The following is a 72,089-nucleotide window of genomic DNA, read 5'->3' as shown; positions in this document are numbered from 1 at the left end:
AAAATGCTTCTAAAGTGGTGGAATCCATCTTCATGGCCTCACTAATGCGACTGGATGTGACCTACTGCTATCCAATCAGTCATGCCAGTAGAAGCAGAAAATGTGAATGCATATTTCATTTTTAAAATGATTTCCCAGGATATGAGACTTTAAGTGATAAAACACGGGCGGAAATCTTTTCTGTGCTGTACTTTGAAGGCAATATCAGTCCCTAGAGTAGAGGTGCACACAGAGTGCAGAAATACAACAGGTTCCATAAAATATTCTCAAAGATTTCAATGAAATATATGGATTATTTTTTTTTTTAATTAAAGGTGTCATAACAGGTTCCACCGTTTGACATGTGTGATCTTACAATTTCATCAACATCTTCATTGATGCGAAGTTTTGAAGTTGCTCTCATCACCCTTGTTTAGCAGCCCTTGATGTCACACAAGCTCAGCATTCTTTTTTTTTTCATTTTGCTAGAAATAATGGTAATAATGGTTAGAAATAATGTTTGAAGCTAGAAATAATATCACCTAAGTTTTCCACCTTTGTTAAGGATGTCTGTGCATCATTCTGGATCTGCAATGTTTTTTTTATTTCATTTGCTAATTATTCTTTCATTGATTTTCCATTATTTTGTTAATTTTATCCAACTATCCAACTATCTATCTATCTATCTATCTATCTATCTATCTATCTATCTATCTATCTATCTATCTATCTATCTATCTATCTATCTATCTATCTACCTATCTATCTATTTTTACTTATACACTTATTGCACCTGTATGTGCGGTCTGTAAACACGCTCATTGCTATTAGTATTATTATTATTATTGCTATTATTATCATTACTATTATAATAGTTGTTAAAATCAATATCATTTAAGAAATAAAATAAAAGAAGTACCAACAAATTAATTCAAAGAATGTATAAAAATGCGAAAAAAAAATGTCAAAAAATACCATTAACCTTCTATTCACAGATAATCTAATAATCTAAAAATGCCATCTGCTACCACAGAACTTGCTTTGCCAGTTAAATGGAAAGAGAATCTTCTTCTTCTCCTTTTGGCCTTTTCCTTCAGGGGTCGCCTCAGCGAATCAACCTTCTCCATCTAACCCTACTCTCTGTATAAATGGAAAGGGAATATAGAGTAGAAATTAAACAAGCAGTTTAACTTTCTGAGAACTGGAATGTCTTTCCTCTGCAGTATCAGGAAGCACATAAAAAAAGAAAAAAGAAAACAAAAAAAAAAAACAGCCCAAACCTTGCAGAACATCGTTTGTCCTCTCGATAGTCTTAGCATAATGTTGACTCAGCACCTCCCCCGTTCTTCACGCCCCGTGAGCATTTGAATAAGTATAATTTTATCCTCCTCGCCCTTCCACAAGCCGACCCCTGGTAACTCTATACATGTATCCCAAACAGCCACTCTCCCATGGCAGGACAGGAGCAAAATAAAGTTAAAACCCAGCTGTCAGTGGAGTTTTTAGGGGAATTATAATGTGAATATAAGGCTGCATGTGGAGCAGACCAATATCTGCCTTGATACTGTGTTCTGCAATCTATGAGTGAGTTCAACATAATTGACATGAGGATTTTTGAGCATTCATTTATTTATTTTCCTCCATTAAAGGAACATGCACAGACATCAAGCCAACAGCAGTCACTGTCTGCATTTCCAGCCTAAATGATAAATGCATGTGAAATATATAAGGAACTTAAAAGAACGGTTATGAACATGAAAGTCATGAGAAATAATGTTGTTCATGTTGTTATTCAGTCAGTAAGAATAATCACATCAAAAGAAATTGTCAAAAATGAACTCAAATTGTGTAAGAATATATATCCTCAAAGAATATTCTTGAGCAGGAAAACTAACAAATGAAATAAATAACAGGGCATACCATCTTGAGGAACCATCTAACACGAGACATCCACTCCAACCATGTAAAATCCAAGATGATTAAACCTCATCGTTTCCAAAGTCCCAGTTAGAGCAAAACTGGTGAACGCTTTGCAGTGACGGGGAGTGAACTGGACAGTTGCCAGCTTTGATTGTGTGTATAAATTGAACACGTCTTCCCCTGCAGCTGCTCAAGCGGGCCTTGGGTGGAAATTAAATCTCTCCTTCAAATGGCTCATTTAAGATTCTCAGCCTCCTGATCCAGCTGCACCTGTGTTTTCTTGGATTTCACAACATAACTGGCTCTGGCTTTGCTCCGTCAGCTTTCATTCATTTATTGGGAGCCTGCTGTAATACACATTTTCCTCCAAGTTAATGATTAAGATACTCTATACTGACAGGTATTAAATTTAATAAAGCTGAACATGACAGGTGTGAATTACATTTGGTGATTTTTTTTTTAATTTATTTTTTTTATTTCTAATCATATTTGACCATATGAAGCAGGATTTTTCCAATGGCTCTTCTTATATGTCTTCTCTTAAACAAAAAAAGAAGATAAATCAGTTCATTAAATGCCATATGCATGCCATATTGGGAGGTCCATATGCAGGGGCTGTCTCCAGAAAGCATGCAAATATTAACCTAATAACCAACAGACCAACCAAGGTACCAGCCGATCAACCGACCCACCAAACAACCATCCAACTAACCAACCGACCAACCAGCCGCCCGACCAACGAATTGACCAAACGACCGACCAACCAACCAACTGACCAACAATCCATCCAAAATACCGTCCAACCAACTGACTGACTAACTTACAGCTAATCAACCGACAAACCAACAGACCAACCGACCAACTAGCCAACTACCTAACCGACCGACCAACAGACCTATCCACTAAACATTTGGCCAGCTTAACCAACTAAGAGCTCTACAGTATAAGAATTGCTGATTGATTCATTACTTGATTCATTGATGATTTTTGATAACCTACACAGCAGTTTCTATAGTATATAGCTTATCTTGTACTGATGGAGGAGTCTATGTATACGTGAATATACATATAAGTGGATGTGTGAATGTTTCTGTATATCTATGTTTACAAGATATACATTATATACTGAATGTACAGTAGTATCCAAAAATGTATAAACCGTCTCTTTTGTAGAAATTGTAGAGTAAAAAACAAAAAAGGAAGTATTTGAGGCAGGCATAGATGAAGGTACTGACATTACAATACACAGTGACCCAGTGGCACAGAGAGTACAATTCACAATACACAACAGGGCCGCCATATGACAAACAGCAGTGGGAATGCAACAAGGTCAAATGTCCAGCAGTTTGAGAGCATGTACCTGCCGCTGCAGTCTGTCCAACTATTAAGTTATGTAAACATACACAGCTGGTTAAAACTGACATGGCACAAAGTTCAGTACCTGGATTTAGATGTGGACATTGGAGATGAGTAAGTAAACACCAATCTTAATTATGAGCTATCTGTGGATGAATATGCTCTGATGCATGTTTATGGCAGGGTGGGGGGGCAAGAGATGTATCAACTTGGTCCCACTCAAGAAGGGGATGTTGACCTAAAAATATTTGAGTTTTATAGCATTGAAACTTTAAGTATTTACAGTTATACTGTAGTGTGGCTACGAAAATTTGTCAAGTTACACGTTCCTTAATACACCACAAAATGTATTAGTCCTCTGTTATCATTCACATATGTCAGTTCACACTACATCTGTTAGTCAACAAGCTGTAGGTCATCCAGGGAGGAATCTCCAGTTTGTTTTACATAAAATATAATAAAATATAATAAAATATAATATAATACAATACAATACAATACAATACAATACAATATAATATAATATAATATAATATAATATAATATAATATAATATAACATAATATAATTCAAAGTATGAAATATGAATAATGATAATAATAATAATAAAACATATAAAAATTACTGTATTTTAAAAGGTTTAATAGTTTTTTTTTTCGTTTTAGAGGTCCACTTTACAATTTGAAAGTCTGTAAAATTAAGCATTAAGATTTAAGATTAGATAAGATAAACTTTGTTGATCACCTTAGAGGAAATTCACACATCAGTGTAACAGATGTAATGCCAAAAAAAAAAAAAAAAAGATAAATAAATATGATTATAAATATAAATAGAGATACAGAAGACAGAAGAGAGCAAGACAAGATAGCAGCAACAATAGCGACAACATCAGGGATAGTAATAGACAACATAAAGGAGGAGTCAGGGTGAAAAATGCACGACTGGAACTAAACGACAACGTAAATAGAGTAATAATAGCAATAACAAGAATAAAATAAATAAAACAAAAATAGGGAGGATGTGTGCAGGCTGGGACCAACAGGATAGTCCAGATCGGGTCCCACCACCAAGCGGGCTTTTCTCACTATCTTGTTGAGCCTACTGACCTCAGCAGTCCCAGCACAATAGTACGAGGAAGAGCCCGCCGGCTACCATAGACTGGTAGAAGGTTTTGAGGAGCCCGCTAAAAGATTCATGTAAAAGAAATGATTTCAGGGGCTCGTAAAATAATTTGACTGTGTGTACTCTAAAAGAAAACACCCGCAGGTACACACATGCACAGTCAGCTTGTCAATGCACAAACCATTAACAAGCCCCCCCGTGGAGCTTTTAAGACACACGCTGCTTCTATCATTCCTTTGTCATCAACTTCCTCCAATTACAGCAATGAGCTGCCATCACTTCACCGCGAAGCCGAACTGCAAGCTCTCCAAAAGTTCAGATAAGCAGGACGCAACAGTTTCTCCGTATTTGTCTGACAAGTGCGTGTCTACACAAACAATCTTCATGATTAGATCATCTGAATCATGCGTGTTCAGTCAAAGCCCTGGAGGCTCTGCCGAACCCCTGAGCATCTCAGCTATTTATTGCCTATTTGTTGTGCGTGTGCATATTTTTTCATCCCTCACACACATATATATTGGGATTTGTGCTGCTATATCACATGAAGTGAATTAATTTCTATGCACTGTAATAAAGTGATGTAATACATTAGTTATTACAACCTATGTATATCACAGGTGTAAAAATTAACAAGCAACATTTTACTTTTTCAGTAATGACCGAAGCACTGATGCTATGCATACATTTGCACGTACAATGATATGAATCAGATACATTTTAGCCTTAGTTTCAGCCAAAGGCAGCACGCTTGGCCTGACACCATCCTTCAGCGAACCCACTCACTTACAAGGAAACAGATAATGTCACGGCACACAAAATCCATCGAGGCATTTAAGTGATCAAAACAACAGAACCGGCTTCGGCGTCATTTAAAAAAATAATCTTAAGATTTACAGGCTTCGGTGATTCACTTCTTCTGACAGTGCTGACACAGTTTTTACACCAAACTGGCATCCATGAAACCCATTATATCAGACTCTTTTGAGAAAAAAAAAACACATTGATGGGTATTTTAATAGTCTATGGAACATGATAAGGTATTAATTGGTATGAAATCTTCACTGGATACTGTTATTTAACAGCACTTTTCAAGAAAAGACAAATCAAACCTCTCTGGATTCTTTGCTGTGGGTCCCCATGATCTCAGAGGCAGCTCAGCTCTGCAGATTCATTTTCTGAATCTGTCAGGCGGGACTTAAATATTTCATGAGAATAATCTGATGAAATATGATTTGACTCTGATTCCCCGTGACAACCCTCCTGCGGAGAGAAAAATGTCATCTTGGAAACTAGAATATGATCTTGGCCATTTCGAGCAAACATCCTTTTTTTTTTTTTATGAGGACATATTCAAATTTAAAATAATATTTAACAAATTGTGGATTTGGAGGCCAAACCTATGCTAATGGCTTCAACCAGAAACCTGAAGCATCACAAGTGACTTTACGCACATTCGTGAACATGGAAGTTGACTAAAAAATAAATAAATGCCCTATTTGGTAAAAATATACAGTATCCTCCTAAGGCTTAGTGGACACATACGTGGACAGCACTTTCTAGCTCTTGTGTTCACAAGCGTGTGCACTGTGGATGTTTTGGACACATATGTGGGCACTTACATACAAAAGCAGTCAGAGAAAAAACTGTTCAAGTTGGAAATAAAGAGTTTTTCATTCTGTTACACAAAGGTGACTTAATTGTGTTTTATGGAAGTTCAGAACAAGAGTCCACATCATTTTTCTCTAAAAGTACATCATATCAAAAGATGATGCTTGGTTTTTCTTGTAATTAGGTTCCAATAAGCCCAAATAGCAAAAAGAAATAAAAAAAATTCATGTAAAAAAAACAGCTTGGGCCTTAGGAGGGTATATATTCTTTGAACACGCATAAGTTCAAGGACACCTTAAGGAGACAAGAGCAGGTCATAAATAGGTGTTTCTTAAATGCGCTGAAAACACTTATTGACAACAGGATGTAGGATTTAGAAAAAATATTTCCTACTCAATAGATATCTATCTAACAACAAGCCGTAGGAAAATCTTGAGAGGACATTGTAAAAACTCTTCAAAACATTAGTTTTGTTTTATTTTCAAAGGTATCAAGCTTAAATTTCAGTTGAGTCAGTAGTCGAGTTGTCAGTTGGCACGACAGCCAGCATTTCCATTGTCTATAAATGTGGCAAACCAGTTCAGTGTAACATTAATGAATATTATCAGTGAAAAGGATTAACCAACTGAAAATTATACTCCCGCATAACCTATAATCTGTAATAAAGTCAGAAAGCTCCAAGTGCATGCTGGGACATTCAGAAATTGCTTCGATTAAAAAACTAGATTTAAAAAAAAAACACTGTGCACAGAACATAGGTCCCTGTCCATGAGGATAAAAATCATATTCATTGATTTATTCATTTTTATATTGTTTTTTTTTTCTGTAATACATTATCTCTCCATAAGGTTTGTTATTTCACATATGTTACATTTAGGTAGATTGTTCCAAGTATGATTATTACAAATTTTGGCAGAAGTGAAGTAAATGCTTTGTCCACATTTTTACAGCAGCAACTCAGTTAGTGTATCTGGACACGTTGGAAACAGTAGTGCATTAGACAACGTTATCCAAGTACAAAAATAGTCCCGCTCCTATACATTTCAAAATCCAAGAAACGCTTTAGTCAAGCAGCTTTTTTGATATTCTATTTTCATCTTTTCGGTTTGCCACTGTCATCTATTTTTGGGGACGAAGTTGATTTTGTCTTTGTGCTCTCGTTCTAGTTTTTTGCCTCGCGTTGGTCTCATCTCTGTTGCTCTCCTTTTATGAGAACTTTCAAAGCACTCAGTGAGAACTAAAGTGGAAGACATCATTTGAATTTCAAAGACCTGACACATCGCGTTGCCTCTATCAGCAGAGTAAAGGTCTTCTTGACAAGAGATGCCTTCAGAATTAATCATCGGTGCCGGATGCCCTCCTGAACGTTCCTCTTCTCCCGGCAAAGGCAGATAGCCTCGAAGACGAACGGCGGGAGGGACGGACATTGTATCTAGACTCCATAAAAAAAGCCGATTCCCTCCCACTTTGAGAGCTGCCGTTCAAAAACATGAGAACACGTGTTTTTTGATGGGACCGGTGGTGTGAGGTCACGTTGTCTTCATTATGCATTTCACTCACCGCCGTATAATTCCTCTGTCTGTGGAAGCACAAATCTCAAACTGTGTCATTTCCAGCGAGCCCTCGGGAGATGTAAAATGACCCATGAAAACCGGATTTTTCTCTTGCTCAAGTGACATATGGCACCAGTGAGGAGCAGAAAGCTTCCAGTTGTCATTGCTTTGAGTTAATTAGCCATTACTAATGTGAATAAGCTTCCATTTTTACCCACTTTGATTTACAGGCCCCGTGTCCATTATTTCTCCACGGAGACAATGACGTCTTTATGAACTGTTGTCGGCCCCACACAAAATTGACCCATAAAATAGCATTTATGGCTGCTTAGAACTGCCGGCTCCCCTTAAGGGAGAGCTGGGTGTAAACTGCCCGGGAACATCATGAGTCAGATCTTCACCTACTCGTTTACACTTTGGTGTACGTATTATTTTATTTTATCTGGTTTTTTTTCAGCCTCACAAATATTGTGGTCTTGAAAAAAAAATAAAAAAATTAATAAAAATAATAAATAATAAAATAAAATAAATAAAAGATAAATAAAACCAGCATTAGATGTACATCACCGTTGCTTGTCTTGTTTCCTTTTAGCCCCGTATTGTGCTGAGCTCCAATTCAAATAGTATTTGAATCTTATCCACTACTTTTTTATACAGAGTTAAAGCAATGACTTTTTTTTTTATTTTAACTTGTTTTTTAACATATGAAACCGTAATGCTGTGTAGATTAATTGCATTCTGCTGCTGTCAGCTCTGCATGTTTCATTTTATGGAAGAAGAACAAAAAAAAAAGGCAGAAAAAGGCATGTTTAATGAAGGATACTGGAGAGATGCTGGGATAGTGGTTGCAGAACATGCAGCCGTCACTATTACAAAGTATTATTTCAATTGCGGTCAAATGATGCTGATCTACTGATCTCAGCATGCATGGAATGCATGGAATTAATCATATTCATAATCCACATCACCTCCCCTCCCTTCTCAACTCTTTTTTTTATTTTATTCTTTACAAAAAAACAAAAAAGAAGGTAAATTAAAACCTATTGCAACGGCCATAAATACACTGCTCAAAAAAATAAAGGGAACACTTAAAAAACACATCCAAGATCTAAATGAATGAAATATTCTTATGAAATACTTTGCTCTTTACACAGTTGAATGTGCTGACAACAAAATCACACAAAAATTATCAATGGAAATCAATTGTATCAACCATTGAGGTCTGGATTAGGAATCATACTCAAAATTAAAGTGTAAAAACAAACTCCAGGCTGATCCAACTTTGATGTAATGTCCTTAAAACAAGTCAAAATGAATCTGTGTTGCTTCCTGAGTGGACACTATGATTTCACAGAAGTGTGATTGACTTGGAGTTACATTGTGTTGTTCAAGTGTTCCCTTTATTTTTTTGAGCAGTATTTCTCCCGATGTTTCGGCAACTTCTCGGCTGGACGTTTGCGTCCGTTGAGAACTTTGAAATCCTAAAATAGCAAAACATCAAATGACGATAGCACACACTTTAAGTGATATATTTTTGCACCTTTTACTCATCAGGTCAGGACTTGGCAGTCCATACAGTTGTGAACGACAAGAGATATTTGGCAAGGAAATTCTAGTGGTGGTTTGGAGAGGGTGTGCTTTTGACCCTCGGTTATAAATTGATACGTTTTTATTTTCCGACAGATTTTCGAGTCTGGTGAGCGAGTATTTGGATTTGTGTGGGTGTCAAGGCCTTATTGGTGAATGCAGGAATGGAAATTACAGAGAGAACAACTCTAATAGCTTGCTGGTGCTTCCGCGTCCTGCTCTCCACGTCAATCCTACATCTAGAGTAACTCCTCGCCGGCGCCTCTTGCCGCGCATCATTTTGAATTGCTGAGAAGTAACAAAAGATTGTACCATTTTGGACCAAGTTAGTTTGTTCAGAACTTTTTCTCCTTGCTTTTGTTTCCCTAGGTTAGAAGTTGGTCTTTTGTTTGTGTTTTGATTTCATATTTACGGGGGAAAGTTTCAGGGCTATGTCGTACATTTTTGGTTGCTGCTCAGAAATGAGCAGCATAAAACTTTAACCGTCTGATGTGAAACTGTCTTTAGGCTGGGCTCTCCTGGGAGAATGAGTGTGGGGAAAAAAAAAAATCATGTGAAGGTTCTCCTAAAATGGAGGCATAACAAGTTTATAGGAATCCATCAACAGCAAAATAGAACAACCTGCTTGAAAGTGTGAAGGAAGTCTAAAACATCACACACAATGCACCGCTAGGCTCTTTCCCCACAAACACTGCCATTGCCCTGAGGCCTCTTATAGGCTGAGATTCCAGTAGACTTGAAAATTTATTGCAAAATCACACAGTTTGAAAGCGAATGTAGCCCGACCAATAGCGGTTTTTAGATGAACTCAGTCGTAAGAACTATCCGGTTCAAATTTCAGTTCCCGGATCTACCCCCCTCCGGGGGCAACCTTTTAGCCTTGCATGTACACAGACAGTAAGGGACCCAACTTGGATAGCGGGGACTCAAATTTCTGCAGTGTGTACACTATACTCATAAATAAATCTCTGGGAAGAAGAGGAAGACGACATGAAGAGTGTAGCTGCCGTAGTGTTCATGTTATGCATGTTGGGAGTAATGGCCATGGACTATTAAATGAGATAAAATGTTTACACTTTCTAGCCACTGTATCATGAGGTGAAAACCCGGCCATTAGCTACCCAGTTAAGAAAAATGTTTCTGTATGCTCTACAGGACTGTCTCAGAAAATTATAATATTGTGATAAAGTTCTTTATCTTCTGTAATGCAATTACAAAAACAAAAATGTCATACATTCTGGATTCATTACAAATCAACTGAAATATTGCAAGCCTTTTATTATTTTGATATTGCTGATTTTGGCTTACATCTTAAGAAAACTCAAAAATCCTATCTCAAAATATTAGAACATCATGAAAAAATAATTTTTGTTTTTGCATTACAGAAGATAAAGAACTTTATCACAATAATATAATTTTATGAGACAGTCCTGTATGTGTCAGCCATGACTACAGCAGCTTTTTTTTTTTTTAAATGCCAATCCGTCTGCAAAAGTTATCTGGTCATGGGTGGGTCTTATGAGTTCCAATGGAACCGTAAAAGGCCCTTCCTGAGTCTTCTTTACTTTTCGGCTTTTCCCTTCAGGAGGCACCACAGCAAATCAACCTCCTCCATCAAACCCAGTTCTCTGTATCCTCGTCTCTCACATCAGCTAACTTCATGTCCTATTTCACTACGTCAATAAATCTTCTCTTTGGTCGTCCTCTAGGCCTCGGGTCTGGCAGTTCCAATCCAAGCATCCTTTCTACCAATAAAAAAAGGGCCCGGCCTCAGAGTAGGAGCTAAAAAGACTTCTAGGAAATTACTTTCCATTTCCCAGTTCCTTTGCTGTCCAGATGCAAGAAAAAGCAGTCTATTACCCGAGAGTAATAGACAGTTCCTACATTACGAAAGCGGCTCATAACACTACACGAGATGCATGTCAATAAAAAAATCATCAGCTTAACTCAACTTTCTGCGCCATTGATAGTGCTAAATAACAAGGCTGCTAAAAAGGAATCAAGCGCTTTAAAACATCATCCTTGGAAAAATCATGAAGAAAGCGATGGAAAGAGATATTAGATCCAGAGTTCCCTTTATCAGTTTCATTTGACATTCCTCTTGGTCAGTTGGTAAAGATAGGTCACAGAGAGAAGCTACATCATGAGATGATCATTCTCAATTTACCTTTTTTTGAAACACACATCATGCAAAGTAGGACCACAACACCTGAGCTACAGAACTCCATGTTTCGCCTTCGCCAAAAACATGAGCTTATAAGGATTTGTCAGCAGCTCCTTGGTTCTTGATGACACCAAGACATTTATCAACCAATTGAGTCTCTTGCTGGAGTGTGAACAGTCCATGTTGAGAGTGGGCGTGGGCTTTGGTAAAATAAAATCATTGCAATAAAAGGTGAGACATCTCCGAGAACCTCAAGTTGGTCCGGTCTCTGAAGGACACTTGAATACTAGATGGTGACTGAGACTTTTTACTCCCCATGTCATTCACTCTTCCCATGCATTCGTCTTACATTATCTCATAAATATCAACAAGGTCAAGGGAAAGCCGGAATTAAATCGAGTCATGTGCATGCAGACAGACAGGAATACACACATACATACACACACACACACACACACACACACACACACACACACACACTACCCCTGCTAACAGAACGTGACAATGGGAGGATAGCACGACAAGATGGAAGACAAATGCCTGGGTCTCCCCTGTCAGCATGCCAAGGTCCTGTCAGTGTAGCTCAGAAACTAGCTTAAAATATATATTTTTAAACAATTGTTTTTGTAAAATCACCCACTTAAAGCGACAAATTGAACTCCCCTCTCTTTCTTTCTCCGTGTAGTAATCTATCCCTCACAGGTAACAGATTTATTGGGTAATCCTTCAGCACTTACCGACCCAGAGTGCCTGCGGTACTGTTGTGGCATACAGATAAATGTGCATTGGAATAATTCAGACTGGGCACCCCTATGCGTCCTCAAGTTAAATGAATGATTTTTAAATCCCCTTTTAACACCGCTTAGATGAGATTTAATTTAAACTTTACTGCTATTCAGGAAAAAAGCGTGGATATCAAGGTCTCAGAGCATGAGAAAATCTTTTTTTTTTCCATGCCTTCTTTGAAAGCCATGACCTACTGTGTATACTGTAAAATATTTGGAATATTAAAACAATTGGGGCAGCACGATGGGGCAGTGGTTCGTGCTCCCAGGTCCCCGACTCCAACGGGGGGTCTTTCTGTGTGTTTTTTGAATGTTTTCCCTGTGTCTGCGAGGATTTCCTCCGGGTTCTCCAGTTTCCTGCCATAGTCCAAAAAATGCAGGAGACTCAAAACTGTCCAGACGTGTGATTGAGCAAGTGAATGGTTGCATGACGTAAATGAAAGAGTTAACAATTTGTCTTTTTATTTGACCGTGAGATCAACTGGCGATTGAAATAAATCCCCATGACCCTAACTGCAGGATAACGAATGTTGTTCAATGAAAGAACGGAAAACATAAAGTGGCGCCTACTTATTGTGGTGTATCAAGTGATAAAGACGTCTTTCTGTAAGACCGAGTTGACACTGGAAAAAAAAAGTTACTCTAAAACTCAAGGGGCTATTTGTATTGTATTGTAGAGTGTATTCAAACTTTGAACATTCTGAAGATCTGATTTTTTAAAATGTCTGATGTCTCAATTCCCATGAAACATGAGCCAGATCATGTGTGATCCACTAAAAGCCGGACAAATCTAACACGTGAACATTCAAGCCCTACTTTATGGTTTAGTTTAGTTTCTTTTTAACTTATAGATAGAAAGTTATCCGAATGGGATCCCATTACTTTATTTCGCTTTTTTCATATCCTGCACTTTACAAAGATGATGTGCAGCCGTGTTGGTCAGTGACATCATCCAGAGGACAGCGGAGGCCCAAGCAAGGAAGAGGACCTTCACCAATGAATATTGCATTGATAGGGAATGTTTGCATTTTGCAAAAAAGCTGAGCGTTGCATCAAATAACTCGTGTATATTCTATTTAGCTGAATTTGCATTTAGACACGCTGCTCTCTGTCAGCTCATTATCAGCATAGTTCTCTGATTGAGTCCTGAGAGCAATGTTCACACCCAGAAGCTTCTGCGTTCTTAATTCTTCCATAAATATAACTGCTAGTTCTATTTTAAATTTACACTTTTCCATCTCATGAAAATTCTGCCTCAAAGAGCATGCATCACATTTAGAGCCTTAACCACACATGCTGCACGCAAATACATGTCTCAAAGCCAGGATTCTGTTGCCACTTGAGGATAAAACAGTGGTTCGGCAATAAGCTGACATTAAAATTGGTCATTGAGAGATGCAATACAGTTTATTTTAAAAAAAGACCAGATCTTACTCCCTGATCGAGAGTGCGAAACAGTCCCCTGATGTGAACAGAGCTGCTCTTGTTGTAAAATCCAAACCACCAAAGACGACTTCATTGTTAGTAAACAAAACAAAACGTTAAAAAAAAAGCAAACTATCATTATTATTCAATGCATTCTAGATACCATCTAGACTTCGTAGGTTGCCTGTGCGCAACCTGTTATTCCGCATCCTCCCGGCAGCAGCAGCTCTTATCATGTGATCCTAAATCTAATTGACTCTTTAATTTCAGCGAGCACTTAATTCTCTCAAGGCTGTAATTCATCTAATTCGCCCTCAGCAAGAAGAGACCAGATCTGCATTTCCAGCCTGGCGCTTCCAGGGTCGAAAGAGTGAAAATGAAGAGAAAAATTCAAGCGTTAGCCTTAGTCTTGTCATTTTTTCCCCTATAGGACATCCTGCAGTATTTGAATGTAGATGCCACCAATATGGATCCATCAATTTGGATTTTTAAAAAGTGAAGAATATTTAAGTGTGAAGTGAATAACTAGTCAGTAAACAAAGATGGTGGAAGTCCAGGAGTAACTCAGCTTTGCTGCTGTCAAATACTCTAAAACATTTACAGAAAAACAACAACTTTTCTCTCATTAATAAGCCAAAGCTGCATAGCATTGTATGTGTGTGTGTGTGTGTGTGTGTGTGTGTTGCACATTCTCCTCATCGCCACCACCTACAGACAAAGTACAGAAGAAATAATGAGACCCTGTCTGATGATATTCGGGCACCAAGGTTTGGCCCAAAGTAACAAGAATGAAAGTCCCATCAAAAATGCCTGGCAGAGCATCTCAAGTCAAAAAGTGAAAATGAAGCCTTAACTTATATGCATGAAAAATAGATTTGACATGAACAAAAAAATCAGCGCACATAACATTTAATCCCCCCTTCTGGAGAAAAAATCATCTTTCCTTTAAGAAAAATGACACTGGATTACTTGAAAATAACGTCCAAGACGAAGTAGAGGACAAGCCTGTGTTTTGTGGAGCTGAAGGAAAAGATGGTTGTATCTCACGGTGTGTGTTCTCTTGGGGGTGCTCAGAGATTATGGAGTACAAGGGACTCTGTTAAGTACCATCTGGTTTCCATACAACTGCTGAGAAATATGTATTTCTATCGTCAGTACAAACTCATAAACATATCAGGTGGTCGTTGGGCTCGACAGGGGCTGCCATTCGTCACAGATTTCGTTGGCGGTACCGATCGGCCTGGCGTAAAAGCTATGTAGTTCTCAAGGTAAAATTTTGACTTTATCTTGCTGTTTGGGCCTGAGTCTATAGGAGAGGCGAGAAAATAGCTGCATTTAGAGCTGCAGATATTGTTGGTCGACCACATACACAGTTGAGCCACGACGTCATATATCGGAGAGAGACAGTTTGGACATTTGAAAAGAGCACCGCTTGGATACCTTCCGTTCGACTTCCTCCGCTCACTTGTGAGCTGTCAGGAGACCCTGGGGTCAATTCAAAACATGAAGGATTTTATCTGTCAGGTCCTTTCGGGTCATTCAGGAAAATCTCAAGATAATTTCTGGGGACAGCACAAGGACAAATGTGATGCTGTATCATTTGCTCCCAGTTCGTCCGACAATCTCGAGCCCTACACAGCGACCACAGTCAAGGTTCTTGGGTTGAGCCCATCCATGCGAGTGCCTTGTGCCTGCCTTCCGAGCCGCCTCCACCCGGACGTTTTGGGGGCACCCTACATACCCTGAGGACCACTCTTGGGTGCGTTGCTCCTTCATCTTGGATCCATCCCTCAAATCTAATTACCGCTCTTCCATCTTGTTCCTCCAGACCACCAGATGGTGGTGGTGGGGTGATGCTGGGATCCGGGGCCAGGGCTCGGGTTGCAGCCCCTGTGAATGATCCAGCTGGATTGCTGGCACATCTGCAGCTGAACAGGCGTCGACAAGCAGAGGATAAGAGGAGCCACCGGCTCCGAGCTCCCGATGGTCGACGCTTCTCCGTGCCAGCTCCTGGTTCTTGTGACTCCTGACGCCTCTCCTTGCCGGCCCTGAATTCCCGTCATCCTGGCCGACTCCTAGTTCCTGAGACCCCTGTGGCATTCCCCAGGAGACGACCCTGCCCCAGCACAGCTCCTCATTCATCTTCCTTGTCAATAAACCCCACCTCCTGAGTGTCCTTGCATTTGGGTCAGGCACACCTCGCTTGAACATGACACCCATAGCAATAAAGCAGTATATTGTGAATCTGTCACAAAAGTACAACACATAAGTATCAGAATGTGAAATACAGGCCCTTAGAAAAACTCCAAGCGTCAGTTGATATCACACATATACAGGACTGTCTCAGAAAATTGAAATATTGTGATGAAGTTCTTTATCTTCTGTAATGCAATTACAAAAACAAAAATGTCATACATTCTGTATTCATTACAAATCAACTGAAATATTGCAATCCTTTGATTATTTTAACATGCTGATTATGGCTTACATCTTAAGAAAACTCAAAAATCCTATCTCAAAATATTAGAATATCATGAAAAATTAATTTTTGTTTTTTTTTAGTTGCATTACAGAAGATAAAGAACTTTATCACAATATTCTTATTTTCTGAGCGTCCTGTATGATAAGCATCTTAAATATGCTAATGGTATTCTTACCAGTATTTCATACATAGCAGCAATTTGATGGACAGTATATTTTGTCGACATGACCACTCTTTAAGCCTTGAATTGACATTTAAAATGGCAAGGAATCATGCTGGTCTGTTCCAACAGCTTATAATAAAATTGGGGAGGGATTTAGCTTTGATGGCAGTCAAACAGACGCACAAAATATGTTAATTCCTGTCTTTGATATAAAATTTCATTTGGCTGTTATCATTTTACATGCTCTATAGAGGTTGAATTATCTATGCGATTTGTCTTGTGAATACATACATGTTGGAGGAAAATAACACAATAGTAGTTCAGCAGTTACATGGGGGAAAATATACTGACTGTTGGAAGCAAACGGACAATTGATGGTTCTGGTTTACACCAGGGACATTTCCAGGGCTCCAGGTCCGTGGATGATGACACTATTAATGATAGATCCCAGAATTTTCTCTTTTCTTGAGTATCCAATTTATTAAAAAGGATAGGAAATCAGCAGACACTATTTCCAATTGTTGGATTGTCTAATATGTAGGTTTTGGTGTCATGTCTTGGTAAATTAGGGTTAAGTCAAAAAAGCAACCGGCTAAATACCATTGCATTTAAAAAAAAATAAAAATCAAACATGTCGAGAGAAGGATACCAACTGTGTGTGTCAAGGGAGAGGAGTATATTTGATGGTGTCATTCAGCCATAGTCAGGCGAAGTCATCCATGTCCAACTTCCTTTAAACACAGAATATAAAAGACATCGGCTGCCGGCTCATTACCAGTTACGAACGCTCATTTGTTTCCTTTGGATACGCTGTATCTCTCCAAAGCCACCTGTACTGACGGATGCTATTAGCATGCTGGCCAATTATTTTTCAGACCGAGGCTGCACCTTAGTCCAAGATATCCAGCATCCGTCAGTGTACAAATAGTCAGGTAGTAGGTGGGGGCGCTGATAAAAGCGTATTGTTTTGTGACTTGTTAGGCTGGGTTTTGTTCTTAAATCAAACAGATTCATAAAGAAATCACAGTGGGTTTATATTAACATGACACCTAATCCTCAATTACATTTACTGTTTATTCCCCATTTTAATAATCCAGTGTTTAAAAGGACATTCGGGGAAGTTTGTTTCAGTTCTCTTGTAGGAAAGGAATGAAGATATCCTTCTTTTGTCTTTGCAGCATTGAGCTAGAAATCGGCATCCTGCTCAATGACTCAATGGTATTTCTAACCTTCCACAAAAGGCAAGAAAAGCACTTGTAATGTAAATGCTGAGCATTCAACTTTGCACAAAGTTCAAATGTAAAGATTTCAAGAAATTGTGAATTGATCATGGCTTTGAACTAAATTAAAGAATACATAATTTCATCATGTAGTCATGTAGCTTGTGCATATTTTCCTCTAAACTGCCAGTGCCAGCAAAGAAGAGAGGCTTCTGAAATCACCTGACAGCTGTTCCTCTTATAGAGCAAACTGGTATTGTAGCAAGAAAGTAGGGCAGTAAACAGCAGGCAGGTGTGTCTTTACCCGCGGTGAGGAGGAGCTCCTGCTGATATTAATGATCATCATTGATATATTGACTGTGTTACTATATACAAATAAAGAGCTTCGGTATCTATAATGTCCTTGGATTATATTGTTAATACATTCTATACATGACATGTGTGTCACGATGATGTGACCCCCTGAAGAAAGGTCGCATACATGTAGATTGCACTTTTGGCTTTACTTATAGAAACAGCCTTGAATATCTAATATTTCATGGTTTTCAGAGAACTTTCTTAGAGGTCAGGATTTCTCCTTTCTACCAGCAATCGATAGGACTTAAACTATGCTTATACTTTTGGAAAACTATATAAAACAGCACATAATTAATCTCTTTGCAGAACATTGATCAACCGTGAAGCTTGTTGTTCTTCCATGGGGATAAACCGGCTCTTTCGTTTTCACTTTAAGGATTTCTCTTTGGCAAAGAAGGGGATGTCAAAACTGGTTTCCATCTGCTTTTCATTATTTTACTTTACCATCTGGCATCAGGGAGCTCACCGGCCAAGTTCTCTGATTTTTCGCTACAAACGGTTTCTCTTTTTTTTTTTTTTTTTTTGGATCGAGAGACTCCCACTGTGAAGAACGTGCTGTTTTAAAGTTTTAAATGTTATTAAGAAGAGATGGGACTTCTGCACGTAAGATGAGCATGGGAAAACTTACTTGACACAAATCTTTGTTTGGGCTCGGATTAAAAACCAAAGGAAAGGAAACTTCAGACAAGATGAAGGACGTGGTTCGGATCTTCATGACACTAATTTTTGTCATCTCTGATTTTTTTTTCCAGGTTAATCGTTTGAAATTTTCTTTGTTATCGAAAGATAGCTCATCTGCTGGAGTGGATGCTTGAATTTTGCTCCAGTCGCATAATAAAGAGGATCCATCGCTCCGTCTGGATTCGACCAGAGGGATAACTGCTGCGTCCACGCACAGGCTAAATAAGAGAGAACAGAGACTTGAAACAAGGGTGAAAATGCAACACCACTGGGTTACTGTTGGGATCATTTTAACACATATCGGGTTTGCAGTGCATTCTGATTGGGTTATCTATTACTACCATATTTTCACGATTATAAGGCGCACATAAAAGTCTTAGATTTTCTTCAAAATGTGCGGCGCGCCCTATAGTACAGTGCGCCCTGTGTGTGTTGTTGTAAGGCAGAGGACGTAGTAGAGAACACCAGGTGAAAAGTTAAAGGGGGAAGAGTGGGCGTTGATTGTATAAAATAAGAACACATATGTGCGTTATGCAGAACATCGTTGTTTTAACAACCCTGAAAACATTGCTGTCAAACAAACGGGGTACGAAAAGTCTTCTTGGAGACCACGGCTTCACTAAGAGTGGAAGGCAGAGCTGGCCGAGTTACGCCACAATTTGCGAATGGATTGTAGATGCTCGGGCTAACGTGTCTGTCGGCACTGTTGTTCGAGCTTTGGCAAAAGCCAGCATAATTTCCGAGGAAATGACGGAAAGCGAATGACAATGAAGTAAGTCAACCTGGCATGTTTGATGGAGATTTAGCGCAGAAACAGGGGATGAGGACTTTGATGGGTTCGATTGATGACAATTGCCGGTAAAAAGATGTGAATACCAAACTCGGTTTTTCTCCCGCTCTATTTTTAAATACACAAACTTGTATGCTTGTGTGCGTGTTGTTGTTGTAAGGCGGACGTAGTAGAGGACACCATGAGAATGTTAAAGGGGGAAGTGTGGGCGTGGATTGTATATAAAACCTGCACCCTATTATCAGGTGCGCCTTATGTGTGTGTTAAATACAGTAATGGCACAAATAACTGAGACTGCGCCTTTTAGTACAGTGCGCCTTATAGTCGTGAAAATACGGCATCTGGTATTCCAATGCCAACAGCGTTGTTTGGTGGGGAAAAAAGTACCTGAAGTATCTTATCAGTTCATGTATGTTCCCCTCAGGTCATTTCAGTCTTTTCTTTTCTCTGCTTTTTGAAAACACAACTCCCAGTAAATTGATGTTTGTATCAGGAACAAGCAGGGTAAGTTGTGCTTGTCTCAGCAACACTTTTTTTTTTTCCAAGGTGACACATTCTCTCTTTCTCCCTCTACACACAATTTGTCCTGCACACTTGTTTTGATCTACATCGCAATGGCACCATGCCACCCCCATCCCCACCCCCTTCAGGACAATATATGCACACATACAGTCTTTCCTGAAATACTTTCTCCTTCAATGCGGAAATAATTTGGTTACAATGACTAATGTGTCCTCCTGTTAGTTTGCAAGAAGAATAAATACAAATATAGTGCAGTCAAGAAAAATGATGCCTTATATGAATAAAAGTGTGTTTACGGTACAGCTTGCACGATCTGAAGAGGCTATTAGGTCTATGTTTCTGTTTCTTAATCCTTATCTCCGATCGCTAATTTTCTCACCGAATAGGGTTTGTGGAAGGCATTCGGTTTAATTCAATTGCAGTTTCACCTTAAGTTAGAGCTACTTTTCAGCTCGAAGGTTTTCAACCAGCGTTCTAAATGTAACATCCGCTCTATGTAAATACCAGCGAAACTTGAAATATGTGATTCCGTTTCAGCCAATATGTGCCGTTGCATGGCAACTAGGCTGGCGGGAGAAGAATCTTTACCTTGCTAATGCACAATGACTTCAAGTGAAATAAAAAAAGAATATTAGTGATAAGATCCCTTCTGTGAAATCTGAAAAATTTGAATGATTTATTTAATTGAAATGTACACATTCAATTATACATTGCTATGTATGCAGGAGCTTTACAATCTGAAATAAATCGTAAACACTGAAGAATTATTTACATAATTCAAATGTCATGCAAGAATAATACATAAATGAGGCCATCGCGAAAAAAAATTAATGGGGCAACCCACTGAGTCATCTTTTACATGATATTGACCAACTTTGCTTTTTTGATATTGAAACATAAGCTTATTATTAGCTTGTTTTACTATCTACATTTAAGAATTCATAAGGAAGAAGGTACTGAAGTGTAACTCCTTCCTCTGTCTGGCAATCACTGTATGCTAACTTTTTTGGACTACTTACTACTGTGCAGTTTGATAAAGTTACAAAAGTTTCCCAGCCACCTCAAAGTGACCTAATTTCTGATTGATTGTTCTTTTTGCAAAGGGAAGCAAAGGGAAGTGTTTCCATTTTCATTATATTTGGCTTCAAACTCACCGGTTCCTTTCCCTCCTCTGTCAAATTGCAGAGGAGGTTGCCTATTTTGAGAAATAATTTTACTCTCAGGTTTTTTTACTGCCAAAACCTGATATTGCGACTGAAACATTGCATCTTACCCTAGATGAGGTTTTCCTTGATACTCAAGTGTGTCTCTCCTCTTATGGACTGGATTAATGTCACCAACACGTTAAATGAAGATATACTGACTTGTTCCATTAAGTGTCATTTATTTTTCCGCTGTGTCTTTACCCAATGGCACGGAAATATGCCTCTATCTTTTGTACGGAAAAGTCACCTCAATTTGATATTCTGAGACAGGAGGTGCGTTTAAAGATTGGAAAAGAAATCTCCATCATTGTAAAAGAAATTTGTCACCTCAGATGAAAAACAGGGTAAGGATAGCGCTGTGAAAAGTTCATCTGAAATAACGGATCGGAGTCATTTTCCGCAGGAAAGGTTAACTGTAGCTTTAATTGTGTTCCGGTGTCTGCATTTCACGAGCAAAATCAAGATAACCCAAATACGATGCTTATTTCTCTGCATCTATCGAACATGTCATAATCAGATACAAATGTCAAACATTTTTTTTAAATCTCCAAAAGCAGTCGCTGGGATAAAGTCAAACACTTGTCATGTCTGTCATGACATCTCTTTAAGAACAGCCTTGGTCATTTTAGATTTTTTTTTCTCATCCCTGTCCCTCCCTGAAAGCCTTTCCAAGGCATCTGCTGCAGATATAGAGGAGTCTTTGTGACATTTTCTCATGTCTCCTCCCCCTCTATCCATCATTTACTAACATGAATTGTGTGTGACCAGGCAGGTGTTGGAGAGAAGCCGTGCATTCCTCCATAGTCTCTCAATCACATTTTGGAAAAACCGGAATCATAGGGCACAGACACTTTTCCAGGCCATGGGATAAAGCCTTAACACCATTGCTCAGACTGGTCCCAGTCTCTCCCATTGAGTCCAAGGTCACCATTCCATAGCAAGTGTCAGAGTGATAGGCTGGCACCCTCCTGCCTCATACATATGGATGACAGACGCTCCATCTGCTCTGCTGCAGAATGCAAATACACAAGCCTCTTTTTCTGCTCTCTGTCTGCCTCAAAGGGCAACCATGCCAGACCTTACATGGCATCAGTTCCACTTGTTGGTCACAGAGTCGCGATTTATGCAAAACCCATCATATAATCACAAGTCATCGCTGCGTAAAGTCACCAACCCAACCCCCCGCCCCACGCTTTACTTTTAAAGTTTCAAGATTATATTCGTAGTTAAAGAATTTTAGAACCAGTATCAAGGATTTGTCACAAGAAATGGATTATATCAGTCAAGAGAGACTAGTTGGGATTGTGTTCTAACATTAATAGCAGTTTAAAATGTTTCAATATGATGCCATGTGAAACTGGTCAAACTAGCAAGTTGCTTTGTTATATGAGATATATTAAGTATAACATGTATTCATTTGCCAATCATTTTTCCCAGCAAAATCGCAAGACTTTTTACAGGTGTGGATTAAAAGTAATTAAAATTGACCCTTACCAGATACTGCTTGAAATAGAGCGGGGATTGTGAATGAATAAGGATTACATGAGAATTTGTAATAAATGTTCACAGAATTAGCCATTGTAAGTTCCATGTCATATATGATAAACCAGACCATTGTGGAAAATGAAGTGATGTGACAGAGGGCATCTCACATAATCGGATCATTTGTGCTTCTCACTTAAGTGATTGCTCGCGCTCCTCTGGCAGCACTAGCGTCTGATTGAGATAATTTACGAGGTGCGTCAATTGCCTCCCATCTGGAAAGGCCTTAATTTTGTGTTTAACATTTTGACCTGAATGTAAGGGTAAGAGGTGGAATGAGTTCTTAAATGAAGGAGTCAGCAGCAGGAGGGAACTTGAAGAAGGTCAGTTGATTAAAAAAATGCAACTGTAAGCATCTTTTTTTTTTTTAATTGTGAGTGTTATTATTCTATTTTTATTTTGACGGAAACACAAGGCACCACAATATGTAAACCTACAGAAACACCAGAGAAATAGGTCAGAGAACCTGAAAGAGCTGGAACTGATGATTCAGTTAGAAGCAGGTGAGCAACAAAAGAGTGGGGGAGGGAGCTGACAAAAATGGACAGGTGAAGGTGATTGCCACACAGGAAACCAAACCAGGGTGCAAAAGTAACTTAATTACAACATTGAAACTGCAATTAAAAAAAAAAAGATAAAAGAAACATACAGAAATGATGCATCAATCAGAATAGAATTGAAGTAGAAGTGCATTTATTCAAATGTGTGACTGTCAGCACAGGACTGTGAGCCCAACCTTTATTGTGACTTTGCACTGACTCCGCAAAGCCTGCCTTATCTCCGGCTCCTTAGCTTAGCATTTTCAGCAGAATGATGTCTGCGTTTTTTATTTGTGCAGACATCAGTGAGCGTGTTCGAAAAACAAAACAAAAAAAAAAAACAACTTACAAATGTTAAAGAACACAATACACTAACCTCTTTTGTATTTTCATTTCAGAAAAGGTGCCAGGGATTTATTATTATTGTTCAGTTTATTCTATAGCCTTATGTGTGCAGGGGCCAATAGCTGCAACATGCTGACAGCCGGACTGCGATGTGGAGGAGCATTTTTGATCCCCATGAGATCAGCCAGCCCTTAAGCTCCTTCAGTCTCAAGCGCCATGGGAGGGATCTGAATATATACTCATTCCTCTTTTGCAAATGTGACCCTGATGTGTTTTAAAAGAGCTCCATTATGCTTTTTCTACTAGGACCAGCAGGTGCAATTATCTATACTTTTGCTTTAGCGTTTAAGACACGTTTAGTCGTTCGGCTTGATAATATGATATGCCATTATGGATCCGACAGATAAATTGTACAGTTTGGGGAGTAGTTTGAGTACCCTGTTTTGTTGTGGTTGATGATGAAAAGATTATCAAAATTCTTGATAAAAATATTGATAATTATGGGCGGTATAAGATTGTTTTCTTCTTTTTTTGTACAGTAGTATTGAGGATGTTTTGAAAGATAATTCCAGCCTGTGTGGTCCGTTTATGTTACATCGAAGTGTTTGACAGGGTTGTGTATTGTCTGGAATGCTCTATCGGGAACCCAACCTTCAGAAAATATGCTCTTGCATCCATGGCTTGCTTTTATCAGGCTTTAATACCAATATAATTATATCTGCCAAAGCTGTTGTTTTTTTAATCAGTGGTCAGGAGGATGTCGAGTCATTAGTAAAAACTGACAGCAAAGTTTACTGTGGTATCTAAAAGTCAGCTGGGTTAGAGGTGACGCCCTCGCTATCGGGAAGGGGCATTGAGGCCTCCTCGTTCTCCTCCAGAACCTACCTTGGAAGCGAGATGGTTTGAAGTATCTTGGTCTGTTTCGGGGGCACGATAAAGCTTGTGGAAAATTGGGAAGAATTGGGACGGCCTCACACAGACGATAGCTAAAAATTGGCACGGTGGAGATGGTTACACTACCAAATGTCACATACAGGCAGTGTTGGTTTTAAATAACCTGGCAGCTTCTTTAATGCGGCATCGGCTAGCCAATTTTTATTAGTCCAAATATTGAGCACAATGGTTAACTTCACTTGGAATGGCTTGCATTGGGTACCAAAGTCAGATGGGGGTGTCTGGACTTTGTCCTCCTGGCCAGCAGAACAGCCACATTTACAGTTTGTTCAGATGAACCTTGCAGGACCTTCCACTTTAGTTTGGAGTTTATTATTGCATTTTCACGGTGGATAGGTCTGTTTGAATGGCACAGGCCCTAAAAGAATTGTCTCTCTGCACCGGCTACTAATGCAGCCATTAGTTTGCATTGCCAGGCTGGATGTGAGCTGCAACTCCACACTGGGATTGATGGGAGTGCTATGCAGCAAAAAGCAGTTATAGTGGATGCAGCAGATTCCAGCACTCACTCACACAGAGACGTTAGACTCTCTGTTAGGTGTTCGATCTACCCCACCCGTACAAAGAGAACAAAATACTATATACCGAGAGAGGGCTTGGCCCGACCCTTTGGATGCTTTCACCTGATTCCAGGATTTAAAGAATCCAGTGAACCTCTCCTGAACTACGACAACCAAGTCAACTTCACTTCAGAACATGGAAAATAAGACTCTCTATGTAAACGGCATAAACAAGCGAAACCTGTGTGACATAGCTGGCATACAAATCACCTCTAAAGAAGCAGACCTGCAGTGGGTGATTTTACATGGTGCCTTTGCAACAAATGTACATTTATCTCTTTTAAAAAAAAAAAAGTATCCTCTCTGCAATCTGTCCAAAAGTGCACTTCATGTTTTCACTGAGTATAGGAGACTCACTGCCCTTTTATCCTTTTAGCCCTCTAAAAGAAGCTTTTAACATTTCTGGCGTTGTTTTCTCCTAATGATTTTATCATATTAAAGTGTTGTACTGAAAAATGGAAAAGAGCAAATCTTCTTCTTCTATTAATAAGCATAACTATAAGTATTATTATTATTGGGTGGCAAGGTTCTCCAGTTTCCTCCCACATTCCAAAAACATGCAGCAGGTTAATCGGAAATAGTAAGTTGGCACTTCTAACAATTCAACTGGTTAAGTTATATTTTTTGTTTTATATGTAAATGGGTAAAATTGGGATTGACTGGTGACCCGTCCAGGGTGTACCCCACCTCTGGCCTCTGGCAGGTAGGATAGGCTCCAGCATCCCCTGCAACCCTGAGTAGGATAAGCGGTAGACAATGAATGGATGGATAGATGGATATTATTATTACTAATATTGATAATAATACTAATAATATTCATTCACTCGTTATCTTTATCAGTCAGGTTTGCGAGGGGACTGGAGTCTACTCCAGCTTTCATTGGGCAAGAGATGATGCTTATCCTGGACTTACATGCCAGTCAATCACAGGGATTCAGATATATACAAACATTCTCTCGGTTATTGGCCTGTCTGGGCTATAATAATAATTATAATAATAATTATTATTATTATTACATGTATTTTTTATTATGCGCATCATTATTAGAATGAATATTATGAGAATGCACACAATATTCAAATGTTGACCTACCTTATCTATAAAGTAACAGCATCAGTTGTTGAAAACACACATATCTGGTGGCTCCGTATTAGAGCAGGATTTAAAGTAGACGCAGAGTCAGCACAGCACACAGAATAATGATCTAAAGACTGTTCCAAAGCGCCATCACTGCAAATTCATTGTCACCTTTTCACCTTAACTCTGGATGAGCTAAATGCTCATTTGACAGATCTGGGGTGCCTTTTTTTGGGGGGGGGCATTAGGTGGTAAATGCATATGCATAACTTTGTTGCCATGTAAGGTCTTGTGTGTAAAAATCAGTTCCAAAGGAAGGGAGGACACAGCTTTGGTCGAGCAACTTGAGCAACCTGATAATGGAGAGCTACACAGTCTGAAAACAGAGTTGGTGGACACTGAGGTAGATAAGCAATATGCAGGTATAGTCTGGGTGAAAGGAAATGAAAGGATGAATAATTTTCTCTGTATTATTGAGATAACCTTGCCTGATTCAAAAAAAAGTTCTTGAGTTTATTAAAAATCTGATGTTATCATGATTTTTTTTCAACTGTTGGACCACACCTCAAGATAACTCCCCAAAATCTATGTAATCAATGCAACACATCTCTCTCTCTACACACACGCACACGCACACACACACACATACATATCTATATATACTGTATGACCAAAGGTATTTGCTCACCCATCCAAATAATCGGAATCAGGTGTTCCAATCACTTCCATGGTCACAGCCGTATAAAATCAAGCACCTGGGCATGCAGACTGTTCATATCAACATTTGTGAAAGAATAGGTCGTTCTAAGGAGTTCGGTGAATTCCAGCGTGGAACTGTGATATGATGCCACCTGTGCAACAAATCCAGTCATGAAATTTCCTCGCACCTAAATATTCCACGGTCAACTGTCAGCTGTATTAGAAGAACACAGAAGTGTTTGGGAACGACAGCAACTCAGCCACAAAGTGGTAGGCCACGTAAACTGACGTGCGAAGAGGTCGCCAACTTTCTGTAGTCAATCGCTACAGACCTCCAAACTTCATATGGCCTTCAGATTAGCTGAGGAACAGTTTGCAGAGCGCTATATGGGTTTCCATGGGTGAGAAGCTGCATCCAAGCCACATATCACCAAGTGCATTGCAAAGCGTCAGATGCAGGGGTGTAAAGTGCACTGCCACTGGACTCTAGAGCTGGGCTTGGACCCTTAGTTTCAGTGAAAGGAACTCTGAAATCTTCCGCATACTTAGATATTTTGGACAATTCCATGCTCCCAACTTTGTGGGAACAGTTTGGAGCTTCCTTTTCCAATATGACTGTGCACCAGTGCACAAAGCAAGGTCCAGAAAGACATGGATGACAGAGTCTGTTGTGGATGAACTCGACTGGCCTGCACAGAGCCTCAGCCCGACCCGACAGAACACCTTTGGGATGAATTAAAGTGGCGACAGAGAGACAGCCCTTCTTGTCCAACATCAGTGTGTGAACTCACAAATGCAGTTCTGGAAGAATGGTCAAAAATTCCCGAAAACACACTCCTAAACCTTGTGGAGAGCCTTCCCAGAAGAGTTGAAGCTGTTATAGCTGCAAAGGGTGGACCAACGTCATGGATTGGGAGGGGTATGTCACTTAAGTTCCTATGCAAGACAAGGCAAGTGAGCGGATACTTTTGGCCATATAGTGTATGTGTCTCCCAAAGTCCTCCCAGAAGCAATCTAGGGAAACATAAAAGTAGTATCAAATCTAAAGATTATAATCTTTCCAAATTAGTTTAAAGCTGGTATAAAGATTAAATCTGAAAACCTGAACATTCCTGTCTGATTAGTCAGACACAGGGTTGTTTTTTATATATAAAGCACTAAAATTCAAATTTGACATTTTTTTTATCTGAAATTTATATAGTTCTAGTTCAATCAAAGTGAATGTGAGGGATTTTCTTTTCAAAAAAATTGGAATGATGAAGAGAAAGTGATTCTATTTAATCATGAAAATATCTGATGGTTATTTAATATAATCTTTTTAAAGTTGGAAAAAGTACTTTTTTACACAAATAAAACCTCAACTATCTTGTGTATTTTACAAAAAACATATATAATCAACAACACCACACGCAAATTTGAGAATTGATCAATAACAGCAAAAGGTTTTCATATTATTGCAAACAAATAAACTCACTTCGGCCTTTGATAAGCGGAATATCATTCACACCTTGAAATAAAAATACTAGATGTACGGAAATCCTTAATGTGAATTTTAGATTTTCTTTCATATTTTATATTCTTCTCAATACCCCCTTATAGCTGAAATACAGCAGAGGCAGAGTCCCACCATTAGGAGTAACTGCTTGACTAATAGTGGATCAAAACGGAGAGAAGAGAGGTGATAGTTGGTGCGTGAAATTTGATCTCCTAACTTGAAAAAAAAATATTTTCAAGCCACTGTTAAGTCGGTCGTTTACCCTTATCTATATATTTGGTAAATATACAGATCAGTATTCATCGTGATCACCTGATCTCATGAACTCCTGCCAAGTTGCTCATTTTATCAATAATGTGTATAATCTCCATTTCACCACAGGGGTCAGACATAATGTCATATTACCAGAAGGGAAAATGCAGTTATCTTATTGTTTTGGCCAGATTGAAGCTCTTTTAATGTGACATCACACAAAATTTCAGCTCAATAAAATGTAACATTGTTCACGCCTCCATAGTTTATCAATCTTTCTGGAAGCTGTCCAGCTATCCAAAGACAGAGGGTAATGCATAAATAGATCGAGGGACACTAATAACGATAACAATAATAGGACAAGATATTCAGGTGGCAAGAATCCAGGTGAATTAATGAAACTGCAGAGAGACGGGGACCCATCGAAATTAAGTTGCTTTTGAGCAGTGAAAATAATCATGCGAGAAATGAGCAATTTTAACCAGCATCTCTGTCCAAGGTGCTGAAATCTGAGCTCCTCCGACTGAAATATGATTATACTTCTCAGGAGAGATTCCTAACCAGGGTGTCCTGGTTTTTGGATCATCCATTTCCACATCACTTTCACTCCAGTTGTTTCACACTGCAGGTGCAGAGATCACACCAGGATACCCACTATTGTACAGTTAAGGAGATAAGAAGCTGAAGGTGAGAAGGCAAGATCAGTATATCAGTTATCTTATATCTGTCTTTTCGGCTACATGGAGATTGAGGGGAAATCATTTGAGGTAATCAATAATTCTTTTTTTCAATCTTTCCCCCATAAATCTATCTATTTGAATGAACAGTTGACCACGTGTGGCATAGAGTGGCAGCATCCCACAGAGAGCTTGTGTTTGTTACCAGGCAGATGCTATAAATATTTAATAACAAAAGTGTTTTTATGCATTTTCTGGTGTAAATTCACTTCTCCAGTGGTGCATATCCTGTCCAGTCTCCTGGGATGAGTGGGAGACTCTTCCAACTGTGGATGGCTCCACTGTCGTCTTGCACAGTTGGCAGAGTACAGAGAAAACCTCTTACTATGTGTTTTCTTATTCATATCCCAAAGCCAACAACACTCATTCAGGCACAAAAATGTACTTCTCAGCTTTCAGGAGTGTTTTTCATCCTGGATTGTCCAGGAGTGTGATTTAAAGGCAGGTGTGGATAGGTGAATATTCAGTATCATTATAGGTCATTGTAGGAATGCATGAGTGGAGATGGTTAAGAAAGTGATGGAGTAATGAAACACCTCTAAAATCCGTTACATAGGGAAAGGCACCTGCCCGGGGAGGAAAGGTTGTGAAGTGAGAAAGTAACCCGACTGTTTTGGTGATACAAACGTGTAAAATCTGCCCGGCAACAGAAGTGAATTAAGGAACCGCTTGGTGCCTGACTGCGAGCTTGAACACCTCTGAATGTCTCTCACACTTTAACCTTCTCACCCTGCGCCTGGCGTGTTACCAGCTGTCTGGAGCAAAGGCGGAGTTTCTGCATCAGGCAGATGAAACAGGCCAACTGTATCATATATCATACAGTAAGTCAAATCGTGTATGTATGCAAGGTTGCAAGAAGGGTATATTACAAACTCAAGTCATGGGATTTTATATTACTAAAAAAGCGTTTTTTGACCAATGTGAAAGATCATGTTAGTCATAATTTGATCCCATTCTTTGTAGAAAGGCATACATTAGGGCTGGTGAACAATAGTTTGATTAAAATTACAGTTTCAGTGGGTTTCATCATCATCATTCACCACTCCTTAACAAGCAGGATCAGATGGGGTAATCTAACTTGCAGTTTTTACGGTAATTGTGTTTCTATATTAAGTGTTCACTTTTTTTAATTATCATTATTATTATCATATTATTGTTATTATTATTATCAAAATTAAAGTTGAAAGTTGTTTTACAGACTGCAGGGAAAGCAATGGGAAAAGAAAAAAATAACATGGACACCAACAACAACCCACCACAGGAACACACATGGAACACATATTACTATTTTATTTTATTTTATTTTATTTTGTTTTTGTTAAACTATTGAAATAAATTCAAATTAAAAATGATCACCAAAATAAAAAGTCATTTGTAATCTTTCTGTCTTGATATCTTTTAGTAAAGCTGCCTGTTTGGTTACAAGCTTAGAAGCTTCATTATGCAGCCTTATTTTTAGCACCGAAAGTATCTGGGAAACTCACCTCATCACAGCCTGAGATGGATTATTAACAGAAGATGAAAGTGAAATGTAAGAGCAGCCTGTCTATGCTTTGCTCAAGCAGAGATTCGGGAAAAATATTCATCAAGGACAAATTGGTCAGTGCATCTTTTACCTTCTCTCCTTTAGGTTTCCTCATTTTTGTTTCCATCTTCTGAAACTTAATTAGAATTAGCAAATGCAACCTTAGAACTATCGTGTTGGTTCATGTTATCCCTGTCGGTGCATGATGAAAAAGAAATGCACGCTGAGATGAAGAGCAAACATTTGAATAATCCCTGAGAGGATAGATTTACCGTACTGCAGAACAAAAAAGTAACATGAGCTCTGAGACCAAGTGAAGCTAAAGAGTAGAGCAGGAGTGGAAACTGTGCTGGGCAGAAGAGCAAACCCTGGTTGTATTGTGAAGCAGATATTAATAAAAGATGTTAAAACTGTGAAACTGAAAATAGTTAGCACTTACACCTACAGGTAAATGTCAGAGCACTAAGCTTTGGGTTAAAAAGTATACAACCGGGAAGTATTATAACTTGAATTTTATTATCATCATCATTATCATCATTCAATATCCTCCACTGAAATGGAAGTCACAAACTAATTTAATCATTGCAATTTCCGCATCTTTTATTTTTAGGTGGATCTACAATGAGTCGGAATATGGAGTCTTCTCAGTGTATATCCATCTCGCCAATGAGCGAGCAGGTCCATCTGCTCCTGCCTCTTCTGTAACTTCACTTGGCGCATCCTTAGCTGACTGTCAGCTGCCCTGACAGCCTGACCTCCTGGAGGCACCTGTGCCAAATGCCACGTCGGGTCTGGCACTCAATCTTTTTTACTTGCACCTCTACCTCAAACACCGCCCTATACCTTGGTCTTGACACCACCTGAAAATGAGAACTATTTGTTTGTTTCTTGCTATTTATAGCCCGCTCTGCTTCTGCAGTGTTGGCAGGGGTGACTTGCCTGTGTCTGTTGCAGAGGGTAAATTGGAGCGCTAATATTACAACGCAATATTGTGCCATTACTACACAAACTGCCTCCTCTTGAAGATGGTACACATTTGTTGTCGGTCACGCGCCAAGAACTTGCACAAGCTCATTTTAGTGATATTTCAGCTTCGGTTGCCATAAAACAAAGCAATCATATGATTGCAACTGGCACGCCATGAGAGCAATATTTTGTCCATTCCAAGCTTGTTCCTCTTGAGAGATTACGATCTGTTGGAAAGTTCCGCATGCAGAGAACAAAATGGGGTCTGTTGCTGGCAGTGGAGATCTCTTTTGAAGCTGGGTAAATTATCGCAATGAAGCCGTGCACAGCGTCTCATACAAAGAGATGACCAGGCCTGAAAAAGCATCACACAAGTCAATAGGAACCATCGCTAACAGCACATACTTGTTTGGGTGTCGCTTTGAATTGAAGCTCAGATATGAGGTTCTTAGGAGAGGCGAAAAGACGCTTTGTCACAAAGAAGTTAAGAAAAGTTTTAAGATACCGTTTTGATTGTGGACAATGTTGGAATGAAATATTCCTTAGAGATGAATGGAAATATCTGAAGAGTCACCACGTGGTTGATAATTCATGAAAACAATCCCCCGATAATGACTCGGGATTTAATTGAGATATGTTTGTAAATGGAGTTCGGCAGCGTCTCCATCACGCTGATGAACTTGATTGCTTAAAGTGACAGATAATGAAGGCATTTTTTTACAACGAGTTAAAGTAGAAGTTAAATGATCGGAAAAGTAATTTGTGTGTTCCACCAACAGCACAAATTCTAGAGAAGCAACTAATCAACTGATATGCATCAGTTGTAAAGCTTCAATCAAAATCCGTCTCTCCGGGTCTCGCCATGCCACAGCTATGGTAACACTTCAAGGCAGTTTTCTGGGCTAACAAGAGCAGAGCCATATTCACAAAGAAGCTTCTTGAGATAAAATCCTTAGAAAGACCTCAATGTACCCCCAGAGTAAAAACCACATAAGGGGAGAAAAAAAAAAAAGTTAACACCATCTGAAGAGTTACTGAGGTGAACCGTTGGCTGTGGAGATACAAAATTTTGACAGACTTTTGTCATGATTTTCGTAGGGCATGCCTGACCCAAATGCAAGGACACTCCTGAAGGTCTCTCAAGGGTAAACCCCTTAAATAAGCCCCCTCTTAAGGGGTTTATTTGACAAGGGAGATGAATGGAGAGCTGTGCTGGGTCCAGGTTGTTTCTGGGGTCATGTCACGGGAGTCTCAGGACCTGGCGAGGAGAGGCAAGATGTAGAATACAGGGACAAGGAACTACCGACAATCTGGCACCGAAAGGCTGGCAGCAGGCTCCTCTGAGCCTCAGTCAGACGAGCCGCAGGTGTGCACTGCCCCCAGCTGACATCCAAAACAGGTTCTATGGTGAAGAACAGAGGTGAAGGGAAATGTACGTCACCTCCCCCCAACGACCCGGACAAACAAGACGGAAGCGAAAAGCGGTATTCAGATATCCAAGATGGATCCAAGATGAAAGAACAAGGCACCCAAGAGTGGTCTTCAGGTCCATAACCCTCCCAATCCACAAGATATTAGCACTCCCAATTGGAATATACAAGCCGTTGGACAGTGTACACTGCCACCCCCAGGAGTGCCAGGTTGATGGCATCTTCAGTGCCCAAGGAAAGAGCCCCAATGGTGCAGCTAGGAGGCAGTATAGGCACCAGGGTCTTGTCATTGTTGTCTGCAGGGAACTGGCAGGAAAGAGAGTCTGGCTTGAAGTTTTGGGTACCTGGGCAGTACGAGATGGTTGAATTGGGAAAAGATACCAATGGGACTGACGTGAGTTGGGATGTTTAGCTGACTGTAGGTACGATAGGTTCTTATGATCTTTCCAGACTAGCACCAGACTAGCGCCCTCCAACCAATGCCGCCACTCCTCCAAAGCAAGTTTGATGGCTAGGAGTTTCCAATTCCCTGCATTGCAATTTCTTTCAGCAGGCGACAAACTGCAGGCTTTCCATCAGTCAGCATTGTGATAGGACCGCACCGGCCCCTGTTTCAGAGGAGTCAACCTCAAGAACAAATTGTTTGTAGGGGTCGGGCTGGACGAGGACAGAACCTCTTCTTCAGGTCCAGGAAGGCTGAGTTTGCTTCAGAGCAAAGCAAGATGACCATGAGAAGGTGATCTTGTTGGAGGTGAGAGCGGTCAGTGGGGAAGCAGTTTAACTTAGTTCGTATGAATCAGCAGTAGAAGTTGGCAAAACCAATGAACCTCTGGAACGGTTTGCTTGTTTGTGGTACCGGACAATCCCGGACCGCTTTCATTTTCTCAGGATCCGCGTGAAGCTGTCCACCCTCTAGGATGTGACCGAGAAAGGAGACAGATAGCTTGTAGAATTCACATTTTTCAGCCTTGGCGTAGAGACGATTCTCTGAGAGTAACTGGAGGACCAGGCGGACATGTTTCTGGTGGCCAGCTAGGGTTTTGGAGTATGTCATCCAGGTTAACATATAGGAAAATGTTTAGAAAATCACAAAATACATCATTTATCAGGGCTTTAAATACAGCTGGAGCATTGCAAAGTCCAAAGGGCATGACTAGGTACTCAAAGTGTCCAATGGGAGTCTTGAAGGCTGTCTTCCATTCATCATGTAATGACCAGAGGAACCAAAGTAGAGGCACTGTTTGATAGTTTTCACAACTGACGTTCCTCTGGAGACTGGCGGGTCCAACAGACCTGTGTGGTGGTCTATAGTTGGCTTCTCTCCTTGTTTCTCTCGATTGTCAAAGCGGGTAGCCAAATATATCAGCACCTCCAGGTTTTCAGGCTCATCCAAGGAATCCTTCAAGGAATCATTGAGGGCGTGAAAGAAGGTACTCTTAACTGCGAGTGGAGTTCCAGCCAGACACAGCAGCAAATGTTCTAAATTCAATGGTAAAATCAAAAACAGTTTCCTGACCGTGTTTAAGCATCCCAAAATTTCTGGATTGGAAGGTTTGGTCAAATCCTGGCCAATGGTTTGCTTGTATTCCTGAGAGAACTCCTTGTAAGTACAACCAAAGCTGGGTCCTGGAACCAGGCCTCAGCTCATCTTAGGGCTTTGCCAGAAAGGAGTCCCAGGACGAAGAACAAAATCTGGTAGTAATTGTGGGGGGCAGCAATGTGGTGAAGAATTGAAGGCCAGGGTGCACTGTAAAAAAAAAAAAACAATGGCCTACCTGAGAATTTCTCTGGAATGGGGAGCTAACATCTCAGAGGTGGCAAAGGCCTGGGAGACTGGCAGAGCAGTGGGGACCTCTTTAGGAGGAGGAGATGGATTAGACTGAAGACGCAGAAGCAGCAGCGCCAGCTGATCCAAGCACTGGTTAGTGCTATCTTATTGTAGACTAAGACCTATGAACAGTGTCATGAGTGGACAAGAGAACTCTGTTCAGATGGGGCTCTCCCGAGAGCCTCCGCTGGGTCAGAATGGCCAGATTGTTCCGCCATGATTTTCGTAGGTTGTGCCTGACACAAACGCAAGGACACTCAGGAGGTTAGACATCTTAAGGGGTTTATTCGATAAGGGAGATGAATGGAGAGCTCTGCTGCTGGGTCATAGGAGTCTCAGGAACTGGTGAGGAGAGGCATCGACCCGCTGGAACTAGGAACTGGCGAGGTGTAGCATACAGGGACAAGGAACTAGCAAGGAACAACCAACAATCTGGCACCAAAGGGTTGGCAGCAGGCTCCTCTTATCTTCCTGCAGGTGTGCACTGCCCCCGGCTGACATCCAAATCATGCTCTCTGGTGCAGGACAGTGGGGAGGTGAGGGGAAATGCACATAGACCCCTATGCCTGGATCCCAACAACTTCTGCAGGAAAGAAAAACATCCAAGACCAAAAGAGGTTTGATGGGCGGTGACGGTGGATTATAAAAAGCTATAGATTAGATCATGTAAGGACCATGTCTGGAGTAAAAAAAAATAAATAAATGAATGAATTCACAAAATACATATTTGGGATATATATATGTTATTAATTTACTTACTTTATCTTTTTTTCCTTTTTTTGCCACTACCCTGAAAAGTATGATCTGATTTAACATTGTCCTTCCAGGTGAAGGGTAACAGAGCAAAATGTTGCAATATTTAAGTTTAAATTGTTAAACTGCTTGACAAAATGAAACTAGTTTCTCTTGACATATATCTCAAATAAAGATTGAAATTTTATAGTCTGATCTTTGAGCAAACTCAACAAAACACCACTAAAATAATACAGAATCTTCCCATTAAATTCTTTGAACTACTAAATCTTTCCGACATGTTCACGGGAATAGGGAGACTATTTTTTTTTTTCCGAGACATTAATGATCAAACCCTCACCTTAATAAAAAGTTCAGACCAAAAATACACTAAAAAGTAAGGTGCTACTGCTGCAGCATCATCTGGTACACACGCTGTCAGTCTGGCTACGCAGCTCACAACAGCTGGTTGCATAATTACGATTTCACATTTTCCAGCTCGGCAACAGATACCTTATGTCTAATGGGTGGCTCTGTCTAAAAAACCATATCAAAGAATTTTTGATTTATAGTCACCCGTCAATACCATGAAAATGCCACGACCCAACAAAGCAACGTATTTTAGTATCCACATTTGCAATGTCCTGATAATTGCAATAGAGCAATTCTTTAATTTGTGTTTTTTTTTAAAAAGCAGAAAAACAAAACAAAACAAAACTCTGCATCAGTCTATCTATCTATCTATCTATCTATCTATCTATCTATTGCACTGGAGAAATTTCAATTTACACAGAAGAAAGTGGACAGTGCTGTAGTTGTAGTTAAGATAAATATAAGTAGCATCAACAATATCAGAAAATATAATAAATACAAACTATCTCACTCTCTCTCAGTATATTTATATATGCTCAATAGTCATTATTTCATCTTGAATCATTCATGATATTCATATTACCCCATTGTGAGCCTAGAGGCCCCATTTGCCAAACGAAAGGGTTAATGAAATAAAAGCAAACAAAAAAAAAAAGAATTTTTTATCACTAGATACTTAGGCTACTTATGAGAAACGAAGCCGTATATAAGGTTGGATTTGTTTCCTCTCGCTGCCCTGAAGGGGGCCGGAACAGGAAATGCATCCTCACGTCTCTTTGGATGAAGCAGGAAAAGTGAAGTACAGATAAGAGTTTTCCTCCCAGCTTGCCACCTGACCACCCACTAGCCTCCTCACGGAGCCAGGGCTAGCTTTGAAGTTACATCCTGCCGCTCAACCTTCAATATATTCCTCTTGGTGTAGAGCTGTGACCATTTAACTTTGAAAAATCCACCGCAAAAGCACTTTTGTATCTCCTCGGCGTTCTTGCCTTGGCAGCACTGCATCAGAGATGCTCCTCTCCGCTCTGCTCTACAAGCACTAAAAGCTACATCCGTTTGTGGAGAGCAGACTGAAGGAAACCGGAATTAAGATGCACAAAATGCCGTACTTTATTATTGAAACAATGTTGGGGGGTCAAAAAGTAATGAGAACGGAATTACATTGATACCCATGATTGAAAGTGATCACTGATCTTTCTCCTCTTTAGTGCAACCAGACCTCTGACAAACCCACAAAGCCAGTTCTTCTTGTGCTGAATTTTGCAAAGCATCCAACTTTCCAAGTCCAGTCAGCTCTTCTTGGCAGTTTACGTTACCGACTTTTCATGCAGAATCAGAACAGAGGTGGCCTGCAAGAGGAAAAGGTGACAGATCTCAGTGAATCGGTGCTCGAGAGGAGAAACAAAAGGCGAACGGGGAGGGTAGCAAACATGTTTCACACAAGCAGAAACTCTAATGGATTCAGTTTGTAGTTTTTGTGCAATCTTTCATTTGCGAGATAGTTTACATAACATCTGCCAACATCAGAGATTACTCCTCACTCAGGGCAACACATCTGCTTTCAGCTCCTTTATAGAGGCTTATAACTCGAGGCAACTGCTTTTGACGTTGTAGCTTTTTCATGGGTCATCTGCATCTTGAGACGTGCAGAAAATGTGGATATCCTTCAATTTCATTTGAAGACTTACTGAGCTACGCTTTTGTTTTTATTTGTTTGAGTTTAAATTAAATTGATGTGTTATTGATGATTTAGATGCTGGGTAAAAACAACCCCCCCTCCCCTCCCACACACACATACACTGAATAAACATTAACAATGGTGCTAAAGATTTCCTGCAAGGACTCATTAACATTAAGATAAAGGGGACAGTTTAGGAAAAAAAAAAAACTTTTGCCACGGCTGAGATGGCACTGACGCTAAATGCTTCGTAATATCGATATCCATTCAGAGATTAATATGACAGCTGAGTTGAAGGGGGGGGGGGGATTAGATTATGAAAACTGGAGAGCAATTATTCATTCAAGACCTCTACTTCAACTGCTTTACATCTGATTTTGTTCAGCCGCTGCTGCCGTGCACTCTGGGATGCATCAAAACAAACCTGAGCACCAGCAGCTGCCGCATCACATTCAGCTGACAGCCGACAGAGTTCATAATCTCTTTGTCTCACCGCATCCCTGTGCAAATGGATTCTTCAAGATGCGCTAACGCTCCGGTGATGTTCCCTTACATGCTCGTACAAAATGCTCGTGGAGCCAGGATTGCTTTTCAGTCTCACTTCTGATTTGATGTTATCCAGTAAGGTCACAGCACGATGCTGAACGCATGGACATGTTCCTGGACATGCTGCGATCATCAGTCATGTTTCTGTGTTGTTTTCACAAGATTTTGACAGTATTTTATTTAACCGAAATGCTACCACTTTGAATAGACATAGCTGAGGGATCCGGAGGGACAGTCAGTGTGAGAGCAGAGCCATGAAATGGATAATTTACATTAATGCTTTTATGAGTTTTTATAAATGAATGCAATGATCTGGGAGCAGAAAAGTATTTTTAGGGATGAGAGGGAGATGGTTGATGCTGTCGCTAACTTGTTCAACTTGAATTTAAAAACAACATAATGATGTGGGATTACCATTGATGTTTTTTTTTTCAGTAACATAGGATAACTAACCTCATACTCTTCCTTATCCGCCTCTGATTTTGCTGAGATTCCTTCGTAATTAATAAGTCCAAATACCCTTGCAATAATGTGACAAAGCAGACTTTTGCAAACCATGAAATTGCGTGTTTTTGCCGAATTCCATCCAAAAGAAGATGAGAAACCTTTTTTTATACCTGTTTAATGCGGAAGTGAGGTTAGGAGAAGAAGATGATGATGACGAAAGAATAAATGCATTTATTTTCACATACAGTTTTACATCGAGCACAACGTTTGACCACTGCGTTAAATCAGTGTCTTGCATCTGAAAGTTTTTGTCATTTGTATGTTTTTTTTTTTGTGCTTGGAGCTGCATCATTTGCCATCCTTAATTCAAAAACTTTAAGAAAGTTTTCATAAATTTAACGCCTTAACAGAACTTATTTTAATTTGTGAAAACAAACAATTTACACTTTCTTTGTGAGCAGGATTACAAATAAAATAGGGTTGTCAGCTAGCATTTTCATGTTTATCTTTGCTTTGATGATGGATTGATGGGATGAATAAATAAAGGAATCATCGGTGGTAGAATCTCTTTTAATTACTTTTTCAAGTTTCTCAACTGTGCATAGTACAAACAAAAATGGGAAAAGGTAGTTTATTTTTCAACAGTGTGGCTCCTTGGATGGCGTTTTGAAAAGATATTGAACCAAAGGATTCAAACTGGGGGTAAAGATAAAAAACAAAATTAAACTTAGATTGACTCTCAAAAATAAACCCATCCATCACAGCGAACTTCTCGTCTTGCAATCCAATAGCCACAGAAATTACCAAAAACAGTAGATCCCATGTCCACTGTCTTTGGGACCCCGGCAGGCAAAGGAATAAGACTCCGGGTCATCCGATCTCAGGACAGCCCCTCCGATCTGGAGGTAAAGAGAGTGGAACCGAGTCTTCAAGAATACTTCCACCCTCAGAAATCAATTCCCACCACAGGAGGTCTACATTTCCTGCAGGGTCTTTTCTGTGAACAGTGAAAGACATCTCAGCGATTTGACAGCTGCTTCACTGGTCTGTAGGGTTTGGGGGGTTGGGGGGGTTGGGGGGGTTGGGGGGGGGCTCATCTGCAGCAGCCTGAGATGCTTGCTGCTGCCCATCCACTCACAGATTGGTGCAACATGGAGTTATATCTAAGGGGCACTGGTTTTTACGGTAAATGGTGAGCAGTGTTACTAGTCCCAGTCGAGTAACTGATGATTTTCTGCAGTCTCAAAGCGCTACTGTGATTCTACTGACGTGTTATCACCATTTTGGGATTTCAGTAACCAATTGAAGCCTGACACTACAGCACGTGCAACACAGATATAGAAATCATGTTAACATTATAAATGTTACCTTCATGCAAATTGCTGTGACTGCACAGGTGGCCGCAGTCTCTGTTGCTAAGCAGTGGAGTTGCTGGGTTTCAATAGATAATCTTTTTTCAGACGCCAAGGCGGAGTCTCAAACAAAGCCAGTGTGAGATATTCTCAGGAAGTCAACATAGATAGTCACATCCAGGTAGACACCTTTTTCGACAAGTTTGAACGGCACAGATCGGCCAAACAACCTTTGTGCTCTCATTACATTACATTACATTGCATTTGCAGACGCTTTTATCCAAAGCGACTTACAATAGAGGACATAGGGATTGCAAATACACTTGCAAATACACGATGCACAGGAAATATACAGAACAGTAAGCTTGGGTTAGTGAGTTTTTTTTGTTTTTTTTTTGACAAAGACATACACAAACGTACGTACACACACACACACACACACACACTGCATAGCCTAACTTTCTGCCTAACCTGATCTGGGGCATCAGCGCAGTAAAAAGTCCTGAAAGAGAAACGTTTTTACCTGTTTCTTGAAGGTACAGCACTCTCACAGCACTCACAGCCACACATGAGCAGGTGTAAGTAAAAAAAAAAAAGAAATGTCACGTGTAGTAAGTAACATTAAGCTTTTTGCTCGCTTGTTGGTTCAAAAACCAATAGAATCCTATCAACCTGAAACACTTGAGTGACTCAAAACCATATCAAAGTAATATTGTAAACTCAGCCAGGCACATGTTGACACTGAAGTTCATTTTCTCTTTTTAATTATAATTATTTTATTCAGCAATTAATAGCAAGACCTGCCCCCCCCCCCCCATCCATCCCCTCCGACCGCCTCTAACCCTCCTTCCCCTCCCGCCCCGCCGCCCTCCACCGCCTTTGTTCTCATCACAACAAGCCCCGGAGCAGATGGCGCTCTGCTGCGCCCGGAAAACAGTGACAGACAGTCGCTCTCCACCAATAGCCTGCTGGGGAATCAGCTGACTGGTCTGGACAGCGCCAGGTGTTTTTATGGTGTGTTTGTCTCTCTCTCTCTCTCTCTCTCTCTCTCTCTCTCTCTCTCCATCCGTTGAAGGAGGAGCGGCAGACCGGAGGAACACCGGGGCGTCGGAAGGTTCGGCGGGGTGGTCGTGGTTGCGACAGGCCGGAGATCTCGCTTTGCAGGACCGCCGTGCGTCTTCGTGCGAGATGCCCCGGGACTGAGCGGATACACCGGCGACTGAGAGCCGTAAACAACCGTTAAGGAATGGTTATGTTTCCGCCACGCTGTCCCGACGAGACTCATCATCTGGCAATATATGAAGCGTTTTTTTTATTTTGATTTTTTTTTTTTTTTTTTTTTAAGTTGTGACGTTTTCAAGCGTGTCTGTGGATAAATAAGTGGCGCGCTTGGGAACATCGGACTGGAATGCCAACAAGGTGAGACCCCCCCCCCCCCTACACACACACACACACACACACACGTCCTCCTCCTCCCTCTCCTCTTGCTCCAGCCCCCTCCTTCCTCCGGAGAGAGGAATGAAATGCACGGATGTAGGCTCATACTTTTATTTTGATGCTTTTCCAGGTGAAAAAATACGGTCCGATGTGACTTTTAACGTTTAACGACGGAATACATGTGTAAAATATGCATCTCCATCTCGGTTCATTTAAATGAGATGCAACGAGTTTAAGATGCACTCACACACACACGGTCACATTTGAAGAAACGTCTGCAATATCTAGACTTTATTTTTAATCGTTGAAAACAGAAGTCACACATGGACGTGCGTAAAAGCGCATTCAAAAGAACGCAAACTTTGATGCGGTCGCTGCGGATGAACGCCGCGTCGTCTCAAAAGTGTGATTTGAATATTAATGACAAAGTGTGTCGGCAGATGTCTCGATTTCGCTGTTCCAAGTGGAAAGAATTAAGAAAAAAGTCGAGGGGTCTCGATGGAAGGACGAGGCCTTCAGTGATGCTGCGGTGATAAGGGTAGGGGGGGTGGCTGGGGGTGCCTTGGCAGGGGGTCTATTGTGGATTGTGGTTCTGAAAGCCGATTCTGTCACTGCAGCTGTTGCGCTTTTGTGCAGGGGGAGAGGGGTGCATGCTTGTGTGTTGGGCGGTGTGTGTGTGGGGGGGGTCTGCAGCAATCAAGTGGTGGTGGTGGTGGTGAGGGTTAAGATCATTACTTGCAGCAGGGGTTGTCAGTTTCCTGCCATGGAACTCTGTGTATCCCCCCACCACCACCCTCCTCATCCCCTTGTTTTGTCTGAGTCATATTCCTTCCTTGGACCCCTTGGTTTAAGTGAAGTTCAAAATTATTCAATTCATCCTACAAGTGTGTTTCTCCACAATATGCGTTTGGTTCGGACTCTGTTTGTAATGTGGGTCGGTTTTTAAACACATTAGGAGGTTTAGTCGAATGCGATACTTTTGTTTTGCCTTCAACACAAGGATGCACTGTTGGATTCACCCTAACAATTCAATTTTTTTTGTGATCGTGATATGATCTTATTAACATTTCCTTTATTTTCCCACATTTGTTTGGAGATTCCATTACTAAAATACAAAAAAAACTTTATAATATAGTACGAGGGCTTCTAAGCGAGCACGCTGACATCATTGGCAGATATCTGGGTGCTTCAGAAAATGAGATATTGTTTTTATTTGTTACAATCTATTCCAGTGTGCTCCATTTCTTACTGAGGGCAGCATGTACAGAGTGAAAGGCAAATTTTTTTTTTTTTTCAGATCTGAGTGTGGTGGTTTTGGCTGAATCACCTGGCTGGTTCCATTTTTTCTTCCTGCCTGGCAAACAAAAAAGTACACACCTCACATTCCAGACAAACACACTTTATGTTTGCTTTTGCACCACAATCTGGAAGCAAAGCTTTTCTGTTTTTTTTTTTTTTGCTCCAATTTGACACAAATCTGATGAGGCTTACCTACTGCTCTTGCAAGTTTGTTGACATTTGCGTGAGTGTCCACGTGTGGATGTGTTTACGTTTATGTCTTTGTGCATGTATTTGTGTAAATTAGCAGGAGTCATCTTTGTGTATGAGGATTGTTGCAGACAGCATCCGAGCCACCCCCTCATTCATCCACCACCTCCAACAATATTCAGGTCCCAAGGGTATAAGTCGGGGAGCAGAGGGGGGGTGCCGGGTTATTGAGCTCAAGCCTCTACCATTATTCGTGTAAGAAGGGCGAAGGCATTAGCTCCTTTGTCCTCTGTGGGGTTCAGCAGGTCTCCGAGACAACAGATGCAGTGACAATCCAGCTCACCCTCATATTATCTTCTCAGACATCACCACAGTAGCTGTACAAAGGTAGTTTACTAGGCAATAGGGCTGTGTGTATGTGTGTGTGTGGTTTCTATTTGTGTGTTTTTCATCCAGATGGTATCAAACCCCACCACTTACATAAAGAAATAATTTGTGTGTGCATGTGTGTGTGTGTGTGTGTGTGTGTTTATCTTCTCAGACATCACCACAGTAGCCGTTCAAAGGTACTTTATTAAGCAATAATGCTCTGTGTGTGTTTGTGTGTGTATGCACTGCCTTTTGTGGTGTGCATTGGATCGTCCCCAATCAAGGCCACACTGAAGTGGGAGTGTGTTTACAATTTATTTATCTTAGAAATATCATTGTTTTCTCAATCGCCCAATATCACAGTTTTTGTTGAGAGTTTATGTGGTGTTGCTGATTTGATCCTCATTGTTTTTACTTTCCTTATAACAGTATGTCCTTGAGCAAAGTATTGGTGTCCTCTGAATTATTCTCATCACTTTGTAAGCTGGAAATTAAGAAGCGCCACAACAAATATTTGATCCTCTACCAAAGAAAGAATATTCTACAATATGGATAAAAAGCTGGAGTTGCTGATGTTGAATGGGATGGCTGATGTATAATATCTTTATAGTAGTAGAATATAATCAACACAAAAACTGCAGTTATTCCAGTGCATTCAAGAACACATATTATAAACTAGGCATGCAAATCACAGTCTTTGAGGGGCTACCAAGCCATAGTGGTTATAGTTCATTTTATAAATATTAATTGTTTAAAACCCCTTTCCAAAATGAAAATAACCATTGCAAAAACAAAAATTTTGACACTACTGATGATTTTTTTTAAAATAATCCGGAAGAATTAATCTATATTTACTTTGAATAATAATAATAATAATAACAATAATAATAATCATTCAATGAAGTAACAATAACAATAATAAATCAGTCCCACACCATGGGGTGGCTTTGGTTCACTTGAAAGAGTGGCATCCCTCCAGTCTGAAGGTTGGCGGTTCGATTCCCCCCTCTATGTCCCGAGGTATCCTTGGATAAGTTTCTCCCAATGACCTGGTCGATGCCCGGCATTGCAGCTCTGTTGTCACCTGTGTGTGCGAGTGCGTGTGTGAATGGGTGAAAGCAATCTAGCGAAAAGTGCTTTGAAAGCGCGGGGTGTAAAAGGGCTTTAGAAGTTGAGACCATTTACACTTCAGAACTTTCACAAAATTATTGATGTCAGAAATAAGACGTATAATGTTATAAAACTGATTTTGGAAGACATTCATTGTTAAGAATTAACAGTAAATGAAATTGAATGAAGCCAATTTAATTAATATATCATCACCTTCTTAAAATAATTCCCTATGTTATTTTTTTTAAGTCGTCACAAATGAGTTGTTTTTGCCTTAATCAACTTGTTGTTCAACATATGGCTGAGTTTTTTTTTGTGGCTTCTGAAAAATGACTACTGCGATTGTTTGTAGAAGTCGAGGATATAGTGGATAAGCGTCTTCTACCTCCAATACCTCTAAAGTCTCTGTTCCACCATCAAATGTCATATCCTTCTAACCTCCCGGTTTATCACAAATCAAATTATTCAGCACGTTCGAGAGTTGCCAGCAGTGTCTATTTGAAAGTACACTTGGAATCAAGGAGATGAAGCAATCCGGTGGCTGTAAAATCAATACTACGAGCGCTGCTGATGACAAAGTGGCCCAGTTGTTTCCAATCAAGGAAGAAGTAAAGCAAGACCCTTCATTTAAAATGGCCTGAAACCGGTCTGTATGTCTTTTTTATACAGTATAGTGCTCCAGTTCAATGGTTTAGCTTCTTGGTATTGTGTCCTAGCAGTTTTTTTGTCCGGTTCATTGTATGATTTAAAGGTTTACACACACAGTGAAATTTAACCTAATAGAGGAATGTGTTCTGCTTTGCATTATTTATTCTGCAAGGTGCTGTAGAAGCAATCATATCTGTTGTATTTTATATTTGCTAATCATCTAAACTAAAATTGTGTTGAAATTCCCTCACAGTTTCCAAGTGCTACACAAATGACATAAAAAAATTGTCACAATACAAAATACAATTCATTCATTTTTTTTTCGTGTTCTGTTAAATCTTTTGAAAGTGACAGTTGAGTCTGTTTAAATCTCAGCAGATGACATGTTTGACGGTTGGACATATGTAACTAACTATATGTAATAACTGGGGATTTAAATAGTCCCATCGCGTGACATCATAATAGGAGTTCATATTGGGAACCCACAGGTCATGATGTGCATCCCACAGGTCATGATGTGCATATATAATATATGAGAACAAAAGGACTGTGCTGCAAAAGAAAGCCATTATTCATAATATTACAATATTAATCCATTAATCATGCTACATTCAGTAGTGTCAGCACCAGTTTATACCATCACATTTCCCTTGTAGTGAAGTCTAAAATTGTTCTCCAGATCTACAGTAATAACCACTGGTTTTGTAGAGCTAAAAAGTCCTCGCTTGCTCTGTTTCTTTCTTCAGCTTTGCGTTACGTGACACTCGAGCCCCTCAAACTTACAGCGTGTAGAACCAAAACAGTGAACCTTTATTAAATCCTCATGGGAAGTGAAAACCTCCCAATTATTTGCTTTCACTGGGAAATGTGTCATGGCAGATCGTAAAATATTTAATCTGCAGTGATCACCTGACTTGTCAACAAAAAAATACAGAGTTCAGTAAAAGTCCTTCAAATTGCCAATTTGTATATGCAATTATATTTTCAGCAAATTTAACTCCTTTGTCACAATTTGGGATACCGCCAAGAGTAAACTGGTAAATAGTGACAAGAAACACTGAACGATGACATTAAAAACAAAAAAAAAATAATCTTACAAACACATATAATGACTAAAAATTGCTTTAAAAACTCGAGTTACATCGCAAATATACAATCAGAAAATTTGGCAAGGCTTTGAAAATGATCAATATCTGAATATTTACGGCGTACATTTGAAGGTCAAACCAATGATGTTGTGTCGGATGATGTTGTGAGTCTCGGGGGAAGGCTCAATTAATTTGTGCGGTGTATATTTCATTCTGCAGTAGATATCATGGAAGATCAAAAAAAACAGAAGAAACCATCTTTGATTATTGCAATTATCGTCTTGTTTTCTATATCCTGTTGGTCGAGGATATAAAGATTTTACAGAAAACCCATTTTGGACCGACCAGATTTCATTTTCTCCCGACTTAAAAGCATAGATACACTCATATATTCCCTTGCAATCTGAATGGATATCGGTGCCTTGCAGATGTAATTTAATTTGGGTTCTTTTGGGTTTAGAAAGAAACTGTAATTTTCACCCTGTATAATATGTGTGTTTTTCTGCTCTTCATTAAATGTGTCACAGAGTTAAGATATAGTGCTCCATGTATACCTGTCACCCATGCTTCATGTCTCGTTTAGGATTTGTTTTTTTTCTCCGTTTTGCCCCGGCTTTTCACATGATGCGTTTAAAGGCGCTGAGCTTGTTTGTGTCACCTATTCCACCTATAATTTGTTTTCCCGGTCTGTTTCGTGAGCAGATGAGGACACGAACACCAAAGCTCAAAGGCAACCTGGGCCAAGTCTGGGCTCCCCAGAGAATTCCCCAGTGCAAGACTCTTGTTATTTACTTTAAAGTCTCATCTTTTTATTTATCATGCAGCATAAAAGTTTTATCACATTCAAAAAGTGATTTTTTTTTTCTCTTTTTCGACAATGCGTCTCATATCTGGGGCGGGAATTTGAAAAACAGCTTTTTCTGACACAGGGTAACAGGGAATCACACATCAGAATTATTATCAATGGATTGGAGAACCGTCGCTAAAAAAGAAAAAGGAAACACAAAAGCATTGATTGCCTTTCTTTGGAGCTCAGAGATGTGCAATCTACAGCCTGTGAACAAATTGTGAAGTAAGATGACTTTTCAAATGACAGGCATTAAGCGCAAAGGTTAATGCTTCTTGTTGCTAAAGTTACTGTCAATATTTTAAAAAGTCTGCCATCACTTTTACAAGAAATTCAATATACACCTAGATATATGAAGCCTTTGTGAAAATGGCTGTTAGATGTGCTCAGAGCATACTATTTACAATTATTTCCAACAGTGACACAGAGGCTATGAACACGTCCTCATAAAACCTCATAAAACTTGTCATAATAAAAAACAAAAGTGGGCCTAAAGAAATGTTAGTCTTGCTTGTGGGGAGAGGGGTGGCTCCAATTATGAAATGATTTCCTCAAGACACCATCTCTCATAAATGTACACGTTTGATGAAAGGTGGTGATTGACAAAGAGGAAAAAGAAGGGACAGTACAGTTAAGTGAGCGATTCTTATCATCTTATAAGAAGCATCGAAAGATTCAAGTATGAACCATTCCATCTATTGGATTTGCACCATCAGTTTTTGCGTATCTTTTAAAAGTGACTACTGGTATGTTAATTTACTCCGGGACTACAATGGTTATGCATTATTGTCTTTTGAGACCAGTTAAGATGAATGAGAATATTTATTTTATTCATAATGTAAGTGCGGTTTATTGTCCTGCACGGTGGGAATAGCATCAACAGTGCAATTCAAAAGCACAATACAACATCCAAAAACTAAAATGAGCCTGCTTGTTAAAAGATGTCAAACCTTTGGAAATGAGTCAATACAGTTCATCTTGGCAGTGCAGTAAACATTTAGAGGAAATTAAACCTGTTTACCTCTGTCATGGTATTATTGATTGAAATTAGCAGATGAAGGAACAGCCAAAAATGGAACATTGGACATTAAGTTCAAATCTGTCTTCACAACAATGACTGCAACGTCATTTTTCCCCTCTACAGTTCTGCAGGTGACCAGCCTTTGGAGTCACACTGGAAATGAAGGTCACCGGAAAACCTACCACATATAATTATTCAGAATCAAACCAGGAGATTTCAGAATCATGTTCCCACAAGAATTATGTGGAAAGCACGCCAAGATAGGTGGATTTAATAGATAAGCAGGAGCTGCTTTATTCAGGGTCAGCTCAAAGGCTTGGTAGTTAAGAGGTGTCTAGACTTAAAATTTATAGCTGTGCCTAAACAACTGACTCTAAAATGAGATGACCTGACCATTTCTCTAAAATTCTTGCCAATGCTGACCCCAGACGCATTTGGGAAAGGTGTTTTGGTTTGACCGCCTCATATATTGCAACAGGACACCACAGTGAGATCATACCTCTGATGATATCGAGTGTCTCAGACAGGTCTGTTCATGTCTGAAGCTGTGTTTTTTTTTTTTTTTTTGTTTATAGTATCCCGATTTAAGTCTCTGTTGCTGAAACCTATGGGTTTTGCTATTTCCTGCCTTTAGTTGTTTTGTTGAGTCTTCCTGCTGTGTGTTTGAAGGTTTCCTGTGGCTCTGGGACACAGAGAGCACAAGGACCTGTGAAGTCTGTGTCAGGATGTCATACATACCTTTTAGTTTGTTGTTTTGGAAAAACCAATAGGAAGTTTTCTTTTGGGTATACTAACATCAGAGAGGCATTATTTTTGTTTCAAATTCTGTTACCTCAGCTTTTACTTTGCCAACCATGCCATAATGTTCAAGTTCACCCATCATTACACGGGTTTAGAAACTGTTTAATTGTGTGGAAGACAGTCGGGACTCTTATTTACCAAACATGGAGGGTTACGGTAAAAGATGAAAGGCAGACTGGTAAAATGTTTACAACAACCATGTCTTGTTTGTCTGAATCATGTTGTGTATCGAAGGCAGGCCATTGAAAGAGAGATGTTTTTGCAATCCGGTACTTAATTATAACATTATCAAATATGTTCTCAAAAAATGTATCATCCATTAAGATTGCTACAACAACCTGTTTATGCTTTCCTTCTTTTGATACTATAAATGCATGGTTACACTACAAAAGTTATCTGATATTCAGAAATGCGCTTTTAGATCGTAAGAAGACAACACTTTTATCACTAGATTGTGTTAAATCCGAAGCTTGACGTTATAGCCACAGAAACAGAAAATTAGTATACTGCCGCCAGAGTTGACAAAACTGGGCTCTCAATATCCATCTCTCCATAAAGAATTAATGTAAAGATTTAATGATGGGCTAGTAAAATGTGAACGTGATTAAAATCAAACTCTCTTTTTGTCGAGTTCTAGTATGTTAGGTTAAATGTAATGCAAGACACAGTGAGCTGGCACTTAACAGAGAACCAGGACTTGTTCTAAAATAAACAACTAAAAAGATACTGATAGCTTTTGAGAAATCGTACGTAGGAAAAAGAAGTAAAGGACATAAGAAGAGACCAATTGAAAACAATCAAAAATACAGAACTGAAACTCTGAAGTCTTTCTCTCTTTTCTTTTAATGATATTCACACCGATGCCCAGTCCATATCTAGGCATCCTGACTATCATATCGGGCAAGTTTCCATCAGCAGCAGGTTCGTCGGAGCATTTCAGTTAATGAAAAATCTTTACAACATGTTTTATTTTCTGCTGAATGCATCTATTAGGGTGATGAAAATAGCCTGTCTGGGTGTTGTTGTAAAGCCAATTCTGTTGTGATTAAAAGTGTATTTGAATAATTGTTGCACATATAAATACAAAGCAGAACCGTGTCTTTTTATTAAGCTTTACAGCCTACAGCTTTACTATGCATTTGGATCCCTTAACTACAGAATTGCTCACAGTCTCTTTATAATAGCATGATTTCAGCCGTGGAGTATTTATGTAACCCAATAAACTGATTACTTTTATTTATTATATGAAAAGGCAGTTATTTCGTCTTTCCCCAACAAACTGGAATATTCAAGCATGCTGGTCATGCCTTGAATGCGTTGACACATACAAGTGACAACTTTCTTAAAACTTCAGTTAACTGTTTTTGAATTTTTTTTAATAATGCATTTTTTATAATGAGATTATCCTTCACTATATGTGTGTTATACATTCCTGCAATATCATTCTTTTAATTAAAGCACCAAGTGACCTGTTTCTCCTTTCTGGGTTAAAATTCAGCACACTGCCTCAAGCTAATCTCTATTCACTCGCTTAATCCTGAGTGATGCAGCATCACCACAATATAGTGCGCTCTGGCTCAAATACAAGATACAGTGCGATCCCTGCTTCACCCACGCTCCGCCCTGTCCCAGAGGGAATCCCAAGGATGGGAGGAGACATGTGTCTGTCCCTCTGGTGCTGTTGCCAGGCAGTTTGCATTCGGATGAATTAGTCAGCTCCCTTGTTTGAAAGCCTCTTAACCATAAAGCCGCGGGGTAGAGAGAGACGTGGCTCGTGGATGCAGCCATTTGGCTCTACGCAGGGAGGAGCGTCTCCTTTAGTAAATAGACTTAATTGAGTAATGAGATCTCTTAAGTGTTGCTGTAGGATAATACAAGTGATTTGGTTTGTTGGCAACCTAATCTTGGCTGCAAGAAAAAGGGAAGGATAAAACAATGTTGATAAGACCACTTTGTTTCATGTTTACGATTTGAGGAAAAATTTGTATGTGCCTTATATCAGTAGGAGAAAAAGCGAGTTGCTCATAAAAACAACATTGAAGGTTTAAGGGAATAATTGCAGGAATAAACATGATAATTTTTCACAGTTCTGATTTTTGATTTTGATGACCCATTTTTAAGAGCAAAAGACATACAGTTTGAGGTCGATAAAAATGATAATGATAATATTCATTGTATTGTAGCGTGTGTTGGGGAGACTGGAGAATAGCGGTACAATGTTGTGCTTGATGTGTTCCACTAACCTGCACCGTTAGTTATCATAACTAGTCCAACTGTAAGCGCTGAGAAAGACCCCCTGTGCATTGACTGTTGAATTAAATCTATCTTCTAAGGAGCACAATCCTAAGAGCAAGTTCTCCTTGACTCTGATTGTTACTTTTCTAAACCGCAGCTTGCCACATTGGTGTCAGAAGTGGAACTTAGCAAAGTAACAAAGTAATATGAAATCTTGGGACTGCACAATGATCAGTCACTTGGCTCTCAGTGATAGAATAATGCAAATGCTTTTGGAAAATCTATTATATCCCTGCTGCTGATATTGCTGTGGATTTCCAAACGGTGTGACAAATAAAGGAACATCTTGTCTTATATAATCTTCTCTTTTAACAGCAGTAGTTATCACAAACTATTTGTTGCTGATACAGCACAACTGTATTCCCACCATAAAGAAGATGATTTCTGTAAAAAAATACTAATCATTGAACCTATATACTCTGAGCAAACATTTAAAGGACACTGTTACAGGGCAAAATCCTTAAGAAAAAGTCTTTCATCCTCCTGATTGATCTCATGACTGTGTCAACAACAAGCATCAGCATCCTTCAAAAAGCTGATAGATTTAAGCTGCATGTGAAAAGAGCAGACAAGATTTTTGTTTACTTTTCATCATATGTTTATATTTTTTCTCCTTGGACTAAGACTATTGATGTTTGGAGCTTAGCGGAGGAATTAACTTTTTAAACAGCTTCAAAATGAGCAGAAACCAAAACTTAAACCAAATCATAGAGGGAGTGTTATGGCTTTAGATGGCTATTAGTGCATGTGGCCATCCGGCCAACTTTGCCATATCCAGATATGATAATATTAGGTTACTGTTACCATTTACAGTGAGGGGTTTAAATATGTGCCAGTGGGAGGCAGATAAATACTGGCAAAATAAATGACTTGAAAGACAAAGTCTTTCAAGTCATTTAAATAAGTGCAACTGCCACATGGACTACCAGATGCTCATCGCACCTATCGGGAGTCCCCCCTTCACCAATCCATGTACTTGGCTTAAATTTGTCTCTCAAGTCACTGCGTAGCTCTATTTTCAAATCACTAACTTCAGTCAAAAGGATTGAGAGCCACCGTCAAAAGTCTTCCATCTGAAACAAATCACAGAAAAAAAATATTATTTCTGCAGACGATTTTGTGTGTGTGTGTGTGTCTGCCCTAAATTCAGAATGCTGAAGACATTGCATTAAAAATTAAGATGTGCATGTTTTTTGTTTCTTTCTTCGAGGCATGGCACATACTAATATCTCACAGTGTTTAATGATGTTCGGACCAGCTAATGATCAAGTCCGTATGGGCCTGTTGGCGAGATGAAAGCCCTCAAAGGAATTCAGTCTGTTTCCAAGTAGTTCAGAGCAGTGTCTTGTGCTTGCATTGTAATGAGCTGAACCTGCATTTTCTCAAAACTGTTGATGCTGCACATAATTCATAGTCTCGCAAGAATACTGGAGAGGAAGTTGTTTTTCTAAGTCATTTTGTTTCCAGAGGTAATTGCAATAATTAAGAAATAACATGATAGATTGCCATAATTCCTTAATTGGTACATGCGAAAACATAATTATGTGCAACATACAACCTTTTTAATGTAAACCTGTGGTAAACATGATTTTCTATGAAATTACATGTATACATTTTTCTCTCTTTTCCAGATTACTCTGCTGCCCCATAATTGTGCTGTTAAAGTCTGCTGTTGGTTTGGAGTTCCAGCAGTTTCTCCGGACTGAAACACATAACAAGACTTTGAAAAAATCTGGTTGATGACTGGAAGGTTGTCTCCCCAGAAGTCATCCGCTACTCCTCCTGTCCTTCCCCAACATGGCTAGACGGAGGTTAGACTACCTTATTCTTGGCCAGATGTTTGCCATATTATTTTTGGTATCAATGGGGCTTTCCTCCGTCCAAAGCAATGAATGTCCCCAACTTTGTGTGTGCGAGATCCGTCCCTGGTTTACCCCCCAGTCTACATACAGAGAGGCAATCACCGTGGACTGCAATGATCTGCGACTGACACGCATCCCTGGGAACCTCTCAAGTGACACTCAGGTTCTCCTCCTCCAAAGTAACTACATTGCGAGGACCAGTGAAGAGCTGGAGCAACTCTTCAACCTCACTGAGTTGGATTTGTCTCAGAACAACTTCAGCAATATTCGAGATGTCGGCCTTACCAATATGTCTCAACTCACCACACTTCATCTTGAGGAGAACCAGATCACGGAAATGCCCGATTACTGCCTGCAGGATCTCAGCAACCTTCAGGAGCTCTACATAAACCACAATCAGATCAACACCATAACTGCCAATGCTTTTTCTGGACTCCACAATTTGCTAAGGCTCCACCTGAACTCCAACAGGCTCAACACCATAAGTAGCCAGTGGTTTGAATCTACCCCCAATCTAGAAATTCTCATGATTGGGGAGAATCCTGTTGTTGGAATAATGGATTTTAACTTTAAGCCTCTGGGCAACCTAAGAAGCCTTGTTTTGGCTGGGATGGATTTGACAGACATCCCCGGAAATGCCTTTGTGGGGCTTGACAATCTTGAAAGCCTTTCTTTCTATGACAATAAACTGGTCAGAGTCCCTCAAAGAGCCCTTCAAAAACTACCTAACCTCAAGTTCCTGGATTTAAACAAGAATCCGGTGCACAAGATTCAGGAAGGAGATTTCAAAAACATGCTGAGATTAAAGGAGCTGGGTATAAACAACATGGGTGAGCTGGTCTCTATGGACCGATACGCATTGGACAATCTTCCTGAGCTCACTAAATTGGAGGCTACGAACAACCCCAAATTCTCTTACATCAACCGCCAGGCCTTTCGTGACGTCCCGGCCTTGGAGAGTTTAATGCTTAACAACAATGCACTAAATGCCCTGTATAAGTCCACAGTGGACTCGCTCCCTAACCTGCGTGAGATCAGCATCCACAGCAATCCACTTCGCTGCGACTGTGTCATCCAGTGGATGAACTCCAACAAAACCACAGTCCGTTTCATGGAGCCTCTCTCCATGTTTTGCGCAATGCCGCCAGAGCTCAGGGGCATGCATGTACGAGAGGTGCTGCAGAAGGACCTAGCAAATCAGTGTTTACCCATGATTGCTCATGATACTTTCCCGAGTCACCTAAACGTAGAAATTGGCACTACCATGGACTTGGACTGCAGAGCTATGTCCCAGCCTGAGCCAGAAATCTATTGGGTGACACCAATGGGGAACAAGGTCATGGTGGCCACTCCATCAAACAAATACAGCCTCAATAGTGAGGGGACCTTGAGGATTTCTCACATCCAAGTCGAAGACTCTGGCAGATACACCTGTGTAGCCCAAAATTCACAAGGAGCAGACACAAAAGTGACCGCCATACGAGTGAACGGTACTCTGTTAGACAGTGCTCAGCTTATGAAGATTTACATCAAACAGACAGAGTCTCATTCAATTCTGGTCTCTTGGAAGGTAAACTCAAATGTGATGACCTCGAATCTCAAGTGGTCATCTGCCACCATGAAAATAGACAACCCACATATCACTTACACTGCCAGGGTACCTGTGGATGTCCATGAGTACAACTTGACGCACTTACAACCAGCAACTGAATATGAAGTTTGCCTCACTGTCTCAAACATCCATCAGCAAACGCAAAAGTCGTGTGTGAATGTGACAACAAAGCAAGCAACATACGCGGTCGAAATCACCGACCAAGTTACAAGTACTGCTCTTGCAGCAGTTATGGGAACAATGTTTGCATTTATCAGTCTAGCATCTCTAGGCGTCTATATTGCTAAGAGGTGGAAGAGGAAAAATTACCATCATTCCTTGAAAAAGTACATGCAGAAAACCTCCTCGATACCACTTAATGAACTGTATCCTCCTCTCATCAACTTGTGGGAGGCGGACAGTGACAAAGAAAAGGAGTGCTCCTCCGAGTCCAAACCTAACCAGGTGGACACCACGCGCAGCTACTACATGTGGTGAGAGCCTTCTCGCAATGTCGGGACACGTTTCTGTCAGGAGCACAATATTACATATTTGCTTCTTTGTGAAAATATGAACAAAGTACTTTGTTTTGGTCTTTTTTTTTCTTATTTGTTTTTCCCCTTTTGGTAATTTCTGACTTTGAAAACAATGGTGAACTGTAGTTTAGCAGATTGCCTTTTTACTTCTCTCCCATTTTGACACATGATATGGTGGCTTTGTTTTAACTGACTGAACTTAGAAGTCACTTTGCTTTATTTTTAGTATATGTTTTGATCGCAGCATGACTATTGTCACATGTGAGCAAATGAAAAGCTGAATTCCTTAACATTTTTGACTTGTTTCTTTGGCAGAACTGTTAAAGACACCAATCTTTCTTTCTCTTGTAAAGCAGTTTCACTGTTGACTGTTGTGCACTGAAATATATACTAATTTGTCTATGAATTCAAATATAAGCTGACAAAGTACATTTAGACTTGATATACTGTCTATTGAATAATGTTAGCAATTCTTCTGTAATGTTGTATCAGCTAATTTCATTTGCTTTTTGTATGTCAAAAAACAGTATATTTGATTTAGACATTGTTTGCAGGAGAACTTCTGTAAACCAGCAATAGAAACATGAATGTTACAAACTAGCTAAATAGATGTAAGAATTTTTACATTTTCTTGTTATTTCTATTCTTAATTTGCTAGAATATGTCCACAATCAATAGTTTTGTTGTGATTAATGCACACAGACATGCTGTATATTGAGGAGCAAGTCAAATAAAATCTTCTTTCCTCATATTTTTCAAACCATGATTTCAATGTGGTTTAATTTATTACCAGGTCTAATAATGGTTCACATCATGGCACATCCATGCAATATTTCGTCTATTTGCTTGCCATGTACGGACTGAAAGCACAGATGAGGAAAAGTTGAAGTTGCATAGAATATTACCCTATCTACCCAAACCTCTTGCCTGTGTGATGAGCCCAGCCATAAGTGTTAGGTTACATCCCAAATACTGATAGAGAGAGCATGAATGGTTTAGACTGCAGTGATTTGCCTCTGCAAAACAATTATCAAAGAATAATTAGTTATTATAGTTCAGGCAGAATTTGATTACTGCAAAATTGAACACACAGCTACTTCAAAAACAAAATAAATGAGTTTCTGCCTACATTGTTGTTCATATTTTGTTGATTGGCCGGTTGCTATTACACAAAGCATTGATCTAAATTCTAGTTTTCCTGAATGGAAGGAACAGTAGTATTAACATTTATATCTGTTACATTCACTGGATTATAATCCTAAACTTTCTTGTGGTGGCATTCAGATTAATGCAATGAAATATTCACTAAAAAGCTCATTTTAAAATACTTCCGCCTTCTCCATTGCTTAAAAAGTTAAGCAGATGAATCCTATGATTCCAATTAATTTTTGTCCCATACGCACATAAGGTCAAGAAAGACGTGAATTTCAAACATTTTTACACTGCCTCACCTCTACTGTGAACTGTTATCAAATTTTGTTTACCAGTGATAAGTACTTAATATTGTACTGTGTCTTTATGATTTAATGGTATTTAATATGTAGGTGAAATGAAGACTCCAAATTTGCCCATAATTTGTGAATTTTGAATGTTTGTAAATCTCAATTGGCTCCAGCCCCACCATGACCCCGAGTGCCATGTAATTGGTAAAGACAGTGAATGTCTTACATGCATACATACATTGATTGATATTATCAGAGACATTTTTAAAAGTATATTTTTGGTATAGAATTCAGGATAGCGGAGTTCTCCAAAGGAGACCCGATTGTCCTTTGATTTGTATGATCTCCAATGCTCATTAAGAAACCGCTGCAGAGGAGACGTGTATACCTTGCTGAAAATGATGAGCAGGAGAGGCCAAAGAATCAGCAGCCAGGTATTTGTTCACCTTATGTGTTACAACTGTCCCTTTGAAAAATCTGTATCCTTTTTTTATTTTTCAAGAAGTGGACAAGCATCAATGGAGAGCCTCATAAAAACCGGAAATCAGCTCACTTGGACAGCACTGAATCCTTTTCAAAACATACATCAGAGCGTGCTCTGCGTCCCATCCCTGCGGTCTGTTTCCATGACAACCCATCTTTCATACACCTGCGGGTGCTGGCAGCAAAGTGAGAGATATCCCCAGAGTCTGAAATACAGCTGACAGGGTCAACACCCTGCAGGTGGGAAACTACTAAATATCATAGGTGCGTTCAAAAGTGTGGAGCGAGAAAAGGCCTTCATCTCTCAGAGGTTGTTCTGTCACACTTGAGGTAAAATGTGTAAAAGTTGTAGTGGGTAAGATGAATGTTGCACCACTTAACAAGCATCACTGAGGATAGATTTGAGTAAATTCTATTTGAAATCCTCACTGTATACAGTCAAACCAGGGGCTACAGCAGGTGTATTGGGTTTTTTTTTAAGTTAAACATGGTACTCCCACATTCCCCGATACTCTCCTTTTTAGAGGTCATCAGAACATGCTGATGGAATTTTTACACTCTTGAATGACCTGTTAATATTTTGAGAAATGATTAAATGATCACGTAAATGTGAAGGGGAAAGTGCAAACATTCCCAATAACTTCAAATTACGGACACAATATAAAACTGAACCTCCCATCGATTGTTCACAGTATGACTGACTGCGTTCCCTCCATTTAAAAACTCGTACTGCATTCAATTCACTAACACGTTCATCACCATGCCAGACGACGATGGAATTGTGTGAAACCCACACATGGTGATTTTCACACCCCTCATTTGACTTGTGTTTGTTAAATATAAATGGATTTGAAAAAAAAAAAAAAGAAAAGACACCTTTGATGTCATCGGCTCTGAAAGTGTGAGTAAACTCCTAAATTAGAACAATTGGTAACTTCACGTCTCTTGGGGCGTTAAAGTTCTGAGTATGAAATTGTCATTTTTCTTCATTGTTTTCTTGTCAACAAAGAGACATATGCATCTGCTGTCTGTTCATGTGCTTTATGTTTCGACGAGAGAAAATTTAGGAGATGTGTATCAGCCCCTTTCAAGTTAATAAAACGCATAGCAAAATATGTAACTTTACAATGAGCTCTGCTGGCTCTATATAAAACATCTCAGGCAGGTAATAAACATACTCACTTCAGACACTCATGTTCCTGATTTTAAAATTCATTCATCTAACGTCAATGCCACTTAATGTCCAAACGTGCTGGAAGGACACCCAGCTGACAATGGGCCAGAGGCGGTATTCGATCCGGACCAATCGTCAATCAAGCATTCACTCAGTCATTCACACCAGACGACCTGAAGAAAACCCATGCAGGCACAAAAAGGAAGCGTCTGAAACAGGAACATCCTCATTATGAGCCAGGGGATCTCCTCGCCGCTGCCATGTTGTAATCTAATTGGGTCAAATCAATACCATGTAAAAGGGAACGCTGAGATCGCTTGTTTTACACCAGTAATGGCGATTACTAGTTGGTCTTCAAGAAATACTGAGTGATGTGATGTTTTGATATTTGCACATTCAAGCAAACCAAATATCCGGGCTCCTGTGATGGAAAAGGTTACAGCTTGAAAAAAAAAAAAAAAGTGACGGCATCTTTAAATTATTCATTCGCCAGTCTGCAGTCTGAAACTTTTGTCCATTAGTGAAAACTCTTGAAGTTACAATTACAGCAGCAAGAGATGTCTGGTTAATTCTTTATTCTGAGACTGTTTTTATGATTTATTTTATCCAAGAATATGAAACGTTTTCCTTATATCAACAATTTTTAATGAAGAAGCCAGAGGGATGTCAATGGACAACTGAAATTTAATTACTCTAACAAATCAGGCCTTCAAACAGTCTACTTTTACAATACTCAGCAGGTTCCACTTATTTCAAGGTTCAACAACTAAATGCAAACATACGAAATTAACAAAATGATACGTACAAATGATAGAAAAACGAGATAGACACTGTTGTTAACTGAGATGAAGATGTAACAGTGTTATCTTTTTACAACCCCCTTCTAAATATTCAATACATCAAATGTTTAATCTCACACAAGGTCACTTGTACCGATGACAGCAATTGCATTTTTATTTTTCTTACAGGTTCTTCTCCTCTCCAGCACTTTGTCCTCACTAAACCCCCAGACATGAAAAACGATTTTGTTTTTTTATACTATAACAGAATATAAATATATTAATAACATGAATATTTCCCACATTTTTTCTTTTGATACAAGTTTTAATAACCCAAATGCAAAGTTTGAAAGTTTTATTGTTTCTCCTGTCACAGTCAGTTTCAAGGAGTTCCATTCAAACCAAAAAGCCAGCGAGCTACTTTCAATTTAAGATTAAGAAGTGAAAAGTAAAAAAAAAATATATATATAGACCACTGTTCAGTTACAGCAGCTTGGAACAATGGAACATTACGTCTTTAATAAGCCACACTGCCTCACAATAGCTCTTCTCTGTGACTCTGCCGGATGTGCATAGTATTATCTCACATGTCCTGTTTATTAACACTAGTGAGGAAGAAAATGTTGCTATGGTTGTTCTCTACCCTCTTGAAAATAATGATCCGCCTTGTGCTGCCTTCTTTGTAACAAGGACAGTGTGTGTGTGTGTGTGTGTGTACGAGCGCACAGTTACTGCACCTGCATGGCAGCTCGCTCATCATATACGATCAATATAAATATATTTGACTATGCAGAAAGATTATTTGTCAGCAAACAGTAAGATAACAAAGCAAACAGTGTTGAAGGTGAAATGTTAAGTGTTTGCGTGTGGCCTTTATTGAATCTCATCTTATTTTAATTTCAAAACAAAACACTAATATATCACAGAAACACACCAGCTACGATACAAGATGGCTAAAACTAACTATGGTAAAGTGACTTTACACAAGAATCATGAAATACCATTGCAGACCATACATAGGAAATTCACTCAATTCCTGAAGGGAATGTGGTCACCATCTGGTTTATATCCATAAATTATTAGTCTTGACAAACAACACTTTGTGTGAAAGATGACCAATGCACCCATGTTCATGTAGAAATAATAAGTAAAGATTAAGGACGGTGGCCATCATGACAATGTTACATCACTTGCTGCAATGCCACTAAGACAATTGTGAATTACATTACTGTATTTGTACAGTCTGATTAACAGACTATTCACTCCAGAAGCCTCATATTAATCATCTGTTAAATGCATAATGAAGTTGGACGGATCTTTCTACTGTTGTCTCCCAGGGCCTAATTAAAGAACGTTGTTTTTGCCTCAAGCATATTGGTATGTGTGAATCCGTGTTAAATCATACTGATGGCAAAAAGGTATGAATGCATTTCTATCTTCTGTTTAAAGTGCCCTGCGGTAAATCAAAGCAAAATTCGGGGGTAGAGTGTGAAGTCAATATTCCTAAATATCTATATACGTACACAGCATGACAACATCAGAGAAAACAGTTTTTTGAATGTATTGTCTCCTCAAAAATTCACACAATGGTGTGTTTTATGTATACCAGGCAAATGCATGGCATGTTTTGCCACATAAAAATAGACAAAAGCTATGTCATGTATGGTATTCTGCACCTCTCAGGATAACAAAAAGTGGAAATAAGTTAATTCTGTAAAGTTATTCTTCTTTTACTGTAAAGATCCCTTTGCCAATGAAAAAAAAAAAAACGATAATAGAACTGCATGTTTGACTATGTCTATTTCATAAACATTCTGAAGAACATGAATTAATTCTATCACATGGCAAAGCTTCTTTGAAGTTCCCAAATGCTGAGTGTTTAGTTGAAGCTCACAACATAAAGTTTTGGTATTTTTATACTATCATATAATTTATTATTTGAAGGGAAAATGGAAATGTCTGTTATATTGCATGACAAGCCCCTCTGTTGAAATATATCAAAAATAAAGGGAATGTCTATCCTTGGAATTGGGAAACACAATATACTTTAAAATGTTATGCACCCTATATCGTCTATATTATATCAGGAGGTCATCAACAAATTCACAAATGCTTCAAGTCAAAATATTGCAGGTTAACTCTATCAACAAATTTATTTGTGTCTAAATTTTAGAATTTGAAAAAGTTAGTTTGTGACTCTATGCCTGGAAAAAAAGAACCATAGGGGCAAAGATTTAGAGTGAAAACTGGCCATTTTAAACAATGATTTTGGAAAATAGCTAAATAATTAAGAGAGCTAACCACATGGTCACTGTATAGGTGAGTACTCATTCAAAGAAATCTATATTTTTAAACCACCCGTGAGGTTTTCTTTCTTTTTTTTTCTGCACAGTTGAGCTGGGACCAATAAAGAGAAATAAACCGCTTTTACAACTTATTTGAATTGGTGTCACGCTATTAGTAAGATACAGAGAGGCAGAGCAAAATCAAAATCAGCTGATCAGGAAGCCAGATTCCTTGCCTTCTATCAATGTAAATGGAAAATTGGTTGCCTCTCTCACCACTGGCTGGTCTCTTTCAACAGCAGGACCAATGAAACCTTTCAAAACGTCCTTTCAAATTGATTGAAAAAAAAAGTTACATAACCTCAATGACCACAAGATTTATTGGGGTATTCTTGTGTAATTCTTCATTATATTTATGTTGGAAAACCAAAAAGTGGCAGGTGAGTATTGGGGACAAATCCTTTTTTTTCTGATTCTGATTTTTACATTTAAAATGGTGTATATTTGAATTGTTAGATTTAAACTTTATTGACTGCAAAAGTTCTGATAATGAAAACCCAAAAGGTTTTGGATCATTTTGAGTTACTTGCTGTTTGTCGTCAATGAAAAGTCAGCTCATTTTTCAAACTCACAGCAACCTGAATATTTTGCTAGCCTCAGGGGCCCGCTGAACTCACTTGACTCCTGGCTTAATTGCTTTACAAAATCTTGTCAGGTGATTGAATCACACTGTCACTGCGGTTGCTAGGCTGCAGAGGAAGTCCCATGGGATCATTGCCCCTCAGGTGCTATAATGCAATCTGAAATCATTCTACTAATTTGTCTCTGAGAAACGCGCAATACAGAAAAGTTGGTAATACACTGATAAAAATCTCTTGATGGCCGGGTTTGTTGCTTCTTGCTGACCAGTGTTTCCCTGTTGAGCCTGATTGTTTTTGATAAACTCCATAAGGCAGTCAGAAAAGGTTAAGCCATTATAACCATGGGCAGTCAAGCTGACAAAGGCAGATGAAGAAAACCTTTGAATTGCTTTGTTCTCTAGTTGGTCTTTGGCACAGCTCTCCTCACAATCTGTGAGAACTATTTCTGTCAATTTGAGGTCAAGTCAATCAGCGCAACAGCAGAGGGACTGCAGGACAGTTGTTGATGATCTCCCTGGAGAATGTGCCCTTTGGTTCATTAACTCCCTGACCAATTGTAGTCCAGGCTCACAGTTCAGCTCCCTTGTGTTGACATGTATGCTCTCATTAAACTCCAGGATCTCTGACAATAGTGCCCCTTTAAGACCCCCTACCACCTACCTCATCTGGCAGGGCAAGCTTTTACAGCTGTCAGCCAACATACTGTAATGAGAGGCACAATGTCAAATTATCGGCATGTTTTTTCATTACCATGTCACTTAATCTCAAGGTTGTTTCAAGGATAATACCAGGTGACATAGAGGGTTTATTTTATTCCTCAGTCCCAAGAGGACTACCAGATCTAATATACTATCCCAATGTATATGTATCCAAGAGTGTACTCAGAAGTTTTGGAATAATTTAGAATGATAAAACATTAAAATTGAGGATGAAAAGTATGACATATTTAAGAATGCATAAAAATAGTTATTTTTCTCAAACAGCTCAAAGTCAATTAAAATTTCAAAGCAGTCCTTTTGTATTACTATTCTGGAAAGGTCGACAATTAGCCGAGAAAAAGGTGTTTACATATTAATTTATTAATTTTTCATCGTTGCAATTTTCGTCTAACTGTTAAACATTTAAAAGACTAATGCCAGTACCTCTTTTAGATTGGTGACCAAAAATTGCTGTTGTGTGTTTGCTGTCAAAGTTAATTCTTGAGCTGCATTAAAGTAATCATTTGCCATATGTATTATGCATATTCTTTGACTGACTCCTGACTTTCTAGTGTCAAGGAAGAGTTTATAATATTGTATAAAACAGCCTGACAAATAACAGCCCCTGATGCACCATCACACAGCTATTAGCTTTGCTGCTGAGACTTGCACTGATAACACATATTGCAGCTATGCAGTTAACACATAATTAAATTTGCTTTTTCAACTCCCGTTATTAACTTCCTACATTTATCAAGACAGTAGCCTATAAGGTGAAAATTCTGGGCTCATTGTTATGTTTACCACAGTTTTTAGGAACAAAAAAAAACCCCAGAAAATACAGTTTCAGCTAACTTAAGTGAAGTATCTCCTTCCTGTGCAGCTGGCTGAGTTTAGGTAATGAACAATCAAAACTGAGTGCACTGCTTTTGACCCAATGATTCATTTAGGGCAAGTATGCCAATCTGGTAGGCCCATTATGCCCAGTAGAATGGATGGTATTCTGATAAAATGTTAAGATATAAATATACTAGATTAATGTGTTAGTTCACAAAAAGCCTTTAAAAAGTATTACAACATTGTCTACAATGGAGAGACTTAGCTTACAGAATACATGGTGACAAATCAAAAATCAAATAAACATGTCTTTAAACATTCAGCTTTTACTCAGTAACTTAAACAGATATATTGTGAACACAGCAGTTTTCTAGACATGTCAAGCATTTGAAAGCTGTTCCATCACAAACATTATTAATATGTCTGTATGGCAGCAGAGTAATTAATTCTTTGCAACACTTTTGCTAAAACTTTATTCTAAGAATCATATTGCAGTTCACAGCTAATGTCCTAGAATAAGACTAAATATACGATCTGAAGAATCTACATGCAACACTTACAACTTCCATTTAGCCCAAGGACAAAGATGAAGGCTAATTCTCAAAGGAAATTCCTTGGCCGCTGTTGTGCAGCATGGAAATGCCAAATGACAATGTGCCCCTCCCTCCATCTGTCTTAGACAGCCACCAGAGAATAAAACACTGCATAGCAATTTCATGTGGTGACAATTCGTTATCTGATAAATGTAGAGCGTTTACAACTGGCTTGGTGTAAAAAAGGAAAAAGAAAAAAAAAACACAATAGTCTGCAATTAGCAGAGGCTTGAGACCAGAGGCCTCTGTAACAGTATCATGGCAATTTTCTGTCTTCTTCTCTGAGGTCTCTTGGACAATCCATTATAAATATAGCAATGTTTTCAATTTTTATGTTGATGCTCAGAAAACAACTATTTGGGGTTGGCACTTGTTCAAAAAACACCACGCAATGCAACATTATGTTATACATATGGCATCACAAACATTGGATTTGTTAATGCATTTTACAATTTCTGAACAAAAAAATTAAATAAATAGATATAGTTTGTTGGTGTGAGAGAAGAAGATGCAGAGATAAGGGTTAGATGGAGGGAGATGATTTGGTGTGGCTTCCCCTGGAGGGAGCAGCCAAAAGGAAAATAAGAAAGAAAAGATAAATTAGTCTAAATAAAATTAATTTCAGAGCATCTATTTTGCTTTCTTTTTCTGCATTTCTGTTAATTGAAGAGGGCTAGTACTTGCCTTGAGCAGCTCTACCATCTGCAGGTACGGTGAAAGTACTGCAGTCTGCTCACAATGAACAAGTGGGCGAAAGGTACTTCTAAATAAAATTATTAAGAACATTATTTGTATTTTTTCCTTGCCTTGCTCTGACAAGACAGTTCACCACAACAGCAGGTAAATAAAAGTGAACTGAGTTTAAATACTTCAGTACTGGAGATATGATGAATGATTGATTTTACATTTGCCTTTACTACTATCCACTAATAGTCAGAGTGAGGATAAGTTATAAGTTAACACTATATAACACTATATATACACTATATAGTGTTAACTTATATATATGTGTGTGTATATATATACAGTGACGTGTGGTGAGGTTCATGGCTGGTGAGGCACTGACGTCATCACAGTCAGATTTACAAACATATGAGCCCTACAGAGTAGCTCATTCACCATTTAAATGGCAACAGTTGACGTGTTTTGCTTAAAATATCATATCAGCGTTTTTTACATATAAAAAGTGTACCATAGAAAAAAGCACATTTAAAAAAAAGTTATTATCTCTTACCTTTACTTATAAATGAAGTCCATGCGCCGCTCCTTCTGATGTATCGATAACTTGCTTGTAGAAGTCTTCCGTTTCTTTCTTCTCTTTTAAAAGTCTCTGTCTCGATGGAAATCACTGCCAGTGAAGACAGTCGTCCTTGATCGGTCCTGTTCAAACTGTATGTTTTGGGTCTTTTCGGTGCCGAGAATGAGCGATCCGCCGATGCTGTCGTAGCCGGAACGGTGACCACCGGCCGGAGCAACTTTCTCGCCTCAGGAACAGTTTGGATGAGATCCTTCTGGGCCAAAAAGTTGAGAAGCCGCCCAGGAGATATACATCCATCGCTTACCGTTTGTGAGCTATACAGCCCAATGAGATCGGCAAAAAAATAGTTGGATGGCTGCACTTGACTTGCTAACTGTTTACTGTAGCTTGCTATCGCTAATTCTATTATTCTGTAGCCCAGTAGTAAGAAGGATCCCTGGGATCAGCGGCGCCCCCTACCGTGAGGCACCGTCACTGCGTGCCTCACTTAATGTCTCTTTGCAGTCGTCTTATGATCACGAGAAACACGAGAAACACGTTACAGTTGTTGATGAAAAACATAAGACACATCAGCTAAACTATGGAAATTTAGTTCATATATTAAAAGTGTGTGTTTTCTATTAAATAGTGACATCCACAGAGACAGCACTATGGTCTCAGTGCATACCATGCCAGCACAGTTTGAAGAATCATTGCACAATCCATAGTGGGATCAGCTGGTTGCCGCATCACCACATGTCTCCTCTTCAAATTCGAACGCTAACTGTGAATTTTTTTTAGCGATTTTGAAAAAAAAACAACCAAAAATGGTGAAGCTATGTGGAAAATAACTGTATAGTATAAGTCAATGAATTAATTTAACCATTTAATTTAGTTTGTTCATTTTGCATTTTTTTCTTTCCATGATGACGGGGGAGGCCCGGCCTCCCCTGCCTCTACTGACTGCATGTCACTGTATATATATATATATATATATATAAATGAGCCCAATGAGCCCAGAAATATATATATATATATGTGTATATATATATATATATATATATATATATATATATATATATATATATATATATATATATATATATATATATATATATATATACACACACATTAAACTACCATGTACCACAATATTTTGAAAGTAGAATCTTACTTTGGAGGCTACAACAAAAATCTAATTCTGAATCTGTTAAATTGATATAATGTCAAACGTAATTATGGAAATGATGAAAGGATGTAGACAAGCTCATAAGAATGTTTACAAACACTGAATTCAAGTAAAAAAAACGGAATGGAACAGATTTTCAGTCATTCATGACATTTTAACACAATTTTTTGAATGCTCATTTGCATGTAGTAAAATTTGATTAAATATGATTATCAATTATTAGCAGTAAAGCAATGATTACAGCACGCTAAAATATTAAATAACCTTTTGGTCATTCTGCAATAGCAGCACAGTCACTTGGAATATGGGAAGTTATACTGATGATATGTTAGACTGGTGCAGGACATGTATGCTAGCTATCAGACAGTGGTGAGCTGTGTTATAGGGGTAACAGAGAAGTTCAAGTGGATGTGGGATTTCACCAGGGATTGGTTCTGAGCCCCTTATTGCCTGCAGTGATGATGGACAGGCTGACTGAGGTTCGACGGGAATCTCCATGGACTATGATGTTTGCAGATGACGTTGTGATCTGTAGTGAGAGCAGTGAACAGGTTGAAGAAAATCTAGAGAGGAATGAAGGTTAGTCACAGCAAGACAGAATATATGTGTTTGAATGAGAGGAACCCAGGTGGAACGGTGAGGCTGCAGGGAGTGGATGTCAAGAAGTTGGAGGATTTCAAGTACTTAGGGTCGACAGTCCAGAGCAACGGAGAGTCTGGAAAAGAGTAAAGAAACAGGTTGAAGCAGGTTGGAATGGGTGGAGAAAAGTGTCAGGGGTACTACGCAACAGAAGACTACATATCAGAATGAAAGGAAAGCTGGAAAAGACATGAGGGAGCAAGGACTTCTGTTTTATTTTTTTTTAACCTGGAATAGAGCAAGAACAGTTTGTTTTATTGAGTCTTGTGTGGCGTGGCTGTGGCCAACAACAGCTATTGCTTATTAAACGGACATTGTTACCGCCAACCAGGTGTTTTCCCCTGACTAAAACGCTACAATATTTTATGCAGTGTAGTTCGACCAACTTGGACGCACGGGGGCGCAATAAACATACCGGAAGCGAGAAACCCAGGGTTTGTTGACATAGGTAGCATTGCTATGCTAAACGTGTTGACGTTGCTTCGGCAATGAGTGAGTCTGAAAGCCTCTATGTAGACCTTAGTAACGGCCTGGAGGATGTTTTCGTCTCAATTCCAAGAAATCTCGCCGGACGGATACTTTCTGAATTTCAGGTAACCCCATTACAGCACAGCAGGCAGTGTCGGTATTACAAACGTTGTTTAGTGAATAGTTCGCAGCATAAAAGCTAGGACCAAAGGCGATAGCATCAAGGTTAGCACAAGAAAGTATTAGAACATTTTACGTTATTCGGCAGCAACAGAAAAAAATTACATTTAAAATAGTCACGTGTCAGACTCCTGAATCAAAGTCTGTGAATATTTCGTGACAGAAAATGCCTGTCACCCTTTTTTAAAGACTTTCAATTTAATTTAAACTCAAGTGAACTCCACGGCGAGGCTGTTGTTATTGGGAGAGCATTGGCCATAGGTTGTACTAAATGTAATATTCGATTTTATTTCCACATTGGTAAAGCATGTTTGTTTTCCATCCCTCAGTAAATGACTGAAGTAGAGTTAGAATCGGTCTGCGCTACATCATGCAGTTGATCAGAAATAGCATATGAGAGAAATAACATCGTGGTAATGGCCCCCTTTCAATTTATTCTGTACATTATTAAAAGTATTCCAATAACACCTTCACGGCAAACTGTCAAAACCAGCGGTAATGATTAAATGTCAAGCATAACATTTTGCCTTTAGGTGGCAGCACACAACCGCTAGTCGTCCTTGCAACGTCCTAACGCAGTGTCTGGAGTACAAATAATATTAATAATAACCACTTCATGCGCCTTCCTGATTTTTCTTTTTTTGTAGCTCAGATTATGATGTGATGCATTTCAAATAGGTGTTCACATTTGGTCTAAAATATTTGCTGCAACAATCAGTACATCACAGTGATTGGAACTGAGAAAGCCTCTCAGATGAGAGGCTTAAGTAATTCCAGTGGGCACAATAAGATTTGACAACAGCTGATCATTACAAGGATGACTGAGAACCTTGACTCTCAGCACAGTTGTGCTAATACTAAACTAAACTGCTTTTACATGACATCATTATATCCATTATTGTAATTTCAGTTTGCTATTTTCAGAATGTCCTTATGAAATTCTGTTATTTTCTATTATCTGTTATTTCTGTAATTATTTTATCTCTAGTATAAAATGTGCTAAGGTTTTCTTCTCAACATTTTTGTCACATTTCAGTATTCTCCAGATAACGTTCAGGGACCAGGATGCACCTTGAACCCCAGCGAAGTTACCCTTCCTGGATGCACATGTGTTTCCTGCTCCTGCATCAGTGGGATCTGCCCTTGCATGCACCCCCATGGACAGGCATATGACAACAATGGCACACTGCTTAAAATCCACAGTCCTGAAGGTCGCTACTGTACCCCAGTGTTTGAATGTAACGCTCTTTGCGCATGCAGTGACAACTGCATGAACCGTGTGGTGCAGAAAGGCTTGAAACTCCACTTAGAGGTCTATAAAACCATTAAGACAGGCTTCGGTGTACGGGCATTACAGTGGATCCCACAGGGGACATTTGTGTGCGAGTATGCAGGGGAAGTTATCAGTATCACGGAAGCCAGATGCAGGCAGCTCGCACAGGGTCCAGAACAAAATAATTACATTATCGCTGTCAGAGAGCATGCAGGAGCAGGCTCCGTCACAGAGACGTTTGTTGACCCGTGCAGGGTGGGAAATGTAGGACGCTTTCTAAACCACTCCTGCCAACCCAATCTTATAATGGTGCCTGTCCGCGTTCACTCTCTTATACCCAGACTGGCGTTGTTTGCTTGTAGGGATATTTGCACCCAAGAGGAGTTGACATTTGACTATTCAGGGGGCTACCGAAACCAACCTCCTGCAGAGCAACTGTCCATGAAAAGTGATGCTTCCTCACAGGCCTTGAGGACAAAAGCACTCCAGAGGAAAGTGTGTCACTGTGGTACTAAGAACTGCACAAGCTTCCTACCCCTCGATCAATCACTTTTCAACTAGTCTAAATCTGTGTTTATTCATTAAGAGGTTTAGTTTTATGTTGTGTTATTTTATATTCTATGTTGATTTCCTCTGTGAGTTTGAAAAGTTGTTTGACTAAAACATTGTAGTATTAGGATACATCAATATGGTCAATAAACTGTCTGTGCCTATTGCTACTATATGCTCTTCTGTCTTCTGATCTTAACACTGTCACCGGACTAGTATGAAAAGACATGTAGAGAAAAACAATAGAAAAACACATTGTAAACAAGAGACAATTGACACTATTGTTCTTTGAGTTCTTCACCCTGTGCTATCTATCTCGAATTCTCATTCTGAGTTGTATTTTTCTGAAATACATAGTTGCAGTGATGAAGAGGATAATGTTAATACTATTTTTAAGCCAAATAACACATCCTTAAGGTTTTAGAGATGTAAAGACAATGATTTGTCATTCTAAAAAGTAAAAAAAAAGGAATGGTTGTCATCATCTTGACATTTCTGTCTTCATGTGATACAGTTTTATCACTCCAACCTCTGGAGAGGGGGACCAATTAAAAAGTACCTACGGGTATTTTTTTTAATATAGAAACAGGTTTTATTCCCCTGGCAGAGGAGGAGCTATGGTGTCCCACTTTGGGGTGACCATTCTGAAATCAGGGCTTCTTCTCAATCTGCCCTCTTTCTAGTCTAGACCTGCTTTCATCTTATTAATATCAACATCTGGGTTAATGAGGATGGAGACCAGAAATGGGACCAGCACTCCAGCCACTCTTAGTGGGGTAGAGATGAAGCACTCTGCTGCTCAGAGACTACTGTCAAAAATTTTCACCTGGAAAGAGTTGAATTGTGCAAGATGAATCAATGTATGTACTTCCCTTCTGGAAAGCTTGCCTGAAAGGCTCACTGTTGAAGACTTTTTCTGCCATATGTTTTATAGCAGAGCATGTACGTCATCTTGACATTTTCTATAAATTATGTTAGTTTGATGTTTTTAAAGAAAAACTACATGTTTTAAAACTGTTGCAGGCCCTTTGTCCACTTTTTGCACAACTGTACCATCAGTTTCATGTTTTATCACTTTGCTCGGGCAACTTACACGAAGGAACACACCCCACTTTTTCATGACATGCTTGAATGCTCATACGCTCAAATAATTGACTGAGTTTAAAAAGGGGTCAGCAGGAAAAGAAAAAACTTAAATAGGCCTTTTTATATCAAACTTGATTTATACACTTGATTCAAAGTGAAAAGTTCAACTAAGATATGGTAGAATAAGGTGTTGTGAGATGTTGAAGTGAACCATAGTTTGTTATTTTAATGTGTACATATATTGAAATATATCTACCATGTTTTAGTGGTGCTGGCTTCAGTGCATTAAGCAAATACTTAAAAGATGTCATTTCTTGACAAACTCCTCTCAGAAGGTAGCAGTAGAGCAGATTTTCTTCGTAAAATCTGATAAAAAGAAAAGCATCTCATTTTGAGTGTTTGAACTGAGCCCAGGCAAGTCAGTCAGGTCTTCCTGGAAAAGAAATCATGTACATCATGTGTACAGCAGGTGGTTGAACAGCTGTTCTAATATCCTTGCAGCTGATAAGATTCTGGCCGTATATGAATGGATTCTTCTCGAGATGGTCACCTAGCAACAGGTTAATCACATGAGGTAAACAACTGATCACAAACACAGACACACACACACAAAATGTCAAGGCTGTCGCACAATGTCGGCCCGTTGCAATACGTGATTGATTGAAATCCAAGTTATGCATCATGAGTCAGTGAGGGAAAAATAAGGGGATTTATGAGAATATTGTGGCACCTGTACATTGTTCATATACACAGTAAATGAGACCTTCAAAGAAGCAAAAGATTTAAATGTAACAACTAATTTGAATCAAGCCACTTTGTGATTTGGCCTCTGTGCAAGATGACATGTCCATATGTTGCATTTGAGTCAATGAGTGGCTGAAAATAAGGTGGTCACAAATCGTGTCCCTGAGCTCGATATCGAGTTTGTACCATTTGTTATCCTAATTTCTTTAGGGGGAGCCTTTTTTTTCTTCAGTCTGCTACTGATTTTTTTTTTTTCTTGTTTGACAGGCGCCTTTACCTCACAGGTACGTTGTCCTATATAGAGTTGCATGAAAGAACAACATACGAAGATGCCCCACTTACTTTACACTGATACAAATGATAAAGGACTGAAACACTTTTCAGGGTGACTGACCGTTTTTCTTTGAAAATGGAGCACGTCTCTGATGAGGGACCTGGTGTCCTTGTCATGACAGAAAATAAAAGAGAAGTTGCTGTGTGCCGGGGCTCAGCTGCCAAAGGCATTTCGAACTCCAAATTTGAAATATGTTTTTAACATATCTTTTTTTATGTGATGTTTTATTTAGGTTGATAGAGTTTGCAGGGCTGCTGTTCACATGGTACGCGAACTGTCCACACAACAAAGAACCCTACAGTGAATTCTCTTTAATAGAAACCATGAACCTTAAGTAATTAATTTGCTAATAAACACGTTGCTGCAGAGC

The 72,089-nt window shown here is 39.3% G+C and overlaps 2 protein-coding genes across 2 annotated transcripts; both read left to right on the top strand.

The window, feature by feature from the left end:
• The first annotated feature begins 41,275 nt into the window (after positions 1-41,275).
• lrrn1 (leucine rich repeat neuronal 1) lies at positions 41,276-55,839 on the top strand. The gene is made up of 2 exons (XM_086168422.1): positions 41,276-41,414; positions 52,731-55,839. Exon 2 carries the CDS (start codon positions 52,897-52,899, stop codon positions 55,048-55,050), a length of 2,154 nt encoding a protein of 717 aa, XP_086024548.1. The 5' UTR covers positions 41,276-41,414; positions 52,731-52,896; the 3' UTR covers positions 55,051-55,839.
• An 11,641-nt stretch (positions 55,840-67,480) lies between these two features.
• On the top strand, positions 67,481-70,569 carry setmar (SET domain and mariner transposase fusion gene). The gene is made up of 2 exons (XM_086168320.1): positions 67,481-67,678; positions 68,770-70,569. The coding sequence occupies exons 1-2, from the start codon at positions 67,574-67,576 to the stop codon at positions 69,565-69,567; spliced, it is 903 nt and encodes a 300-aa protein (XP_086024446.1). The 5' UTR covers positions 67,481-67,573; the 3' UTR covers positions 69,568-70,569.
• Positions 70,570-72,089: the final 1,520 nt, after the last annotated feature.

Source organism: Fistularia commersonii, chromosome 21 (assembly GCF_037954325.1).
Source record: "Fistularia commersonii isolate RoL2024-O1a breed Wild chromosome 21, RoL_Fcom_v1.0, whole genome shotgun sequence".
Taxonomy (NCBI): domain Eukaryota; kingdom Metazoa; phylum Chordata; class Actinopteri; order Syngnathiformes; family Fistulariidae; genus Fistularia; species Fistularia commersonii.
The sequence above is the reverse complement of the archived record's forward strand: the minus strand, read 5'-3'. Positions and strand labels throughout refer to the sequence as shown.

Excerpts from the sequence above, each read along its gene's own strand:
- lrrn1 (XM_086168422.1), top strand. The coding sequence starts at position 52,897 with ATGGCTAGACGGAGGTTAGACTACCTTATTCTTGGCCAGATGTTTGCC.
- setmar (XM_086168320.1), top strand. The coding sequence starts at position 67,574 with ATGAGTGAGTCTGAAAGCCTCTATGTAGACCTTAGTAACGGCCTGGAG. Across the intron at positions 67,679-68,769 it reads GGATACTTTCTGAATTTCAG|TATTCTCCAGATAACGTTCA; the intron begins GTAACCCCATTA and ends GTCACATTTCAG.